Source organism: Phyllostomus discolor, chromosome 5 (genome assembly GCF_004126475.2).
Source record: "Phyllostomus discolor isolate MPI-MPIP mPhyDis1 chromosome 5, mPhyDis1.pri.v3, whole genome shotgun sequence".
NCBI lineage: Eukaryota > Metazoa > Chordata > Mammalia > Chiroptera > Phyllostomidae > Phyllostomus > Phyllostomus discolor.
The window spans coordinates 143,851,189-143,923,277 of record NC_040907.2 but is presented as its reverse complement, the minus strand read 5'-3'; the positions used below and the strand labels follow the sequence as shown (position 1 = coordinate 143,923,277).

General features: G+C 41.6%; 1 protein-coding gene and 2 pseudogenes across 1 annotated transcript; all 3 read right to left on the bottom strand.

Annotated features, from left to right (window-relative positions):
- Nucleotides 1–9,317: 9,317 nt before the first annotated feature.
- Nucleotides 9,318–10,769, bottom strand: LOC114497075 (annotated as a pseudogene).
- Nucleotides 10,770–14,842: 4,073 nt separating this feature from the next.
- Nucleotides 14,843–17,801, bottom strand: LOC114497682 (annotated as a pseudogene).
- Nucleotides 17,802–30,800: 12,999 nt separating this feature from the next.
- FAS (Fas cell surface death receptor) lies at nucleotides 30,801–65,530 on the bottom strand. Its single transcript, XM_036027516.1, has 8 exons — nucleotides 65,421–65,530; nucleotides 42,608–42,719; nucleotides 38,840–38,977; nucleotides 37,663–37,771; nucleotides 35,908–35,966; nucleotides 35,655–35,760; nucleotides 35,068–35,078; nucleotides 30,801–32,849 (listed from the first exon to the last, which is right to left on the bottom strand). Exons 1-8 carry the CDS (start codon nucleotides 65,448–65,450, stop codon nucleotides 32,431–32,433), a joined length of 984 nt encoding a protein of 327 aa, XP_035883409.1. The 5' UTR covers nucleotides 65,451–65,530; the 3' UTR covers nucleotides 30,801–32,430.
- Between the last annotated feature and the right edge of the window lie 6,559 nt (nucleotides 65,531–72,089).

The following is a 72,089-nucleotide window of genomic DNA, read 5'->3' as shown; positions in this document are numbered from 1 at the left end:
TCTGAAGCTGAACACTGGGCATGCTGGCTGTGAGGGCTCCCAGGAGATTCAGGCCAAGGTCAGCCACTGCCTGTGCCCTGCCCATGGTCACCAAGCATGAGCTACAATGTGATCTGCAAATGGTTGCCATTTGTGCTAGGCTTGGAGGTGTCTGAGAGAGGCCAAGCTTCAGAGGCCAGCTGGCTGCCACTAGTGATGGGTCTAGAGCTGCTTAGCCAGAGGCACAAGGTACTTTGAGACCAGATAATGCTTATTTGGGGTTTGGAACTTTGAGAGCATGAACCAAGATAGCATGAACCAAGATAGGCTATTTGTATGGAAAAGCCACCAGAAGTGGCTTGGGTGAGCCTACAAGCTGAGTGGGGTGGATCTCAGGGAATCACGGGGTAGAGGGGATAGACACAGTGTTAGCTAGATTGATGGAGGTTCAGGTATAACACTTGCCTGCACCTGCAGGGGGAAGGCTCAGCAAAGGAATAATGGTTTCTACTAGTACTTCTGTCTGGGAGAATGATGCCTCTCAAGCCCTCACCCCAAAACCAGACAATGAAGTTCCTCCCTATATGTCCCCAGCACCTCTCAAATTGCTTCCCCAGCTCCAGAGCTCAGAGCAAATAAGTCCCTCAATGAGTAAGTCCTTTAAGAGGAATGCTTGGGATTCTGATAACCCTACATCTCACTCAGCTACAATCCCCACTGGTTTTCACAGCCAGAAGTTATGGAGACTTCTCTTTCCAGCACTGCAACCCCAGACTAGGAATACTGGTGTGGGACTGGGACTCCATGCTACTTAGGGGGCACCTCCACAACCAAGATAGCTTTCTAGATTAACTGCTACAAGTGGGTGTTGGGTCATCTTGTTTTTGTCTCCATCTTTACTTCCAGTCTCCATGTTGATTCTTTTGTATATTTTTAAAAATTTAATCTTTATTGTACTTTTTTTCATTACCATTTAGTCCCCTTGTATCTCCCTCTCCCCAACAGTCATCACACTGTTGTCCATGTCCTTGAGTCCTTTTTCCTTTTTGTTCAATCCCTCTACCCCCTCACTGCCCCCCACTAGCTGTATCCTGCTCTCCATCTTGAGTCTGTATATTCTTAGTTATGGAGCTTCTGTTCATCTAGGTCTCAGGAAGTTCTCAGTGATGGTTGTTCTAGTAGTTTAGCTGTAATTTTGATGTGGTCATGAAAGGAGGTAAGTATAGCGGTTGCCTACTCCTCCATCTTGACTGGAAGCCTAAGTTTACTTTTAATCTTATTCTAACTCACCTTTCCACCAGATAATGTAATAAAACATGTAAATATTTTCTTTAGCAACATTTCTTTAAATATGCATTTTATTAAAATGTAACACATATACAAGTGTTCAGCTTAATAACTTTTTTTACAAATGAATATATTATGTAACCAGCACCCAAATCAAAAAATAAAACATTACTAACACCTTCGTGCCCCTTAACAGGAATTACCCTTCTAAGAATGTCTGCTATCCTGATGTATAACAGAGATTACTCTTCTTGTTTTTTTTAATTTTACATAAATGGAATAATACAGCATATACTGGCTTTTTTGTTCAATATTATATTTGTGAAATCATCCACATTGTTGCATATGATTCACTGCTGTTGTGTGAAAACATTATAATTTATATATTTATTCTACTCTTAATGTACATTTGAGTTGGTATTCATTTGAGATTATAGATAATTCTGCTGCATACATTTTTGTATGTATTTTATGATGATTATCTGTATGCATTACTTCTGGGTATATTTTCACAAAAGAAACTGCTGGGTCATAGAGAATGCTCATGTTCAGTCTTATCAGATACTGCTAGGCAGTGAGCCAAAGCCCTTGCCCTGGTGTGCCCTCCCACCAGGAGTAGGTAGGGGAATGCAGCTTGATCTACAATATCAGCAACACTTGAACTTACTTGCTTATCTCATTTGAGCCATTTGTCTAAGTGTGAAATGGTGTTTAAATTGTTTTTAATTGGCATTTCTGTAAAAACCTATAAAGTTGAGTACCTTTTCCTATATTGATCCAGCATTTGAATATCTCCTTTTGTAAAGTAGCTTTTCATGTCTTTTACCCTTTTTTATTGCATCATCTGATGTTTCCTATTCGTTTCTATGATTTTATATTGCATACAAATGCTTTTGACCTATTTCTTTTGCAAATATCTTTTCCCATTGCACAGCTTGTCTTTTCACTGCCTTAGTGATGTCTTCTCATTAACTGACATTCTCATTTTTTCAGTTAAAAATGCTTCCTTTATCACATAAAGCCAATAAAGCTTCTTTTAAGTACCACTATTTGTGTATCTCTACAATGTTCAATGTGTTGGGCCTGTGATGTTGAAGACACTCTTCCAAGTGTCATCAGGCAGTGGCTTTCTGTGGGGGCTGTCATTTGTCACATCTGCTTCTCACTAGAAGTGACATTTTAAACTATAATGTAGTCCAATGCATCTTTGTTTTTCTTTATGGACAGTACTTTTGAGTGTACTTTATTTGTATAGCCTTTGCCTGCTTCAAGGTTATAAAGAAATTCTGTATTTTAATAGAGAAGCTTTATTATTTTATCTGTAATAGCATCTGTCCATCTAGGATTAACTTTGTTTACAGTGAGAAGTGGGGATAAAAAGCAAAATTACAGAAACTCTTTCCACCACTAACACATACTGCTATTATTCAGTAAACAGTTTAAACTTTGAAGCAAGTAGACTTAGATATATAGGCTTTTGAAAGTTTACATGTTCTTAAACATGGATACTCTTATCATGAAAGTGCGCGCCATGTGCTAGGTACAGGGAAAGCAAAGATGCATCAGGAATGATCACTTATTTCCCTAGAGGGTCTCACAATATAAACTAATAATTTTAACATAAGAGATGGCTACTCCTATGATAAAAGAATTCATCAGGGAGACCATTTATCAAGAGCTGTGATGGATCTGAGATATTACCCTCCTTGTAAGCTAACGAGTTTATCTAACACAGCTTCATGGATGCTGGCAGAAGACATCATTCTCCTGGATCGATGGTAAAGGACTCTATTACTCATGACACAAACATAAGCACATGTCTGCATTACTTCCCATTAGCCAGCAATTCCCACAAGGGTGACACAGAGGGAGCCACATAAGCCTGCACAAGCAGTGGGCATGTGTCACAGCTGAGGTCCCTGAGTTTAGGGAACCTGAGTCTCTGACACTACACAGAAAACAAATCTGCCACAACCCTCAGAGGGAGGCACTATGTTCACCTTCCAAGGCTGCTGTTCCTATAAACACCCTTGAAAAGAAAGGCAGAAACAAAAGGATAGTTAGTGCTTCACTCATAAGACATGCAGAATCACAAGAGCTCTGTCTGGAAATTGAAGAGAGCTTCCTAAAGGAATTGCCTAATTTTAAGAATAAATTGAACACCAGGCAGAGAAGTGGGAGGGGAGGTACTTGAGAGAGTGGAAACTGAGTGAATGAAGAAGACATGGAGGTAGAATAAGGAAAAGCACAAGGACAATTTGGGGTTCCTACAGAGTAAAAGTGTTTTCTGATGCTTCAAAGATTTAACCAAATTCTGATCACCATTTAAATTTATTTATGCTGCTGTTCATGTCATTGTGATCACAGTGATGTTTGTGAGGTCAACCATTGTGTCAAATGCACTCAGTGAGGGGATGTTGGTCAGGGTTCCATTCTGCAGGGATGAGTACATTACGCCTCTTGGAGCCACACAGAATGAATGCTCCCCTTCCCACCCCACCTTGTGACAGCTCTGCGGCCACTCCCTGAAGGTGGGTCCTTTCCCATGGCTTTCAGACACTTCTGGTCTTTCAGCTACTCCACATGTGCCATAGTTTTTAAATTCTTCATCTTGATCTTCTTTTTCTGGACTTATCCTGGAACACTCTAAATGTGTGTCATCTAGAATTAGACAGAATTTGGGGGTCTTAAGTTCATTTCTTATTTTATTTTATTATTGATGCAATTGTGTTGTTTAGGCATTAGCAGTACTGTCCTTACTATGCACTCATTGGATGGTCACACAACACCAAGAAAAGGATGATGAGTTCATCTTTTAAACTGCTGAGGATTTAAATGACCACATCTATTTATTGCTTCTGGTTCTACTAGAATTCATGTTGCCAAAGCAGTAAGGGTATCATCCTACCAGCTCAATCAATATTATACGTGGCTTTGGACTTACCTGTCTCTGCCAAGAAAGGTGCTGTCCCATTTAGAGACAAGAATTCTTGGTAACCTAACAACCCTTCCAGAATTTGGGCCAGAGGATTATCTGTATTAACTTAGTTACCAAGGAGGAGAATTGTGACTGTTGAATGTGGATTCCTGGGCACTATCCACAACAAATTAATCCCCTAGCAAGTGGGACCCAGGCAATATGCATTTTTAACAAACTCTTATGATTTTTATGCATTCACATGTTAGAAAACTCCTGCTTAAGAAAGCCCTTATAAAATGGGCCCTTTTGTCCTGAAGGACTTAATAGACCTCCCTGAGGGTCCAATGCACTTCCCAGCCCATGGGAGGAATTTCCCATCTACTCCTGGCATCGTTCCTCCAACACCCCTCAGAGGAAAGGATGGTTCACTCCCCTAATCTCACCCTTGGGATGGAGTGGGAGCTGAGATGGTTTCCTATTGTCCTGAGGTGACTAACACAAGTGACTCAGGAGCACAGCCTACACTGATGTAGCCAGAGGCTCACAGTTGTGAGTATGAGAAACACAGAGTTTATTCTTGTATTATTTATTTATTAATTATTGGGGTTTTTCATATGAAGAACTGTAAACATACTTTTGCCCCACCCTGTAGTAGGTTACAAAAGGTACAAATGTGAAAATATAAGTTACAATGTAACTGAAATATAAGCACAATGTACTACTTAAAGGAAAATATGAGTTATTTCCAAACTTTCCAAGTGATCTGTATGGGTTAGGAACGTCAATGTCTATGGTTGGGAGGGCTTGAAAGGCTTCTTCCAGAAGGATGGGCTTGGGATGGGCTTTTAAAAATTAATAGAATTTGGCGATGGTCTCAGGAATAGAGGGCATTTACTCTGAGTTAACAGAAAATTTAAAAATACAAACAAATCACTAATTATAATACATACATTAAAAATACAGTTTAGCCCTGGCCAGTGTGTCTCAGTGGATTGAGTACTGGACTACAAACAGAAGGGTCGCTGGTTCAATTCCTTGTCAGGGCTCATGCCTGGGTTGTGGGCCAGATCCCCAGTTGGGGGTGTGTGAGAGGCAACAAACTGATGTATCTCTCTCACATCAATGTTTCTCTCCCTCTCTTTCTCCCTCCTTTTCCCTTTCTCTGAAAATAAATAAATAAAATCTAAAAAAAATTTAAAAACATCAGTTTATTCAGTCACACCACAGGTATTCACTAAAGATTTATAGTGCGCATAACTTTTCAATTCCCTGAGTGCTAGGGCTCTGAAATCATATTAACATCCAAAGTCTTACTAAAGGGTTTGCAACCCATTTGGGGGTATAAGATATGAAATTATAAAGTGATTAGTGATAAGACTTAACAGCACTATGGAGTTATGTAATAGGCCATTCAACCGTCTAAATCAAGGAATATGATAGTAAATGATAAGGTGATGTTTGTTTAGATATACGAGCCAAAGAAATCAGAAACAAAGTGTGTTTGGCTTCTCAGTGATTTTGGAAATTCTGTGGGGAAAAAAACACTGGGGCTGGTCAGTGTGTGTGTGTGTGTGTGTGTGTGCGCGCGCGATTGTCCTCTTCCAGGAAACATGGACTCGAGGTGTGGCTTCGCCTTTCCACATTTTTTCAAGTAAATTACTTCCTGACACTATAAGAGGAAACATGTGATATTTTCCCCTCCTCTTCAAAGTACACATTTCTAGTAATTTTCTATTGCTCCGTGCTTTGTACTACAATTTTTATTTTTCTTCCCTTAAGGCTGGGCATATTAATTTCTTACTTGGTTGAAGATACAGTGAAATATTCTTAGAATGCAATTTTTGGTGTGACTATTTTTGTAGTGCTTTTTGGGGGATATATATTTAACATTTTTTCCCTTCTTAAAATATGTGAAACACGTATGACAAACTGTAGGTATTTGTTACACTCAGAAGATGAGTATAATGAATGCTGTATTGCCCTGTTGCATTCCATAATGTTGTATTATATTTCTATGTATCAGATATATACAGTATATAATACATATATAATTATATTATATTTAAAAATTTCAAGTAAAAACAAACTTTTTGCCCAGTTTTAGCACTCCAAATGTTGGCACTAGGTTACGACACAACACCCACCATCAACATATGATGCAAATTCCAAGATAACTTAAATCCAACCCAGCAAGAATGAAAAAGGAGAAAAAGATTAGCTTGGGCTGACCAGCTAACCTGTCAGCTTGAAAAACTGGTTTTACCATGAAAGGGAAGGCAAAGCTCTAACTTCAGTACAACATAATCAAATTGCTTTACAGCTAAATGCACCACCCGGAGAAGAAACAGAAGCAATAGTATAATTCCACACTTTTTGCTGCCCCTCTTTCTAAGGCTTCCAAACACATAAGGCCTAGATCCTCAAGGAGGCTTTTATTAGCTCAAGCCCAGAAAAGCCTCTAGGAACTCACAAAATGAGGTGGCTGGCTCGCTGGGGTGTGAACTCTGCAGGAGTCACTCCCTGGTCACAGCACATAGTTCCTCCTCCTTTCTGAGCACTGGGACCCGACTTTCATCCAAATAGTTGATGAACTATTTTTGTTTTTGTGTTTGGAAGACAATGAAACCTTTTCTTTTTTAAAAAATGGATTTTGTTTTTTATTTTATTTTGATGTTACTTGAGAATATGTGTATTGATTTTAAAGAGAGAGGAAAGAGAGTAGGAGAGAGGGAGAAAAAGGGAGGGGGAGATAGAGAGAGAGGCAGAGAGAGAAAGAGAGAGAGAAACATCAATTGGTTGTCTCCCGTATTGAACCCACCAGGGATTGAACTCACAACCTAGGTATGTGCCCTGACCGGGAATCAAACCTGCAATCTCTTGGTGTATGGATGATGCTCCATCCAACCAAATCACCTGGCCGGGACTAGACTTTGTTTTTTAGAACAATTTACAGTTTTGCAGAAAAATTGAGGTGAGGATAATGAAACAACATTTATACATTATTATTAACTGAAGTCCATACTTTATTCAGATTTCTTTAGGTTTACTGAATGTCTTTACTCTGTTCCAGGATCCCATCAGGATACCACATCGCACTGAGTCACATGTCTCCACTGGCTCCTCTTGGCTGCGGCAGTTCTTTGTTTTTTGGTGAGCTTGACAGTTTTGAGGAGTGCCCATCGGGTATTTTGTAGGATGCTTCTTAAATGGGATTTGTCTGAGGTTGTCTCATAATCAAACAGGGGTTATGAATTTGGGGAAGGAAGATCCCAGGTAGGTGAAGCGCCATTTTTATCACATGATATCAAGGCTACATATTATCAATATGCTTAATGGATGTTCACCATGTCACCTGGCTCAGAAAGGGTTTGCCCAGTTTCTCCGCTGTGAGGTAACTCCTGCCCACCACTTCCATGCCTTACCCTTTGAAAGAAAGCTGCCATACACAGCTCACACTGATATAAACACATGAGGGAAGAAAGCAATAAATAGGGTTGAGGAGACAAGTCTTCTGTGCAGAAAAATAATTCCAGCGAAGGTTGCTGCAGATACTCCTCATTCCTAAGTGTGAGTGGGTGTGGGTGTGAGTGGATGTGTGTGTGAGTGGCCTTGATGTGGAAGGGCCTTCCAGGTCCTTCCAGGGTCAGGTCCTACCTAAACTTCCAGGAAAGGCTCTGGCCCCCATGACCCTGAACTGGAATAAGTGGGTTGGAAAATAATTATCTTGGTTTATATCATCTTGGTTTATATCATCTTTTTTTTTTAGTTTTTAAATGTAAAACTGTGTTTATTAACCATCCTTAAGAAGTTACTGTTCCTTCAAAAAATTCTTTATGAACAAAATGCAAAGAAAATACAATAGTAGCTTATGCCAAACCAAAAATATACATCTGATGTATATAAACTTTAAAAAGCATAACACAGGCAGTGTGGATATAGATTACCTTTAAAATATTTTCCATGATATAGCTACAACTTAAATTATGTTAAACCAAAATAAATATTACTTAAAGTGTCATATGTATTTCTATGAGATTAAAAAAAAGATGAAACTGTGTCATTGCCTAGCAGTACAAATATTGAAAGGACTACATTATTTTTTTAAGTACAGCAAGAACTTTCAGTTGCTACTTATATCTGGAACTTCCTGTATTTTTGAGAATATGCCTTGTCATTTTTGTAAGGAAAAGAGAAAACACTAAGGAAAAACTCAAAAGAGTTTGCTTACTGAAATCATATCAGTCCTCGGCAAAATCAGGAAGCAATTAGGGAGTGTCTTATGTTCTTGACCTTTTAAATTGATAACTAAATTTTAGAGCTAAGATTCATTGTACTACACAAAAAGTAGTTTTACACATATAAGTAGATAAACTTAGTTTTATCCCATAAATGCACCTTATATTACAAGACAAAGGAAAGCTAAATAAAAATCTATAGATCTTTTCATACCAGAAAGGATTTTATTTACTTTGCAATAATTACCCATATTACCTTTTTAGATTTCCCTTTCTCACTAAATCATGCACAGGGAATATGCTCAGTGTAAAATCTTCCTAAGTTCAGTAACTGGAAATATAAAAATTTTTAAAATGACATGTAGGAATTTAATATACAAATGAATTTAAAGTCAATGTTCATTTACCGTGCATGTGAAAGGAAGTGAAAACAGAAGTGTACTTATTTCTTCAATATTGCTTTTGGTTACCAGCATTAAGTGTCCAAACTCTGCAAGTGTGCTTTACCATATCATATCCTTTGTTTCAGACAGAATCAACATTATCATACTTGGATATGCAATAAATATAGAAAGAAAATGATACTTGAGCATTTATTTAGAATCACCTAGTAAAATTAATTTTGACCGCTATTGGATCGTAAAGTTTAAATCAGCTGTAGGAATAAAGAACGTGTTGGAAAGGGAGCACTTGTCTAAATCTGCATCTGGTAGTCAGTCACGTGCTCTCACGTGTGCTGAGCAGTAACCAGAATGCCGTAACATTTTCGTAGTTAGCTGCTGAAATCAGCTCATGAAAACATACTAAATAAGACTAAAAAGTGAAAATCTATGAAGATTGAACAGGGATGCTACAAAAGAGTTAAAACAAGTGTAATTGATAACATGACAGAATGACTAAATTGCCTTTGAAACGGGGGGGGGGCAGATGACGATGTTGCGCCGAACACCGGAGCGGTTCGGAGGCAGCCTGTCTTTCCTAGTCCTCTCTAACAGCGCTTCCAGCACGGTTTCCACCTCCCGACGAGAAGGCTCACCACAGCTTCTACATTCTCGTTGATTCTTAGCACCATTTGGTCTTAACTGCTAAGCAGGGTGACACAAATTTTACCCTCTCACTTTGTTCATCTCCATCAAGCTGATTCATGGCAGAAACAGATGGTTCTAGTACAGGATTTACAAATCCGGAATACTCGGAACTGTCACTGCCCGTGGCAGCACTCACAAAATCACTCTGCCACTGTGGCCTCTTGGCATCATCAGGGGCTGCTACAGGATGACTTCCTGGCAGGAGTGTCTTCCTTGTCGTAGAACACTCTCTCTCATTGGACACATTCAATTCAATTCTTCTTCACCCTCCCACTTGAGATCTAAGGATGTGCTATCATCACTTCCACTACCTGTTTTAGTTTTGGTCATTAAATCACAATTGTTTCTGTATTTGGTGTCAAAACTGTGGTATGATGAGAGTCTGCTACACAGAAAAACTTCATCCTGTGACTTTATATTTATCAAACAAGATTCAAAGTTATCTTCAGGTCCTGAGCTTTGACGTTCTGCACCATTGGAGGGCGTCCCAGGCACAGTGCATGGCCTTTCCTCCCAGAGCTTCTGCTGCTTGGCTACCCTGCCCGCTCCACACTGTGCAGTCCGTAAAGCTTCTTCTTGTAGTCTTCACTTCTCTTCTTGTAGATCAATTCTTTTCTAATTTTCATATCAAGATCTTTTGGGGCTCTGGTCAGGTAGGTCAGGTGGTTAGAACATCATCCAGATGCGCCAAGACTGTGGGTTCCACCCATGGTCAGAGCACACACAAGAAGCAACCAACGAATGCATACATAAGTGGAACACAAATCAATGTTTCTCTCTCTCTGAAAAAAAGATCCTTCTGTTTTTTGGCAGTAGAATCATAATGCCCCAGGTCTCTTAGGTCAATAATTTCTTCCTCAGTAAGAGGCCTATGACTGCTTCCGGGGCTTTCCCCTTCATCACTTTCTACTAGGTTCTCAGACTCTCTAGTTAAATGCTCACCTCCTGAGCATGTTCTAAAATATTTGGATCCTCTTCCACTGCAGCGATCCCACTTTCCTTTGGAGCCTTCCATCAGTCCTTCCCCATGGCAGCTGCCTGGCACTGCCCCTGAGCCCACTCCAGGCCCCTGGGCAGCCATCTCCTCAGGCAACAGGATCCATGGGCACCAGGACCCAACTGGATGGCCCAGCAGGCCATGTGGCAGGTGAGGCTGGAACAAAGACAGTGGCTACTTTCCCAGTGCCCAGTCTCCGCAGCAGGACAAGGAGTGCCGGGCTGTGGGCTCTGCACCCTCAGGCCATCCACATGGTGTTGCATTTGCCTCAGCCTTCAGTCCAGCTGGCTCGTCCTCTTTTTTAAATGTCCGTAGAGTTCAATGTTTAATACTAAAGATATTTGAGTTTATTTGGAAGTCTGAAATTTTGTGACCAGAAATGTGCTGTAGGAACTCAACTCTTGTTTATATTAATTAGCCTGTGGTAAACGTGGTTTTGGTATATGTGGTTTCATCTAAACTGTCCATGGTTTCCAGGGAATTATTCATGGTGTTAAGTGAGGACTTACAGTACTTTACTGGTAGAGGAGGGGCAGATGGTCATAGAATGAGTTTAACCTGAAGACTTTCTCTAAAAGGTATTGAGGATATGTGACCAGAGGAGCAAAATAATCTACCTTATAAGTTTTAGAAAGACTAATCTGGTTGCCATTTGGAGAATGGATGCAAGTAGGGTGAGACTGGATGCTAGCTGATGAACAGTTCTGAGGATTTTTGTCTAGAAGAGTAGTAAGTGGAGTCTGAATAAACTGATAATGGGACAAAGAACAAGGTACTGGATAAAAAATATTAATGAGTTCCAGGGACCAGCATGGGTGATAGATAGGATCTGGAAAATGAGGGAGAAACAGAAGGTGAGGATGTCTGAGTTTTCTAGCTTAAATGATTCCTCACTGAGATGGAGCAAACAGCTGGGATGTTTCATGAGTTACCATTTCCTACTTCTCAGAGAACCTGATCTTGTGCAAAAGAAGCTTCCAGACACATATTCGAGGCATGAGTTTTTTTATTAGTTTACCAACTAATTGCTCAATGTCTTAAAGATCTTAACAATTTCTTACCCAATGTCTACACACACACACACAAAATCCTTCAACCAAGAAAGGATGTAATGGCAATACAATTTAGATGTGAACTCGGCTGAAATGTGTCTGAGAATTCCTGGCAAAGAAGAATGTGAAGTCATCTGAAATGACTGTCTACTGCTTCACCACAAGTCGTGAAAAGACACAGAGGGTTGATCAGCAGGCATATCTACTTGGGTATTTTTCCATTTGAGTGGTAAGGAGAAACTATTCTTGAGAAAAGAGGAAGGAGAGAGAATTTCTCTGTCCAGATTCCTCCCATCTGATGTTTCCCAATGGTCAAGTTTTCCCCACAAGAAAATAAAACCCCACAGTCCTAGGCTGTGTCATCCAGTCCCTTCCATGACCTCTTGTTAGATCTAAAGCCCTGGTATGTGGTGTTCTGCCTAAAATCAGAAATAGTGAATAAAACCAGAAACTCCAAGTGTGTAGGTAGCCAGCCAAGGCAGAGATAACACAGTCTGGGTGGACTTAGGCAGCAGAATGATAGGATTAAGCAGAGTTTAGGGTAGCATATTGATAGGTGGAGTAGCTGGGGTCCTGGGAGATATGTGGAGTTGAAGGAATTTAAAGGGTTGCATAAGATTTGTGCCCTATACTTAATCCAGTCTCTGTTTCTATGTCACTGCTGCATACCAGGTGGTTGAATCACATCATCTAATCTTCACAATCCCATACACACTGTACATGCAAGGCAAGTGAGACTCGGAGAAGTTACATGTGTTGGCCAAGGCCACACAGCTAGGAATGCAGAGAGATTTGGAAGGAACGTGCAGGTCACAGTACTAAATTGGCAAGCTTAGAGGAAAGTCTCCAGTTGACCAGTGTCACAGAGTAGAGTCTGTCTGCTTTGCTCCCACTCCATTCCTGGAGATAGGCACAGTGCCTGCCTCATTGTTTGTTTTTGGATAGTGTTGTCTAAATTAATTTGATAAGTAAGATACTCATTACTGAAAAAAAATGTTATCAATGCAATTCTTTCTCCTCAGTTTTTCTACTGTGTGATTATTCAAAACCACAGGACTCTGGGCAACTTTTGAATGCTGAAAAAAGTCAGTTTAAGAGAAAAAAGGGAGTCCCAATGATATACAACCTGATTTTTCATTGGAAGCAATATTTTTATCATCTATAATACATTATTGTGAAAAGGTGCTTACCAAGAGCAAACTCATCCTTGTCTCATCATTTAAAAGGAAATCATTAAAATGCTAACAATAAACCAGCTGACTTTTTAATATCAAATGTTAGACTCAAGCATATAACCTTAATTCTATTCAGTAATCAGTCAGGAGGCAGTATAAAAGCCTTTGAGTACAACACTTAGTAAGCGTTTAAGCTCTGAAAACTTTAAAACCAACCATAATATTGCAGATATTTTGACTGCTATAATTATGTTTTCCTTTGGTGAGAATTGAATATGGAATCATTATTTAACAACAGAACATCTCAAATAATATGAATGTCTGCCAATGACATATATTTTGAGTCTAATAACAAGAAAAGAGAGAAAGAGAAAGAATAAAAATGTACTTTACAGTTATATGCATTTTTTGACAGAAATGGACTAGCTGACCCTATAGAAATTTATATGGAAATACAAAGACCACAAAATTGCCAAAATAATCTTTAAAAAGGAAGAGCAAAACTAGTGGACTTACATTTTTCTATTTCAAAATATTCTGAAACCAAGACAGTGTAGCACTGGCATAAATACAGATATACTGATAGATGGAACAGAATTAAGAGTCCATATGCAAACTTTTACAGTTACCAACGATTGGTTTTTGATGAGGGTGCTAAGGCAATGCAATGGGGAGAGATACTCTCATCAACAAATGGTGCTGGGACAACTGGATACCCACATACAAACAAATTAAGTTGAATTCCTATGTCATACCATGCAGAAAAATTAACTCAAAATCGAACATGGGCTAAATACTAAGTAAAAAACTATTAATTCTTAGAAGAGAACTTAGAATAAATATCTGTGACCTTGAGTTAAACAATAGGCTATTAGCTCCAATACCAAAAGCATGACAAGAATAAAAACATAAAGTGAACTACATTAAAAGTTACAACTTTAACACTGCAAATAATACCATTAAGAAAAGGTAAAGAGCCCTGGCTGGTGCAGCTCAGTGGATTGAATGTGGGCCTATGAACGAAAGGGTTGCCAGTTCAATTCCCAGTCAGGGCACATGCCCCAGTAGGGGGCATGCAAAAGGCAACAACACATTGATGTTTCTCTCCCTCTCTTTCTCCCTCTCTTTCCCTCTGTCTAAAATAGATAAATAAAATACTTTAAAAAGAAAGTGAAAAATCAACCCACAAAATAGGAGAAATATTGAAAATCATATATTTGGTAAGTGACTTATATCCAGAATACATAAAGAACTCTCACATTTCAATAATAAAAAGACAAATAAGTCAATTAAAATATGAGCACTGGATTTGAATATACATTTCCCCAAAGAAGATGTACAAATTGCCAAAAAAGCACATAAAAAGCTGTTCAGCATCTTTAGTTATTAGGAAGTTACAAATCAAAACCACGATGACCCACCATTTCATATCCACTTAGGATGGTTATAATAAAAAAGACAAGTGTTAGGGAGAATGTGGAGAAATTGGAACCTGTCTTCATTACTGCTGGAAATGTAAAATGATGAGGTCACTTGGCAAAATATTGACAGTTCATCAAAATGTGAAACATAGAGTCATATGATCTGGCAATTCTGCTTACTTCTCAGTATATACCCAAGAGAAATGAAAACATATATCCGTGCAAAAACTAGTACACAAACCTTCATAACAGCATTATTCATGACACCAAGCCATACAAACAGCCCACATGTCCATCAACTGACAAATGAAATGTGATGTATTTATACAATGGACTATTATTCACCCACAAAAAGGACTGAAGTACAGTTTATTTTTTGTTTCAGTGACATTTACCCTTGCTTTAATATTTTTGTCTTTTCCTGACTTTGAAATGAGCTCTCAATTATAAAATATCAACCTACACTAAAAAATGCTCTCAACTGGCACAGATGGAGAAACCCACAAATGAGGACAGATAGCAGCAGCAGGTGGCAAGAGGCGGGAAGTGATTGAAGCAGTGGTTAACAAATGATCACAGGAAGCTAAAACTATCCAACGGGTCATGCCCTAATTTAGCACTAGTTACACTAATTTAGGTTACACTAGTCACTACCTTGGTGCGTGACCTCAGTATATTTGGGTTCAAATTCTATACAGCAATATAATTTCTTCCAGTTAAGAATTCCTGGCTTGCACCAATCACAGGGTGGCCGGAGGGCACCGGACCAGTCTATTAGTTTTTCAAACAGCTGTCATAGACCTAACAGACATACTGAGAGACTTCAGGAGGTCTACACTTCAGCGACAGTGTATAATTGGGGTTTCCTGGCTGGATACTAGCTCAGCCAATATCTAAATGCCATTGGTGAGCTTCAGAGATTGGTACAGTGTGTCCTGCCCTTCCACATTTCTCTTGGCAATAGTACAAATGTTGTTTTGCAACTTGCTGGGAACAGTGTCAGCATTTAAATGACATTCCTTAATCTGGAACTGAAGTTCATTTTCATTGGGAATACCCTTCCACGTTGCAGGGAAGACCTGACACTCCATTTTGCCATCTATAAAAAGCACATTGAGTGGGATGAGGCAGCTGAAGTAAAAGACATCCATATTGCTTTTCACAGCCACCTGCAGGTTATTCAGAGGCTCCGTCTTCATGACTGGGCCCACAGTGCTGAGAGGCAGGGAGACACCAGTGCTCTGGTTTGGCATCCATCAGTGGTGTGTGGGTGGCCAGAGGAGTGCTGGGGATGACACCAAAGCTGTTCTTGTTAAACTGGACTGCAAACTCTGTCATGAGCTGCAGAGCTTTGTTGGTGAAGTTCATTTCCACATAAATGTGCACCTGACAATGAGTCAACTTTCCAGAAATCCCCAATCCATTAGCCTCTACTGCAGGCAGCCAGACAGCCTTAGGAGCCACATACCCACCATGTGCTATGCCTACTCCTATGGAGAGCTCAAATCGATCATTCAGACCACTGCTGACCACAGCAGGAGCAGGGGAAAGAGCAAAGGTTGTAGGCGCTGATGATGGGATGAAGGATTGTCCCACCATCAGACTTCCTCCAATGCCCCCTGCCAAGGTCACTGCCAAGCAGACTATCTAGTCCTCCTCCCAAGAGATCCACTGCTCCCACCTGCATGGAGGATACCTGTGACACATTGACTGGGGGGCCAAGGTCAAGGCTTAAAAGGCACCTTGAGAGGGAATAACCTGAGGCTGCTGGAGGCTGGTGGCAGTGGTGGTGCCAACAGGGCTGTCACCAGCATCAGGGCTCCCATGATGTATCGCATGAATTCCATGACTTCCTTCCACAAAGGCCTTGGGAGGCTTGTGGTACACAGAGGTCAAAGAACCAATGTGGCAGCTTAGCTCATCCGGAAGAGCTGGCTCCATAAGACTGTCTCCTCAGAGATCAGTGGCTTCTCAGACAAGACTACATCTTTGGTTGTGTCAGGGTCCATTGAGAGAAGCTGCCAATAAATATAACCCCTATCTCAAAGGTTGGGATTATCAGAATTCTGTGTTGCCAAACATAAGATCTGCTGTACCAGCTCCTGTGTTTCTGATGGTTTCTTGAGAAACAGCCTCATTGTGGCAGCAAGCACAGTGAGCTGCACCTGGGTGCTTTCATCCTGAAAACCCTCCAGGAAGCTCTCTTGTAGCTCCCTTGTGCACTGTCAGCTCGTTCAGCATCTTCTCCCACGATCCAAATCATAGCTGCTCGAGCATCTGTCTCATCCAGCGAGTCTAAATTCTCGCACAGAGTAGCAGAACTTGTCAGGGTACTTATGGAAGAAGTCCCTGATGACAACAATAGCCTCTGGACCACATAATTTACTCTAGTCTGGATGAGATCAAGCAGTGTACTTACACAATGTTGTGCCAAACGTCCGCACAGCTTTGTGAACAAAGTCAACACCCACCTGTGTGGCACGTTCCTTCAGTTAGGTCAGAACCTCAGCAATGTTGGCTTGAGATGCTAAACGAATCACGATGTCCAACTTCTCCAGTTTCACACAGATGGGATCACTATGCTTCACAGAGAAGACTTTGATTTCCTGCATTAAGATTTCAGGCCTTTTCTGAACAATTAGGTTAATGTTCCTCAAGGCAACCTACTATACCTGTGGCTCCCCAGACTGCAAAGTGACGGGTGGAGGGGCCAACTTCTTCCACAGTGTGTTGTAGTAGTCAGAGTCCTTGGGTAACAAGTGTAGAAATTTCGTTAAAGCTTTTACTGCTGAGAGCACCACTGCTGAGTTGGCATGAGACAGCTGGGGAGTCTCCCTCTCACAGACGCTCTGAGCCTCTCAGTGATCTCGAGGGTCATGGCTGGGCAGGCAGTCTGGGATGAAAGTCTGGCCCCATTCAGTGTACTCATTCAGGGCTGTCAGCAGCTTATTAATGTTCTGTGGGTTCAGATGGAGTAAGTTGCTGTTTGGGTGAGAGTCACTCATTTCAGATAATGCTGCTACAGCATTAGCCACCACCATTGGATCTGAAATCTGCTATGAGATCCCTCAGAGAATCCAGAAATCCCTGATCTTCCACCATTTGGGCATTAATATCGTGGAGTTTTGCCACACAGACCTCTGCTATTTTCCAGACAGAGGGATCTTCATCCTTCAAGCACTGTGGAGGGGCTCACAGAGACATTCTGTCATCTGGCCCACCCAGATGCACCCTGTGGTTCTGACAGCCAAGACCCGAATCAGAGCACTGGGATCATCACAGTCTTGCACAAAGCTGTTGCCAGCCAGGATGCCATGTCTGGCTGACTCCTAGCATTGTTCATCAAGCAGAGATACACACGCTTCTTTAGTTTAGTGTCAGTCTGCATGTAATTCGCTGCATCGAAACAGAGAGAGCCGATGTCCTTGCCCAGAGTCACAGCAGCAATCACTTTCCTCACAGCCTCCTTTCTCTTTTTCTCTCTTCACTGCTGAGTTCAGCCTTTAATTCAAAGATTTCTCCCTTTTGGTTGGTTGTGAAGGACTTGGAGTCCGTCATGGTGTTGGCTCTTTAACGTGTCCCAGAGGTGAGGGTGGGGGAGGCAGCAGCAGCCAGAGAGCACGCCCCGGTGGTGTTGTAATGGTTTCCTGCACATTTCCTGAAGTACAGTTTCATAGTAGAACACAAAGGAGCCTTGAAAGCATGCTAAATGAAAACAGCCAGTCACAAAAGCAGCATACTGCACAACTCGATAGATTTGCAAGGACACAGAGACAGAAAGTGGAAAATGAGGACTCACTGCTGATGGGTACAGTGATGACAGCACTGTAAATGTGGTTTATGGTGATGGCTGCACAATTCTGTGAAGGTACATTGTACTGTGCACTTTAAATGGGTGAATTGTGTGGGGGTGTTGAAGGAGAGGAGGGAATATTGAATTTCCCTGAGCTTCAGATTTATCATCGTTTGTGAAAGACGTAGTCCACAGGGTTTTGTTGGAACGGCAAGGCACGTAAGTGCCCAGGTGAGGGCCTGGCACTGGGAAGTGCACAGCAACGTTTACTGTCCAAGGAGATTGAGTTTTAACCCATTTTTGACATGAATTCAGAGGAGCTGCTAAGCAGAATAGACTGTGTCCTAAACCAATTTACATGCAAGCTCAATTTAATACATAATTTTAGAGGATTCAAGGCTCCTTGAAGACTATTTACAGGTCCTGTAGGTCACTGTTTCCCGGGGGCATCACTGGAATTTATTCCTGGAGAGAGATGTTAGGAATTCTGGTTTCTGCATTATGCATGGCATCTCTGGGCACGAGATGAATCCTCCACACTGTAAACCTAACCCTGCCGAGTGATTCATGCTCGTTCAATGCTGCAGAGGTTAAATGACCTTTTAAAGTTCCCTGACTTTCTGGGTTATGCACAGGAATGAGAGCACGCAGCCCACGTGCAGCAGAGTGTGTGCTTCTGCGCTGGACTTGTCTTCCCTACCAGCCAGCAAGCTCCTGAGTAGCGGGAGGTCTGCCCAGCCTCTTCCACTGCAGAGCGGCCCTGACCTGAGAGAGGGAGCTTCATAAAGGAGGTTCACTGCTAGCGTTACAGGAAACCTCACCTCCTGAGATGGCTTCCATTAGGATCCAGCAGGTGCTGCCTGCTTCTGAGTTTGTAATGAGTATTTTGCAATCTGTTCCTTGGAAAAGTGAAATATCTGAGATTTCCCGAGCCCCCCTGTGAATATCAAGCCAAGGCTTGACTTTATCAAGTCAAAGCTACAACGTCGAAGATACAAAACAGCAAGGTTCAACCCAATGATAGCCTTGACTTGATTTTGTTCAAGTCTAACTTTCAAAAAGTGCATATGTACCTTATCTGCACAGAAAATTCCTTTTAAAAAATAACTTTAGCCCTGACTGGTGTGGCTCAGTGGAATGAGCATCCTACCGCAGAGAGTAAGGTCATCAGTTCAGTTCCCAGTCAGGGCCGGGGCCTGGGTTTCAGGCCAGGTCCCTGGTTGGAGGCGTGGGAAAGGAAATGGATTGGTGTTTCTCTGGCACTTTGATGTTTCTCTCCTTCCCTTTCCCTCTCTCTAAAAATAAATAAATAAAATAAAAATAACTTTAATGGAGATTATATATATATACACACACACATACATATAAAACTTTTGTACATATACATATATATCAATAATCCCACATAATTCCAATGTCCATCGTCTGGAGAGAATCGTGTTTAAGTTTTCATGAGTATCTGTGCATATCTGTATAGAGATACATTCAGATATAGATGGATGCACGGTTTGATGTCCTCGCCCCTTATCTTCCCCCCTTCCCACTCTAGATTAGATTTCCCTGTTATATCAGTTCATATCGCCTATACTTTTTTCTTTTATTATTTTTAAATTATATTTTATTGATTATGCTATTACAGTTTCCCCAATTTTCCTCCTTTATCCCCCTCCCACCCTGCACCTCCCAACCCTCCAGCATTCCCCCTGCTTTGTTCATGTCCATGGGTTGTACATATAAGTTCTTTGAGTCCTCTGTTTCCTATACCAGTTTTTACCTTTCCTGGCCTATTTAATGTGTACCAATTATGCTTCTTCTTCCCTGTACCTTTCCCCATCCCCCCAATTCCTTACTTCCTCCTTTCCACTGAGAACCCTCCATGTGATGTCCATTTCTCTGATTCTGTTCCTATTTTGGTTGTTTGCTTAGTTTTTGTTTTCATTGTTTTTCTTTTTTTAGATTCATTTGTTGATAGTTGTGAGTTCATTGTCATTTTACTGTTTATAGTTTTTGATTTTCTTCAATTTCTTAGATAAGTCCCTTTAACACTTCATATAATAAGGGCTTGGTGATGATGAACTCCTTTAAGTTGACCTTATCTGGGAAGCATTTTATCTGTCCTTCCATTCTAAATGATAGCTTTGCTGGATAGAGCAATCTTGGATGTAGGTCCTTGTCTTTCATGATTTGGAATACTTCTTTCCAGGCACTTCTTGCCTGCAAGGTCTCTTTTGAGAAATCAGCTGATAGTCTTATGGGAATTCCTTTGTAGGTAACTGTCCCCTTTTCTCTTGCCGCTTTTAGGATTCTCTCTTTGTCTTTAATCTTGGGGAACTTAATGATGATGTGCCTTGGTGTGTTCCTCCTTGGGTCCAACTTCTTTGGGACTCCCTTGGCTTCCTGGACTTCCTGGTAGTTTATTTCCTTTGCCAGATTAGGGAAGTTTTCCTTCATTATTTGTTCAAATAAGTTTTCAATTTCTTGCTGTTGTTCTCCTTCTGGCACCCCTATAATTCAGATATTGGAATGTTTCAGGCTGTTCCAGAGATTCCTCAGCCTCTCTTCATTTTCTTTGTATTCTTGTTTCTTCATTCTGCCCTGGTGGGATGTTTATTTCTTCCTTTCCTTCCAAATTGTTGCTTTGAGTCCTGGTTTCTTTCCTATCACTGTTGGTTCCCTGAATATTTTGCTTTACTTCATTTTGGGTACCTTTCATTTGTTCTTTCATTTTTTTGACCAAGCTCAATCAGTTCTGTGAGCATTTTGATTACCAGGGCTTTACATTCTCCATCAGATAGGTTGGCTATCTCCTCATTGTTTCGCTCTCTTCCTGAGGTTTTGCTTTGTTCTTTCATTTTGGGCCATATTTCTTGGTCTCAGGGCCCCTGATAGGTTGTAAGGGAGCAAGGCCTTAGGTGACCATCCTGACAGGGCAACCCTCCTTGCTGCGCTTCTGCACTGGCTGTAGGAGGGGCCAGAGAGGGAACAATGCAGTTTACCTGCTCATCTCTAGGACACTTTTCAAAGAACTCTCAAGTGAGGCTGGGAGTTTCTCCCACTGTGGCAACTTCCATAGTCCACAGCCACCTCTCAGTCCTGGTTTTCCCTTAAGTCAGCCCCTCCCATGAAGCCTGCTGCCTGGCTGCAGCCAGCTCTGCCTGCCTGGTCTGCCGCTTCACCGGTCTGGTTGTTCTGTTTGACTGTTTCTTTAATTCCTTGGTTGTCGGAGTTCCATGCAGTTTGATTTTCTGGCACTTCTGGTTGTTTACTGATTTTAGATTGCCTGTTTTTCTCCTTTTGGTTGTGCAAGGAAGCGAAGGGTTTCTACCTATGCCTCCATCTTGGCCAGAACTCTACTTTTTCTTGACACCCCTTATCAGAGACAGAATTATTTAGTTCATTACTATAGGTGTTTTCTGCTCTGCATTTCCACTGTGAGATAAACTCAGTGAGGCAAGGACACTGTCTATCTTATTCATTGCTATATCCCCGGCACTTAACTGAGTGCAGAAATATAGTTGGATAAATATCCAAACATATTTCTTGAGTTAACAAAATGTAATTTCAATGGTCTGTGTGTGTATATGTTTGTGTGATACTAAAGCCAACTAGCTGGTATCTCAATCATTTTGTCAAATGGAATCATGAAAAAATCACGTGGAAACAAAGAATGCCACGATAGCTCTTGTTAGGAACCATAACATTTTGTAAACTTGAAACAGAATAGAGGATTCACAAACACACACATACAGACGCTTTATGAAAAGCAGTATGAGACATAGAAGGTACCTGGCTGATGTGAGCCTGGTCCGGTCATCTTATCTGGTGCCGACTCAGATCCTCTTCCACGTGGGGGCAGGTGCCCCCCTCAGTCTAACTCTAGATCCCCTGGCAGACCCATACAGGCTTTCACTGCAAGTTCATTGGGCATCTAGTGGTGGCATTATTAAGGGTTGCTGCAAATGCCATTGCTCACTATTTTAGGAATCTTCTCTCAAGAGTATAAAAACTCAGTCTGAGTTGTCAGTGGAAAGATATATGAATTTGCATGAAGCTTAATCTTTTTGGAGCCTCAGTTTCATCATCTTTAAAATGAGGGTAATAATACCTATCTCAAAGTCTGGGAATAAACTGCTTTGATGAAAATAAAATTAAGGAGGGTTCTTGCATGGACCAATGATAATACTCTGTAAATGGAAAAGACAGACCACTTCAAACCTCTCCACATCTGAGAACCCCCATACCCACTGCCTGCAGGAAACCACCTCTGTAAACTTCTCTGTTCAGACACCTGGCTCATATTGACTAGTAAAGGCAGAAACTGAGGTAAGGCTCTGAGACAATCTATTAAAACTATAACTATTGTCATCTTATTCTGGATCTTTATCCTAAGCAAACCAGCCCTAAGAAATGGAAGTCTAGCAATCATTATATGTTTTATTTTCCTCGTATCACCTATGGAAGCCAAGAAATCAGAAAAGCCTTTGATATCACTTTATTTTCTGCAGTAATTAAAATCTGCAGCTTCACTTGAATATTTTTATTAGCACTAAAAAATACACTTTTATGAAAGAAGCCAGACATACAAAACCACGTATTACATGTGGTTTCCATTTATATGAAATATCTAAAAGAGTTAAACCCACAGAGACAGAAAGCAGGTTGGTGGTTTCCAGGGGCTGGAGCAGGAGGAGAGTGAGAAGTGACCACTGATGGGTTTCAGGGCTTGGGGAGTGATGAAAACATTTTGGAACTAGAGGTGGTGATTGCGCAACTTGTGCGTATACCACATACCACTGAGTTGTGCAGTTTAAAATGGTTGTTTTATGGTATGTAAATTTCAGCTTCATTCTAACCAAAAAGGGGACAGAGGAGAAAGGGACTTTCCAAATTTCAGCTCTTAAGAAAGTTTTTTCTCAGTGAAATGCTGAGTAAGGTGTGATGCATAGTCCACCGTTGGCAGAGCTGTGTGCGGGAGGAGAGGGGAGAGTGCCCGCCGGCAGAATGCCCTCAGCGCAGGGGAGACGTGGCCGTGCAGGGTGTGGAAGGCACTGCACTGAGACCCTTCCTTTGCTGACTGGGGTTTCAGCTCATTCAACAAGTGGTCTTTGTAGACCCTCCAGCGTGCAATCAAATCCATTTACTGTTTATTGTCTATTTCCTGCTGCTAGACTCTCAGGTTCATAAGGGTGGTTTTTGGATATTTTATTAATATTTCAGTAAAAAAAAAAAGCCTAGGATAGTGCCTGGCTCAAAAACAGCAGCTGTTCAGTAAATATTTGCGGAAAGACTAATAATCCTGCAATTCCATGTGAGCACCTTCCTTTCTCTATTATTACAAAGTCTGAACGCAGTGTGAGGGAAGCAAGTTTCTAGAGCCATTTCTGAAAACTCTGCTAACTGCCCGGTCTGCTGCTACCTCCGAGGAGAGCAGACATCCACGTCCAGGTGCTGAGGTTATCACATCCAAGCCATTACACCTCCCCTGGCCATGAGCCAAGGGACCACACTGCGTATCTCTGCGGCTCTAGTTACTCATTGAAACAAGCCCTCTCTGCTGGGGAAACAGCCCATGGGGGCAGCATCCTCTGAGGGGTAGGGAGGCTGAATCTTTGCTTAGAAATGGTAAAACCCCTGCCAGTACTGGTCAGAAAAATGCTGGTGGTTGGAGATAGCCATAGTGGTGGGGGGCTCCCGAGGCTGACCCTGCACAAGAGGCTGTTCACAGCAGGGAGAGGCCCAGGCTTCAACCATTGCCAGAAGGCACAGGTCACTTATTCTGTAGGAAAAGTTAGCCCGGCAGGGTACAAAGACAAAGCCAAGGACAATTCTGCTGAGTCTGCTAAATCCTATCACCCAAACATACCCACAGATGAGATGAAATGTCTGGAAATGCTCTGCTCGTCTGATTGTCACCCATTTCCACAGACTTACTGTGGATGTAAGAGAAGGACCAGGATGCAGATGTCCTTCCTCATTAGGTAATCACAAGGAGTGGAGATGCTGTAAAATGTTCATTCAGAAAGGAAGAGAATAGATCCCATTATAAGGGAAACTAAGGATAGCTTCTGTGCCTTCTTCACCTCTCCCCTTCCACTGAGATGTACTTGCAGAGTGCAGTTTCTTAAATCATGGTCCAAGGGCCTTTAGCATCACAATGATTAAGGGTGCCTGGTCACGTGTGGATTCCGAGGCACAGTGCTCGACTTACTGAAGCATCTCAAGAAGCAGGACCTGGGAACATGCATTTAAGAGATTTACACTGTTGGTTCTCACACACATTAATGGTTAAGGGACAGTGTCATGCATTATGATTTATTACACTTGCAGAGGTGTTCTTTTTGTGCCTTGCTATTATAACAAGGGGCAGGTGAGACGGGGCTTCATTGTATGGATGGGAAACAAAAACTTAGAAATGTGAAATCCCAGGTCATACAAGCTCAACATTGTAGCAGAGTTAGAATTTGAACCAGGATTTGCATGGTTTCAGATGCAGCCCTTGACCTACCCCACATTGTGGTGCTCTTTTGCTAGAAAATAAAAGAATCAAGTCCTGACCAGTGTGGCTCAATCGGCTGGGTATCATCTTGCAAAGCAAAAGGCTGCTGGCTCCATTCTTGGTCAGGGCACATGCCAGGGTTACAGGTTGGGTCTCTGGTTGGGGCGAGTACGAGAAGCAACTGATCGATGCTTCTCTCTTTCATCACTGTTTCTCTTCCTTCCTTTCTCCCTCTCTTCCCTTCTCTCTAAAAATAAATAAATTAAATCTTTTTTAAAAGACTCAAAATATGAATGTATTTGACAAGATTATATTTCCACGGGGATAACTTTACACAAGCAAGGCCAAGCTAGTAGGAGGAGAAACACTGCCATCTTGTGGCCGCCTGAAAACAATGTCTAGCCTTGTTATTGTTCGGGGTCATTTCCTTCTGCTTCACCTTCTGCCTCTTTCACTGATGGATTTGCATTGAGCCATCCTCACTTTCCACTGGTGCACCTGACTAGTCCTTTAGCCTTTGGCCTTTGGTTCTGTAGCTGAGATTTTTTTCTCCTAGCTGAACTTAATTTACTCATCTAGGTCAGGGACCACAAGATTAGTGCCATACAATAACCCTGGTGAAATACTTTCTGGAACCAGTGTATTTTATATGTCTAGATCCTTAGTCTTTTTTATTTTTTTAATTTTAATTTTAAAAGATTTTTTTTGTCATGATGATAAAATCTTCCTGACAGAACCAAGGTGTGATCTCAGTGTTGGTGACTAGAATCCCCCACCCCCAATCTTCTCCTCCCTTCAGCCCCAGCACCTTGACCTCTGCAAGTTCACATGGAAACCATCACAGCAGCTGCCACGGGGCAGGTGCAGCATACAGACCACAGAACCATCTGGAACCCCCCCAAAAAGCCTGGTATTTAGTCAAGGATACATGAAACACTCAGCCTCCCAGATAACCAAAAGTCTACTTCAACTATCCGAGGCATCTGTGCAAATTGTCATGTACCACTCAGCCCTCAGTCTCAGAAATCTTCACATGTGTTCCCCTGCCTCAAAGGGCGAACTTCCCAAGGTGCCACCCAGTAGAGCCATACTCAGCAACCCCTGCCCACCCTTCCAGGACTCCCTGCCTCTCTCAGTTCCCCAGCTCCACGAGACTGCCCATCCTCCTGCCTCCCCATTCCTCCTGCTCACTCCTGCCACGGGAGCCTTCCTTTAGATTTCAGAGCATCAGTCATTTTCCTGACCTCACACACGGGGTCAAATCCTCCAACTCTGCCACCCCTCTACTGTTCTTTATCTAATGGCACCTGTCAAAGTTGTGATTTAGCATTTGGTTGTGTCACTGCCCCATGGATGTCTGCCTCTCTACTGGGGGCTCCAGTAGGAAACCATGTTGATAGGCCAGAGCCTAGCACAGTGTCTGGTGCAGAGTGGATGCGCGACAAGCATTTGTTGAATAAAGGAGTGAATGAATGAATGCGTGGATGAATGAATGAATGAACGGACAAATAAATGAAGAGATAGGTGTGACAGTAATCCTGGTCTAACAATCTCAGCCTCACTCCCTCAAATCTATTTGGTGCCAAATATCTCAAAGTTGCTGCTTAAACCCTATTTATCTAAATCCAAACTTCAAGAAGGGGGAAGGTTAGACAGAATGTTAGAGTCCTAGCAAGACCTTGAAAAATTACGTTTCTGCTTGAGAGCAGCCTGATGATTTCTGAGTACTCTGGCTCCTGCTGCTTGTGTGACTTTGGGTGAGTTTACGGATCTTATAATCCCTGACCTCCTGCATCTACAAACTGGGGATAACAGGGCCATTGAAGGAGTCACCAGATAACATACATTTAATCTTCCCCATTAGCTATTGTTAGTCGTGGGTTTTTCCCAGGCATTCTTGCCAAATGAAGGAAGTTCTCTTCTATTCCTCCTTTCATGAAAATTTTGTCAAGAATAGATGTTGAATAGTGTCAAATGTTGTGTCACATAAGCATGCAGCATGGCTGACAGTGAGCACTCAAACAAGTGAGTTCCTCCCTCTCTAACCACCTTTCATTTCCCTCCTCCTTGTAACTGCCTCATTAGCTGGCTGGCCAGCACTGCATAATATGAAAAAATAATGTCTTCTGGCAGCTTCGAACTTGGCTAAGCCTTGTTGTGTTGGGGGTTGGGAGTGAAAGAGGCCTGAAACATCTGTCAGGGCTGGCCTGAGTACGTCTACTTAGCAAAGTGCATTTTCAGCGCCAACCTGTCCTCCTTCAGTCCTGGTCCAGGGCTGCCCCGCTCCTCAGCCACCTGGAGGCACCGTGCTTACCTAGGCTGCCGCCCTAGCAGTGCCTGGGTTCTGAGGCATTGCCTTCTGGCACTTGCCCACCAAGTCTTCAGTTTAGGGTTAAACAAGTCCAATAAGAACTAAGGTGTTAACGGCCATAGTGGTTAAATGTCTTCACATTCCTATGTACCATTTATATTTTAGCAAAATAAATAACATTTATATTTTAATAAAGCATGATACCTCAAACTGGAGGAATACTATGCATCCTAAAATGATATTTTATTGTCAAGGAATATTAAAAAGAAATTATCTGTATATGGATAAGCATCCATGACCCATTGTTGAGTAAAAAGCAGATTATATGTATATATGGTGTGATCACTTTTATTTATCTCTGAGTGTGTGTGTGTTCCTGGAAATGCATGAGAGTGGTTACCTCTCCTCTGTGAGACTGGGTGAATTTGCACTCTGTTCTATAAACTTTTCTGTATTGCCTGAATTTTCTAAATGACTATGTGTGGCTTTGTAACTAGGGAGGAGAAACAATGAATATATTTGCTGGGCTGTGTTTCAGAGTCACAATCACAAAACCACAAGGAGTCCTTTGCTCCTAATGTTGTTCTGGGAATGAGCTAAGAATTGACCAGGCCACTAATTTCTGTGGTTGTTTGTGCAACAGAATTTTTGTGAGTGCTTACACATGCATGATGAGTCATATGTAACTCCTACCCTGCTGCTTTTAGGGTGATAAACTTCACATGTTATTAATGACAATGAGAGTGATTATAATACGGTAGCAGATTCTGTGTGTGAACCAGGCACTGTGCTAGGCACTTTGCACAATCATCTCTAACACACACCACAAAAAGTGAAGCAGGCATATGAGCCCTAGTACACAGATGGGACCCCAGCTCAACAAATGCTAGAGTTAGAAAGGTGCCTTTGGCTCAAGGTACTAGAGAAGGCTTCATAAAGAGGTGGCCTTCAGCTAAGCCTGGAAAAGGGGGTGGCATTTGACCTTTGTAGATGGGGAGAAGAGAGTTCCATGTCAAAAGCTGTCCAAGAAAAGGTGCATAGGGGAAGACAACCGTTAGTCTGGTGGCTGGACCATTTGTTAGAATCCTTGGGGAGATTTTCAAATGAGGTGCGCTTGGCAGGGAGCCCACTGAAACGAGAGCTTTGGGTGCCAGCGTTAGGAGGCAAGTGTAAATTCTTGCAGCCACTAGTCTGGGCAGCATACTTCATACAGCTGGTGTGTGGCGGGTGCAGGTAGGATGCCACACGGGAAAAGAAATGCTTTCTGGTCATCCTCATTCCAGCAGCTAGAACGTTTCTTACACTGATGGCCCTTCCTATCTCATAACTTCTTCACTATCTGCTAGAGCAGCATTGACTAATACACAAACACATTTGCTCCAGTTGCCACAGCATCATCGAGAAGAGAGTGAAAGGAAAGCGTGAGATGAGGGGCAGTCCTAATCTTTTCCTTGTTACCATTTCATCCATCAGTCTTTGACTGCCCTCTGGTGGCCATTTCACTGCATTGTGCCACAGAATCATTTTTATTTCTAAAGCAGATGAGACATCTAAAAGCTACAGCTCTTTGCGTGGTCTCCTCAAGCATCCAACTTCATGGATGACCTGTCCGTGTCACTCATGTACCTGTGGAATGCTGCAGGTTAGTGTAATTACAGAAAAGCTATATTTAGCACTACCCCAAGTGCTGTAGGTAGATAGCTCATTTAACCTCAGAGCAGCAAGCACTACATGGCAACTATTAATATCTATCCCTGTCCTAGAAGCAAGGAAACTGAGACCTAGGGAGGTTAAGTGATATGCCTGAGGTGGGGAAGTCTCAACTCCCAGAATGGCAGAGCTCCAAATGTACTGTTTTCGGAACCAGCCCTTGTAACCACTTCTTTATTGCTCCTTTCCTGCCTTGAAGGACCTTAGTGTATATAAGGGGAATACACACACACACACACACACACACACACGCACACACACAGAGTCATATGGTGCAGAGAACTTGCTGAAGTGCCAGGGGAGGTCCTGGAGACAGTCGCCGATAACTTCAGAAGAGACTCGAGGCTGTCAGAGAGTTGGTGGTGGCTTCTTGGGGGAGCCAGTGGGATGGAGTGGGATTTGGTGACATGTTTTTTTGGCAGGGGGAGCACAGGGCACGGATAATCCAGGACAGAATCTGGACTGAGGATAATGGTGTGAGAAAGAAGGAGTGTGTGGCCTCAGGGAAGCACTGGGAAATAGGGCTGGAATGACGCAGAGGGAGGGGAAGCAGTTTGAAAGGCCTTGGATACATGTGATAAATTTAATAACATGATCATTTCTTAGGAAAAAGATGAGGCTCCCCATACAGTGAGTGGCCAGCCACTCACCGCTAGCTTTCCTACCCAAACAGTCACAAATCCACACACAACACTGGTGCACGTATTTATTCCATCATTAACTGGGTCACCCAAGACATACTGACTGCATGAGCACCTGCTCTGCGTTAACCCTGATTTCGACCCTCAGGTGGCCTGTGGCCTCACAAGGGAGAGACAAAGAACCATATAGAAGACAGTATGATCCATGAACACATCAGAGGTGTGTGGCTGAGACACAGGGGTGATTGATGTTCCCCAGGAAATGGCACTGAAAGCTGAGATCTGAGGAGTAAGTTGGAAGTAACAAGGTCAAACGGGCGAAGGAGCAAGAGAGGAAGAACTCAGGGACAAGGGAGAACAGGACAGCAGCATCAAGTAGTTTTCCGTGGCTTTAGACTGGGAGAGGGGAAAGCATTGAGAGAGGATGCTAGAAAGGCACAGACCCCCGGGGAGCACGGGGCCTCCTTAATCAAGCTGGGGCTCTATTCTAAGGGCAATGAGAAAACACAGAGGATGTTCAGCGGGAAGCAACACAATGGAGTTTGCCACTTGGCAAGATCGGGGTGGCTGCTGTCTGGAGAACGGCTTGGAGGGGCCAGGGGAAGGAAAGAGAGTCAGTTACGAACCTCAGACTCAGAAACATGGTGACGTGGGAGCCTTCCTGCTCAGGTGAAACAATGAGGGAAAGAGCCACACCACCAAGTCCCAAGACTTTCTCAACTTCTGCCCTCCTCCCAAAGGAACCTCAAATTCCTGGCAGAAACTCAGAGTTGGGTGCAGCACGTTCTCTAACTCGACTTCACCTTGCAAAGCAGGACTTCCGCTTCTGGCCGTGAACCATAGGCAGTGCCGTCTGCCACCAGAAAACAGGGCCACGGGTGGCACAAACTGCACCCTTTCGAGGAAGAGAGACTGAGGAGGTGACCCTACGATCACTCGGACTTTCTGCCCGCAGGCACTTTCCAGACCTGGCCCAGGAGGGGACCCTCAACAGAGCATTGGTATCTTGTTGAGGGAGGAGCAGAGGTTCAAACTGAGGAAACAGAGGCTGGCAGGCCTTTCAGAGCAAAAGTGCTGAAGGAAGCTGTGCAGCAAGAGAGCTCCAGACATCTGTACAGAGGGTCTCTGGGGCCTTTGGCTGGAGACTCTGTGCACGTGCAGAGGTAAGAGGCCAGGAGCCAGGAGGAGAACTACCAGGCACTGTAGGCACAGCAATCCCCAAAGCTAACGTAGGGGTGAGAGGCGCTGACTGGCCGACCAACCAGAGCGAAGAGATGTCATTGAACAGATGCAGAAATGCTGGGTTTTCAGGGCAGGGTTAAACCAGCCCCCACAGAGTCAAGGCTGCTGACCCCATCCCGACAAAGATGCAGACCTGGAGCATCTGGTGTGTGGCAGCCACTGTCCATACGTGGCTATTGAACCTTTGAAAAGTGTCCAGTCCAAACGGAAATGTGCTTTTCAGTATAAATAAAATACAAACCAGATCTAGAAGGCTTTAGTATGAGAAAAAGAATGTAAACCATCTCATTAATAGTTTTATATTGATTACCTGTTAAAATGATAATATTTTGGGGGTAGTGGGTTAATACAATATATTATTAAAATTAAGTGTTTAAAAAGAGAGAGTCCAGTGGCCACCAAGCAGCCACAATGGAAAGACTGCAGGAAAGAATATTTCAAAAATCCTGTTTAGCTTTCTTATGAATATATTTCTTTTGAAATATTTACTTTCTTATCCAGTGCCTGACATATAATCCTGCTATAATAAGTCCGCACATAATGAATACTAGCATGCTATTCGGGAGCGGTGTTCTTGGCAGTGATGGCCTGTGAAGGGTGTTTCATGACTAAGAGGAGCCTCAAAGGGAAGTGCCTCCCGAGAGACCAAAGAAAGCACTGAAGACTCATAAATAGGTTATATTTAGCTGTAGTGAGAGAAAATGCAAACAAACAAAAAAACAAACCAAAGGCCCTAACAACAACAACAACAAAGAATAACCAGAAATATCAAAAACATAATTTTAATTAAATATTTTTACATCTACTTTACATTCCCAAACATAAGGAACAAAAATGTCCCATCAGGGAAAACTCTTTAGGTAGTTCTAAGCATCTGTCTTAGTTTTTAATCCCCTTCCATTTATATCAATATAAATATAAATAGTCTTTATGAAAATTAACACACATTTTGTGAGTTCTTGAGAAGGGGAGAGGGGCTTATGTGTCTAAGAAGCCACAGGACATAGCAAAAACAAGCCCTAAAGCCTGATGCATAAGCTGCATTGGTAGCAAGAGAAACATGGGGAGTTCCTGACCATTTTGTGGGGGACAGGGCAAAAGAAGAACCTACTTTACCCGCTCTGGTGCTAGAACACGGGTTCATGACGTGCCAGAAAACGACCTCCGTGCGAGTAGAGACTCTGAGTCCCTCCAACCCGGGCTAGAAGCTCCTAAGAGCAGCAACAGATCTCAGTAGCTGTCCGTGTTTCACAGATGAGGCTTCCAGGTGTGAGAGGTAGAGGCGTTCGAGATGTACATCCAGGGAAAACAATGGGGAGGTGGTAGAGCTCCAGGAACTCATCCCTGATCAAAATGTTTTGGCACTTGAGAAAGAAGTTGATTATATTTGTATGCCAGTAAAATGCCACACAAATATAAAATTTCAAGCATGATAATCGAGGCTGCATTTTCCATGTGAATGCGAAATTAAAACAGTTCACAATGAAATGCCAATCATCTATGAAAAAATCTTTGAAGTAGAACCTTACTGAAATTCCGCACTCAGAGGTATACGCCAGCATTCCCTAAATATACTGAGTCATAAACAAAGTTTACCTATACAGTACAATCTCCAGCCTCACCCCGGGGCTGGGGAGGCAATTCAGAGGCAAAATCGTCTCTCCGGTAATTGTGACATTGCATCAGGAGGTCATAGCTTCTATTGATTCATGGATGGGATCAGCCTGTAGACAGATCTTTGTCATCACACACAGTAATGGCGTTCATATCTACAGAACACACATTAGATACCACCCCATGATCCCAGTCTTTTGTCTTTGCAAACACTTCTATTTGTGTACTTAACACACCCCGCATTTATTCTTCACCAGGTCTGTTTAGATTTTAAACATCCCTGAAGATAGAAACACAGGGTCCTCTAGACCTGTAAATATATTAGCTGTACATGTTCAGTGAGGAAAAAAACATACTCACTAAAAAGTCAAGCAATATTTGAAGCCTCTGTTTATCAAAAACATATTTGAGCACTCATTTTCCTTGCTGTTGATTATTATTCTCAGAATGGAGTTAGTTGTTTTTCACTTTAGACCAAGATTTGGCTTTCGTTTTCCTCATTGGAGTTAGCATTTTCATGTTTATCAGCGTTGTCCTTTTGGATTGTGCCTTGAATTTCCTCTACAAGAGCATGAAGATTAGCTTTTTGGAGACCTTTAATCAAAGTGGAATATGCATCTTTTTTCCCGTGAAGTTGATACCAATTACGCAGCAGCTGGACCTTCTGTTCAGCTGTATCAGTGGGGTTGTTATGTTTGATTTCATCAATTTTGGCTTCGTTGATACCATTCTTCCGAACAAACTCTTTCACTTGATTTATTGTCATTTTTTCAGCAATAGTGATAATATAGTCATTCAAGTTAATGTCTGAAAGAAAGAGAATAGCTTCTGAAAATTTGTTTTTTTTAAATGAAATTACCATCACTGAAAACCTTGTATATTTCTCCTCTTACAGTAAGTACCTAAGAATACAGATTAGTCCTGTAGGTCTAAAGAGCTGATAGGGGAAGAGAAACAGCCTTGCCTTCTAACCTGACTCCTCCTATATCCTCAGTAATTTGCTCTATGACCTGAGCAAGAAACATAGTATTTCTGTATCTTCTTTTCTCATCCATAACAAGGTCGGAAAAGATCACTTCTAACGCCCCCTGTGGATCTGATGTTCAACGGCCCACAAACCTAAGATGCAGCCAAAGAGTTTGTGATCATCTTATCTTTGAATCACAGCTCAAAAAAGGAAGCTGAGTACAATCATAGATGTTGTTACAGAGCTGGAATACACCAACAGTAACTGAGTCTATACAATTCAGAGTAACCTCTAAGTCAATATAAGAAGGAGTTCTATAACACACCTAAATGTTTCTAAAGGAAATTTGTCATAAGGCAAATGAACTAGAAATATGAGTTATAAACTTAAACCGCCTGAAAAGACCCTTGATGATAGCAGGAAGATCTGTGAGCTTAAAGAACAGCAGACTCCACAATATGTCACTGAAATTAGGAACATTTATTTTACTCTCAAATTAGCCTATTACTCCCTTGGAAGCCACCTCTGTGAAATAAAATGATAAAAGCCTTACCTGTTGAATTTATTGGAATCATTTCCTGGGGAGAAAAAAATAGGAATGGGGAGAGAGAAAAATAAAAATAGAATAGTCTAAATGTAATCTTTCAATTCTTCCATAATACTGAAGTACAATCAATGGCTTCAATCAATTGCTTGATATATACATAACATTAGCTAGACTAAGTGATTAAGGATTCTTTCAGCACTCAAATTTTTATTCTGAAAGATCTCAGCATTGCCAGAAAGTAAAGAATACTGGCTTATTTTTTATACACTAAGGAACTCAGGGAATTCGCGGGGTGTGATGCAGTGATGTTTCACAGAGACTCGCAAAAACAAACACAATAAACACATTCATTCCAAAACTCTCTTTACTATAACTATTCTTATTTTTGACATCAGAAAATGGTTTAAATTAAAATTGTTTTGTTCTACACAGATTTAAGGAAGCTACACTGAGCCCTAGCCCCAAATAAGAAATTCATTATTCATAAAGTGACCTGGTTTTTCTCCCCTGTGTAACTTTTGCTACTTGAAATGCTTTGATGCCATGTTGGAAAACAAATATGGCAAGAGCGATGGTAACAAGTGGCTGAATAAAGTTAAGCTGTACATTTATAACAGGATGTAATAGAGCTCTCTCTGTGCCTGGGCTTGGGTATCAAATTCATGCCCTGGGAAAGGGTGTCTCTGAAATCTCTCTGCAGGGATAACGCCAGCGTGGAACATGGTCCTTGGCCACATCCCTTTACCAACTCACCGCGAACACCCTCCCACTGAAGGCCTTTGCTCACTCTTAGGCCGTGTGGAGCTGGCTCCTAAACTGGGCATCACACCTTAATCACGTTTGATGTCCCTAACCCATGTGCACACAAACACAATTAATGTTTACTTTTAAAAAGTAACATATAAAAAGTTGAATTACTATTTTCTCTGTGTTTCTAAGAAAGCTGATGCACATTTCAACACTTACAACATTTGGAGGTACAGATTCATGGTGAGCATTTTTATTCCGGAGCCATTTTCTCACAACTGAAAGATCAAAGAAATTTCTATCAAAACCTGACTCAGCCTTGGAGGAAGCACTACTCTCACACTAGAGAAGTGTGAGAGAGAAGGAGAAGTTCATTGAAGCTTAAAGTGACCAAACGTCCCCAAGAGACAGCATTGTCCTGATTCTGGACAATCCCAGCCCACCAGGTCAAGTGTCCTAGAGATACGTCACATCTTAGTTGACACGTCCAGTTACCTCCCACTGGCCTAGCCTGAAGCTGGCTTTTGACTTCACCATTGATGTCATTTGTTGTATGACATCAACACTACCTCTGTCCAACTCCGAGCTGGATGTCATGGCTACAGCAGGGCATAGAAGCAGAGGACAGGGAAGTTGACATCAACTTGCCATGAAGTGGCATTTAATGCCCAGAAATTCAAGGACATGCACTCACAAACAACTCAAGTGTGCACACTCAATGAATACGTGTCCTGAAGTCACTGGGGGCTGGAAGAAGGGAATCTGCAGGTCTGTGAGCATGTTCATGGTGTTTAGACAATGAGCGTGTGTTTTTGGCTGAACAGCCTCTAAAGGCCACTCTTTACCTTCAGTGGAGCTGAAGAAACAGAGAAGGAAAAACGGGGTGCTTCCGAGTGACTGAAACTGCACCCCCCTGTGTGTTGCGAATGATTTATACGGATTTTTCTGGAGGAATTATGATTACATCCAGTTTTGGCTTATTGGCTGATTTTACTTGGTATTTAACTTGCCTAAAATGTATTGCACAGTATTTTAAATTATGGTGGAGAACGTATAAAAAGATCATGGAGTTTGAACAAGGCTGAGGAAGCACTGAGAGAAATGATGTATCAAGTGTCCCCTGCAACGAGCGCCCCTGCATCTTGTGTTCTTGTAATGCAATCTCAGTGAACAGTGAAGGGTTGCTGGTGATTCTTGGACACCCTGGCTGCTGCCTGGATGAAAACATAGGGACACCGGGAATACCCACCCAGTGCCCCTGGATGGCTGCTCAAAAACAGTAGCTGAGGGATAATACAATCTATTCATATCAGCTCTCATGGGTGCATTTAGTGTCAGGAGTTAACAATGTAACAGAGCTAGCTACCTACCTGGTAGAAGCTTTCTTATAGGTAGGAGACAGAGGAATTCTTTGAACAAGCACTTCCCAAGTTATTTCAAGGTGCAATTTGAACAAAGTGAGAACTTACAGCAATAAATTAGTCCGGCTATTAGAATCCCCAGGGGGAGTAACAACCACAGTAAGTCGGTTCTGGGTCCTGTAGATTGGAACATTGGACATTTTACATGAAAATAAGCAGTCTGTAAGATCAAACAAGGTTCTCTCAAAGAACCCAAAGGGGTTGGGTTTTCTTCGTATTTTACTATGGGAATAGGAGAAAGGAGAATATACTCATAATAATAACCTTCTTTACATTTGGTGTCATGGGTTGGTGTGCACTTCTCATCGACTCCATATTTGCACCTAGAAAAAGTATAGAAGAGATTCAAAAAGCCTGGCGGACGGAGTCCTTGATCATTTTCAATGACACACTATAAATAAGGGGCCATTACACTCATTTTTGCATCTCCATCAAACACATTCCCTCAAATATTTCTAGAGCAGCCTCTAACACTGGTAAAAATTTATAACATAATATGGATGTTTGGATAAAGAAAGAAAGACTATGTTTTAAAATACCCAGAGTTAAAGGAAGGTAATAAAGAATGGACAGGAAAAAGGCTGAAATAGACCCTAACAGAAAATTGGCAATAAACTGTGCTCTTAAAATACCAGGAGGCAATCATAAACTACAAAAGCAATTTCAAAGAAGTGTCATAGAATAAAAATGGCCAGACAATAGTCAATGCCCACGATGCTGCCGAGGGAGCCTACTCAGCTGGCCCATACAGGTTTCTCCTTTCAACACCAAGTGGTGAGTAGGATGCTCAAGAGGTTCCAGGGGTTTTTCTTCAGACAAACACGGACAGTCAGATGGTCTGAACTGAAGCTTGGCTCTGCCCACTATCTAACCAGATGAGCTTGAGCAAGTCATGTAACCATTGTGAGCCTGGTTGCTCACCAATAACATGGAGATAATATTACCTTCTGAAGGGGTTATGGTGAAAAGAAAATTAAATCAAGACTATGAAATAACTAATATTATTGGACTTATATTAATCCCTACCCATAATCCCCACTTATTTTTCTGGCATCATGAAGGCTGTCTCAGACACTTGGCACTAGAAAGGAGAGGCAAGGGTAAGTGCACATGCCTTACATTTTCTCCATTAAATAACAGACATCAGGCATGATGCCCCTACATTTCAAGCCTACTAGGTAACTCCTACATATTTCCTAAGATGAATTACAAGTTGAAGGAGAGGCACACTGATGTCTTAACAAAGCAAAAGCTGTTTTTATAATATATTATGCAAACCAATCTTCACAGAAATGAGACCAATGAGACAAGTGAGCATCATTTGTGTCCTAATGAATGAGGACACTGAAACCTCAGAGAGGTTTAGTGATGTGCGTCAGCTCACTCAGTTAATCAGAAGACAAGTGAGGTGCACAAATCAGGTTTTCTAACTTTGGGTCAAAACCAAGCTCTTCAGCATGAAAGACAAGGCCCTTCGTGATCGGGCCCTGGCTCCTTTGCTGTCTTTCCCATGCTCCAGATGGGTACCCTGTTCTCCAGACCCTCCTCTGTCTCTTTGTAGCTGCTGTTTCCCTGTATGAGGTGTCCTTTGGATCCAGGTGCACCTTCCTTCAAGACTCAAGCCATGTGTCACATCTTCACTGCATCTCCCCAGGCAGGGTTGAAAGGTTCTATATAACTCTTAATACCCTAGGTGCTCCTGATGCTTGCCACATGGCCTTGACTCAATAACCACGCCTTTTTTGGTTCTCTCTGCCCTAGCCTGAGAGCTTGGATGCCAGCAATGTGTCTTGCTCATATTGATAGTTTAAGCAGCCAGCAGTTGTCAAGCACACAGGAGGGGTTCAATACCTGTTTGGAGACTGGCTGTCTGAATGAGCAGATGGGTATCTAGTTGTTTGGAGGCAAAGCAAGCCTAGATCCCAAATTCTTGACTCTCAGCCCATGTTGTTTCCCACTAGCAAGGCATTATCTCTCAAGGTATATCTAGTGCTTTCATCAAAAAAGATTAAAACTTACGTGCTGCAAGGGTCACAGTGTTCGCATAGAGGAGTGTTACAAAAAAAGTTTGGTTTACATCTGCACTTGGTATTCTGGGTCGTGGTACAGTTTATTTCCACTTCTAAGCCTAGAAAACCAATTTGCAGACTATTAACCACAGCAGCTAGTTATAAATGCACTAGGAACATAACGGGCAGGCGCTGCATAGACTTCTGAGATCCGCCACTTACCAGAGCCGTCGCACCATCGTGCCTTTACTGATGCAACTGATGTTTAAATGCACAACAGGCAACTCCAGGTTGAAATGGTTGAAACATTTAGCAGAGTTTTAAGTGGATAGACAATCCAGCAACCAAGACAGCCCCTCTTTGCTTTAATAGCTCCCCTGCTCTTCCAGCCTAAAGCCGGGTTACTCAGGCATGGCTTGTGGACCGACAGCATCAGCGTCACCTGGTAGCTTGTTAGAAATGAAGATTGCTGGGTCCCACACAGGACCTACTCACGCAGACCAAGGCCAAAGCTCTCACTTAGAGATTCTGATTTAATTGATCTAAGGCGGGACCTAAACATTGGCATTTTTCATAGCTCCTATGTGATTCTAATGTACAGCCAAGCTTGAGAAATATTGCTTTAGAGCTTGAGACAAGAAAAACATATCCCCAGAGATTCCTTAATGTCAACCAGAACTGAGAGTACTTCCATTGTATTTTAATCTGGGGCTATCAAAATAGATTGGGATATTCATGAAAATTCAGGGCCCCAACTGGAATGACCAGGACAACCAGATCCCCAAAGAAGGTAAAGCATCCCACCCTCTTCTCGGGATCCTCTGTCCTTGGATTTGAAGGTTTCTGAGCTCTTTCTGGCCATAAGCAAGAGCCATTACACAAACATAAATCAAGGCAGAAAAGAAAGGTTTCTGCAGTTTTGATGGGAGCTAAGGAACTTTGTTCACAGGGTTCATATTTAGTCAGTTTGCCACGTCTGGGAGAATTGCCTAGGCTTGGCTCCTAAGTGTCTAGACCAGCGGTTACCTCAGTCCCTGGTCCTGCTTCATTCACCCCAGTCAGCCCCATCCTGTCCCTCCCTATATGCCAACACAGCACCAGAGTAGGTCCCCATTTCCAATTGTATTACAAATGATTCTGCACGGAGTACTACAATTGGTCTCTTCCAATTGCTTTGTAAGACTTACCTTGTTCTCCATCACAAGTTTTGCATCGTCTGCACTTGTCAGAATAATGTTTTGTGTCTGTGTACTCCTGCCCTTCTGGGCAGGGCTCACAGAATAGCTTGTCTCCATTAGCCTTGCAGTCACTGCGTTTCCGTTCACCTGCCAAGAATAGAATGGAGCAAGTTTGGATGCCACAGCATGGGGAATATGTAAGGATGGCAATAGAACTCTGCTAACACAGGGGAAGTCGGCTAATCTATGAAGACAATGGAAGAGATGGTTATTGTAAAAACCATGCCAGGGACAGAAAGTCTCCAAAGATAACAGCTGGAAGAGTGACTGAAGGAAGATGGACACAGAAATAGGATGATTAACAATAGGAACATGGGACAGGGGAACAAAAGAGGCTAGAGTGACCAAATGCACTGGGGAAAAATGCCTTACTTACATTTTGGTGGGGAGAGGAGAGGTTGATGGGTATGTATTCATCGTGGTTGCCACTGGCCATGACCTAAAGCATTCACCTTACTCTGGCTCCTCATTTTATTTTCCAAAGTCCACAGATTATGGTGAGAGACAGTGCAGTTCAGGGAAAAGGGGATTGGGTTCTAAGGGCCTCAGCCTAAACTTTAGTATCCCTAGGATCTCTAACAAAGTGCCTACTCTCTCTGAGCCTACATTTCTTCATGCATTTGATGGAGACAATAATCCCTCTCTTGCACTGCTTCCAGAACTGCACAGGGCCTGCCTAGCAAAGGCTCACAGCCCTTTTTTTCTCCCCTTTCTTTCTATTCCTTTGCCAGTAAGGCTCAGAGTATGTTGTGATGGGCAGGTAGGAACATATAACAAACTCTATCATCAGATTTGTTATCATAAAGCACACAATTTCAAATAATATTCATATTTGCTTTCATTTACTTCAAAAATAAAACAAGTCATTATATTGCTATTAGTGAGCATTATACAACAGTGCCCCCTCCTGGAAATTTTATTTATTTAACAGCTGTTTATCAAAGGCCTATTGTGTTCCAGGCACTTCCTGGAAGCTGAAGGCACTACAGGAAGTAAACAAAGCCTTAGTCTTCCAGGACTTCGTATTCTCACGGGAGAATAAGGCATGCACAAATAAATATATGACATCAAGTGGTGATAAGTGCTTTGGGGAAAACTAGATTAGGTCACAAAAATAGAGAATGAGGAAGAAGGAGACAAAATAAAACAGGGAATCAAAGAGAAAAGCAGGACTACTGACTCTAATTACTGATGGCATAACTAATTAAGAAGAATAAGCAAAGTCCAATCTGCTCTTCTCACATGTGCAGCAAGAATAATTTATGCTGTCTTTCCTAGGTACACCATTTCTCAACAACCTCAGAGGCTTGGTTTTGATAAAACAAAATGTTAATACTCACTACATAATCAAATTAATTTAGACACATATGATATTTTAGTAAATAAAGATAATATCCATCAATAGAAAAAAATAGGCAAGCCATGGAAACCTGGAACCTAATTCAAATACAGTGCATCGGGGCTTTATAACATCGTGGCAATACTTAAAAGAAAACCAAGCCAAAGCACAACTTTATTTTCTTGCCAGTGGTATTATCTTGGTTTCTAAATGAATTGTCCTCTTTGATGAACGACTTTTCTTTCTTTCTTTCCTTCTTTCTTCCTCTCTCTCTCCCTTTCCTTCCCCCCCCCCACTCGCACCCTCCCTCCTCCCTTCTTCCTCCCTTTCTTTATTGGTGGAAATAAAATTTAAAGACACCAATAATCTGTATGAAAGGCTTTCAAGATTTTTATGATTTTTCCATTGATTTTGCCCTCACTTAATTCATCAGCTCAGTTTATCAACTTTACTGAAGTTCTCCAAAGCATTCAAACTAGTTTTCACAGAAATACAATCTGTATTTCTTTGTATTTATATACCATTGGTTATATAATATTTAATTATAACATGTTTGTGTCACAACACCAATAAGCATAAAGAGATGTGGAAGCAGTTTGAATGCCGATACAGCCTAAATGGAACAAGAGGGAATAGAAGTGGAAGGCGTGCTCAGCAGGTGCGGGTGCCACCCAGGGTGTTTTAGAGATGGAGCAGAGAGAATTAGTTAATTCAGCCAGCAGATCAGTTAGAAATCCCTTAAGGGAATCTGTGTCCATTGAGAATTATATTAGAAATATAACAAAAAATGAGACTGTGATTGAACATAATATTCCAGCCTTTGAATACTCCAAAATTTACTTAGTTGCACATCGTTGGGTTGCACATCATTGGGGTGACATAAGGAAATGTCACATGTTCAATATTTTCCTTTATTTTGACTATTTTCCTAAGACATTTTCTTGTTAATCAAGTACTGTATCAGTAGGTAAAAACTTTTCATGTTTTTGATCCACATATCCAAATTTCTTTCTTAAAAAGAGCTGGTGGTATATGAGCATTCTTATCTCAAAAGCAAACTTCACCAGGGCTGAGAGCACTCTTTAAATGAATGCAAAAGAAAGCAAAACAAAAAAAGCAAACAGACAAAAATCCTGAACAGTTTGAAATGTGAAGCATGTTATCTTTGTTTTAATTTGCATTTTAGGTTCAAAAAATATGAAAGATTTGGATTCACAGAACAAATTGATTGTGGTTAGCAAGTTATAAAAAGTCAAGAAGCCCCTCCCTCTCTCTCTCTCTCTTTCTTCTTGTATTTTTTCCCACTACCATTTAGTCCCCTTATACACCGTCCCCCCAGCAATCACCACACTGTTGTTTATGTCCTTGAGTGCTTCTTCCATTTTTACTCCATCTTGTCTAGCTGTCATCCTGCTCTCCATCTATGAGTCTGTCCCCATTTTCCTTGTTAGTTCAGTTTGTTCATTAGATTCCACATTTTTTATTCCTAGTTATGGAAGAGTAAATGAGTTTAAGTATAAAAAGATTGGATTATAAGAGAGAGCTTCCATTAGGGTTATTAAAACCTGGGCAGGAGGCCAAGGAAGAATGGCAGAATCTTCTTATAAACAGGACCCACGCCTGTACAGCAGCCTGAGTACTGAAATCCTGGGAGGCCAACCATGGCCCCGTATGACAACCCTTTATAGTTCCAGTAGCCTGGCACATAAATCCGTGAATTGTTTTCCTTTACCTTCCTGTCTCACGTCACAAAGCAGCAAGAAGAGATTCATATCTGTATGAAACAGTGGTCAATTTACTCCATGTTGAAAAAAGCTTGTGCAATTGCATTTCGTTTAGCTTCCATTTTGCTGATGTTTAAAAGATTGCCGATCTGAAACTGGTTTGCATTTCAAAATAGTGATTTTAAAAAACCGTTGGTTTTTGTCTGTTGCTTTTCCAGCTCAGCTAGTTATTAAGCTGCAAAATGCAAATGTATTTTGCAGGCTTCAGTGTTTTCTAATTGAGGAGAAGTACTGAGATACTTGCTTTCAGAGTGCCACAATTATGATGCGTTCTCATCATTTCTGATGTGACCAGCCTTAATATTCACAAATGAGTCTCCTTTTGTTAATGCAAAATGAAACTAGGTAGATAAATCTTCTCATTTCAGACATACACATCATTTGTAAAGTATATTTATTTATACCCTCGTCAAACAGGTGTGATAAAGATGAATTGAACTGGTCTCAAGAAAATAATTTCATAGTTGTTTTCTATTTTTTCAGTAATGCTATCATGCAGGAGAGCCAAACACTGTAAAAATATTTTTCATTATTACCACATGGTATTTTCCACCCCGGCTGCCACTCTGATTGCCGGATGTATGTGTAACATACCAGGAGGGCATGGCTGACAGCAGAATTCGCCCTCACGCTGTTGGCCGGCTGGGCACCCAGCCTCCCTTTTAGTAACATTCTGACTTGATTCCAACAGCTCAAAAGTAAGTATCTGCAAAAAAAAAACATGAAGAAAATGTTATTGAGTTCTGAACTAAGCAACTTGGTAAGCAAGGACACATTGCCCAAAATGGCTGTGTTTGCCGTGGTACACAGGCAAAATCAGTGTTGGGGCTCCGTCCTCCTACCCACTCACTTCCAAAAACGGAGCAGATCCATTGAATGGCAGTCCAGATCTCGGGTTCTCTAAGATACCCTAGAATCAGCATCTTGAGTGGTAGGAGGTCTGGTGACAGTGGGTTAAATTCTATTTTTTTCAGTCTGTAAAGTAGAAATAATCTCTTCTTCATGGGTTTGTTAATTGAATGGAATAATGTACTTAAAGGTCTTAGCACAATTTCTGGCTCATAATACACAGCTGCCCAGTAAGCACTATTATTAATTATTATCGTTATTATTATCATAAAGTTCCACTGAGGGGCATCATAGTAGGGTAGGGAAAAACATGAAATTTCAGTATGAATGCTGTTTGAATCCCAGCTCTGCCACCAACAGTTCTGCTTCAGGCAAGTTATATAACTTCACTGATCCTCAATTTTCTGATCTATAGATATGAAAGGTAAAGGGTTCTTGTGAACATAAAAAGTGATCATTTCTTCCAAACCTGGTACTTAGTTTATAGCATGTTCTGTTTCTTCCTTTCTCTATACATGGCCATAGAATCAACAGTTTTAATTCATGCTTCCTGGTTACCAAATCATGCGATAAAGCCAACACAATTTTCTTCACTTTTATTCAGAAAAAAAATGAACTTCACTTAATAGAAAACCAATTTTAATCTGTTTTTATTCCCTCCTTCTGAAGACAAATGCACATAAGTCTAAGTGATATTTGTGTCAAATTTATCTCAGTTACAGACTAGAGCTCCTTAGAAAAATCAGCCCCTAAAACCATTTGGAAGCACTTGGGAGTGATTTCCAGTTGATTCTTTTCTCAGGTTCCCTAGCATTTATTTTTTATCTCTCCAAACATAAATTCAAATAATCTCTCATCTTCTATGGAATAAGAAAATTATATTGCTAAGTACCACAAAATCTATTAGTTCTGAGTATTTTTTTCTCAAGGTTATTTTTCATAGTTTTCATCGTGTATATATGTTTGCATACTTTATGGTACCGTAATAATACCGACATCTTCTGAGTCAAGAGAACTAAATGTTCCACACATGTAAGTCACTACAACAGGGGTCCCTACCTCTCGCATTTTAGCCCTTTGCCCTGTGTTATCAATGCCTGTATTCCCTTCACGTTACGGGATACCATGGGACTTACACAGAAGGAGAGATGCAGATGTGGCTGACCACTTTTCTTCCTGAGATGAAGGTATTTCAAAATGCAATACTAAAATCCAGTCTTTCAAGATGGAAAATGCCACCAAAATATCAAGAAAATAGCTGACTTGTTTGGGGTCGCTCATTAGCAACAGATAGAGAGCTAGGACTTTTCTAAGTCTCCTAACTAATATGACAGTGTTGTTACCCCTGCACCCAAGAGGCAGGTGAACCTTCTGCAGAACACAGCTCACTTTCTGTATGTGAACAACTCCATGTAGAGAACAACTGGTACTAAGACACAGATCTAAGGAATTATGCCGAAATATGCTGGCTTTCCTCTCAAACAGCTAACTCTTGAATCCAACTGACATTTCTTGAGCACCTACTATGTGCCATGTTCTGGGACTAAAAACATGGATTGTAACCAAAAACGAACGTTAAGTTTCCAAAAGTAGATTTGCACGTGGGCATGATATGTGTAATAGATTAATAACTTGGGAATGTTTTACACATTACATTTGCATGACTCATTAAACACGTTTGAATCGATGATCTTTTCATGCAGCTTTGAACAAAAAATTTTATTAGCATCTATTTATCTTTTCAGGATCATAGTTCCCTACTTCTTACTTTCTCTACAGGTCATCCTATCATTCTAACAATGTTAGCCCGTCTTCTAGATCAGAAAATGTATAGCTAATGAATAATAATTAAATTGGTCACTCTAGAAAATAATAATGTGATTGAAAGCATACCAATTGTTTAATCGCTAAAATGGGAAGGGCTTTCAAATGAAAATCATTCCAATTTTTAAGAACTTTTTCCATAAATACCTCATTGTTCTATTTGACAGCCTGAAATTAAATATACTGACTATTTAACATTCTGGACACTGACAGCACATGAAAATTCTCCACTCACTGTGAAACTCATTCTGTACCTAGAAGGGGTCTGTGAGTCTGGTTTACAGCAGTCAGAGGGGACGAGACTCTAAGCAACTTAGCTAAGGAGGAGCAATTCTCTTCTGTCAGCAGCCACCTCGGCTGCTGTGAAGAGGGTGTTAACAGTGAGACATCACTTCTCTTTCAATTCTCCTTTCTCTCCAGAAACTGGAGAAAATAGCACAGATTTAAACTCCAAGACGTTTATAGGTTGTGAGCTCGCCAAAACTGACAAGTCAAAGGCACTCAGACTTGATACCCAGCAGTGTGTGAGTGTGTGTGTCCTTAGCCAGAGGGTGCTAATTTCATCTACTATTCACAAGACTACAGCATGAGCCGGCCCACAACCCCCGGTTTAAAATGATCAAGTGCTCAGGGGAGTAGCACAGTGTACATTTGCAGACTGTTGCATTAATGCTATTTCTGAAAAAGTGTGCATGTACTCAGCATTCTGGGGGCTGTCTACAAGAAATGTACTTTCCAATTCATTCTGTTTTATTTTCAAAGGTTTTGATTGAAAATCAAAATCTACTGACCAAGATACAATCAGAATTTGAGACACACAAAACCTGGAGCAGAGCAGGGAAGAGCTACAAACGTCTGGACCGTGAAGGGCAGATACCAACCTCCTCTCATATTTGCTCACCTCTGCCTCACAGAGTCAAATTTCTGGAAATATTTTTTATTTAGTTCAGCATCCAAAAATTATGTCAAGAATGAAAAAGAAAGATGGGCCTGAAGAACACGTTGTGACTGCTGCCTGATACAATGTGAGCAGTGCTCCACACAGCTTGTATTCTTAACTATTTTTTTTGCATTAACTCAAGATTGCAGTATGCAAAGATTTAACCCTAACTGTCCAGGCAGAAACGGGCATTTGGGCTGTGACAAGGCCGGAAACCCACAAAGAACTAAATGATCTGAATGTTTGAAACATTTTTTATCAGAAAAGCTTTTGAGAAAAGCCATAAAATTGGTTAAATCAAAGCTCTGAAATGTGAATAAACTAAGGTAGATGATAACCAAATGGGATAAAACATGAGGGATAAAAATAATTTTAAATAGTCATCATAATAAAGATTAAAAAGAGAAACCTCAACTGTATATACTGCTGGGAATAAAAACATTAGCTATTCCATTAATCAATTAATTAGTTGAGTACTTACTATGTGGCCGAGAGATATCTCGGAACAGAGCAGTGAACAGATAAAGACTCTGTTCTCATAGAGTATGTTGTGAGTGAAATGTATTAGTCAGTGTTCTCCAGAGAAACAGGACTGAGGGGGTTCATGTGTGTATGGAGAGCAAGACAGAGAGACAGAGAGTGAGATTTTAAGGAACTGGCTTTTATAATTTTCTTGGAGGCTTGGAAAATCCAAAATCCGATGGGGTAGGCCAGCAGGTGGGGTTCAGAGAAAGCAGTCCGAAGGCAGAGTTCCTTCCTCAGTTGTCCCTTTAAGGCCTTTAACTAACTGGATCAGGCCCACCCATATTATGGAGAGTAAGCTGCTTTGCTCAAGTTTATCTATTTAAATGTTAATTTCTTTTAAAAAATACCTTCAAAACATTCAAAATAATGTTTGATCGAATATCTGGGTACCATGGTCTAGTAACGCTGACACATAAAATTACGTACCCCCTACGGGAAGAAATACATAGTTTGTCAGAGAGGAATTGTGCTATTTGAAAGCATATAGCAAGTGTGATGTCCTGGAGAGTTCAAGGGCTGGTGCAACACTGTTTGTTTCAGAAAGAGTGCTCTGGGAAGGCCACTGAACAAGAGGACATTTGGGCAGCTACGTGATGGAAGTGCAGGTTGTGAGCTGTGGGGGTGGATATCGAGGAAGGAATTTCTAGGCAGCTCACACTCAGAGGAACTTGGCTTGGCCAAAGTGGAGAAGTATCTGGGGTCCTCAGCAGAAGCACCATTAGCAGTTTGCTATCAGGATAACTGAACATTAGTGTCTCTGGAACCACACAGGTAATTAACATTTTAACACTGGACACTGTAGTGGAATCATACGGTCAACCGTAACCATAGATGCTGCAATCGCATAGAATCTTGATATGTCAAAGCAGAAAGGGGCCATAAACATTTGTTCAACTTCCAGATAGGTTTTTTTTTTATGGATTTCCTTGAGTTTTTCATTATCTGCAAGATTTTAATATTTTCTGCAAATCAGAAAATGTGCTTCTATCTCTCCTGAATCATTTATGAAAATAAATGCCAAGAGCGCCAATCCTTAACAGAGTTGTTCACCTATTCTCTCATGACATTGTCTGGCCTTTTACAAAGTCCATTGACATATATGGATCGCTTCATGGTAGTTACAATAAGCTACTATGCATGAGAATTTTAAGTGTCTTACTTTATAGTTGAGAAAGCTGAGCACAGAGTATATTAACTTGTTCAATAATCCATAATTAGGAGTGGTTACAGGAGGATTTGGCACTTCTAGCCCAAATCTGGGCTCTGTTTCAGATTCACAATTAGTTTCCTAATTATTTTTCTTACATGTAGGCACGCAAACAACTCAATTTGTTTTTAGACAGTGGTTGGCAGAGTTGGCAGGGCCTAAGTGTTAGTGTACAATGAACCTTCAAAGCAAATGCATGTTGGATGTAGGTGCAGGGAGGGGTCGGGGGTGGGGGTGAGGGTGGTCTGGCAGAAGTCAGTCCCAAGCCCTCTGGTCTGGGAAAACTGTGGCAGGACCACCAAGGCTGGGGTTCTGGCTGGCAAGACAGAACGTCCCAGCCCTGCTCTGCAATCTGGGAGGAAGCAAGAGTTTCCCTCTGACCAATCTGGGTACTGACTGTCCGACAACAGCGATGGTGTTCCCGGAGAGTGCAGTCTCTTGCAAGGGTGGGGACCTGAAATGCACAAATACTTAGAGACCGGAAATCCTCTTGCACTAGAATCTTTGCATTTTCTCCTTTCGAAACACTTAGAAACAGGGCTGCATGAGAGTTTGCAGCTTGTTTTAGATGACGAGAAACTGAGAGAACAAATGGACATTCATTAATTATCTGCATCAGTGATGAATCCCTTTTCACAGCAAACGAGGTTACTAACTAGAAGGAATGAAGCAGGAATGGCCAGACCCAGAAACTGATGGCAACCCCTATGCACATCACTCCAGTTTGGCAAGCTCTCCACACTTTCCCAGGAGTTGCACACACTCGAGATCTATCATGGCAGTTATGAATACAGTACCATCTCAGAGACTGAATTGAACAAACCACTTGAAGAAACTGAAACTCTCATTTAGAATTATTCCAAAAAATCAGTGAAGCAATTGGCCCTGAGAGATGAGCTAGAAACCAGGTGGTGAAAGACAAATACCATATGATCTCACCTATAAGTGGAATCTAGTGAATAAAACACACAAGTGCACAAAATAGAACCAGAGACGTAGAAATAAGGAACAAACTGACAGTGACCAGAGGGGAGGGGGAAGGGGGATAATGGGGGGAAGAAGGGAAGGGTCATCAAGGAACATGTATAAAGGACCCACCGTAATGGCCAACAGGGCAGGGACTCACTGAGGGACCAGGGGCATGGGGGGTGGTCATTGGGGGGTAGGGCAGGGGAGAACAGTGGGGGGAAAATTGAGACGATTATAATTGAACAACAGTTTTAAAAAAGAAAGTAAAAAAATTACCTTTTTTATTCTTCGTGAAATTCAAAGCAAACTGGAAAAGGATTTTAAGAAGTAGCAGAGAGTTGGGGGGAAGTGGCAGAAGCCCAGAAGGGAGTTTATTGAATACACTGTGCTTGGATGGTGCAGAAAAATGCTGTGTGGGCCAGAATACTCTGAATAATGGTCACCCAGAGGGTTCGGTGCTGCAGGTTGGGGATTAAGAAAACTGAAAGAAGCAGGGAAAGGGGGAACATTTCATGGGAAAAAAATGTTTCAGCAAGAAATTATTTTAACACAACAAATAAGAGTTCATTTCTAGTTCGCGAGACTATCAGTGACTTATTTTTTGTGTTTCGTGGGGTTATTTTTTTGTTTTGATTTTTTTGTTTTATTTTATTTTGCTTAACTCATCTGTTTTCCCCATACTGGACATGTGTTAGTTGTATAATGAAAAAAATCAAAAGGGACAACTTAAAGTTAGGATTAAAGCTAGGAGGCAGCAGGATTGTGTTAAATTTAAAGATCTTTATTGATTTATCATTTGTGCTGTTCTTTCTCAATAAGATTAGAAAGTCTGGGTAATGACAGTGGTGAATCTGTAATAGCAGCCTAGAATTTGGAAGGTGGAAAATGCGCTAAGTCTTTGAATTATTAACATTTAATCCTTCATATAAATCTTCTGTCTTTGGCTACTCTAGGTTTCAACAGTAGTACTATATTTTTTCTAAATCCATCATCATAACTGTCCACCTTTAACTTGATATGCTTCATTAAAGTAGTGTCATCAGGGTTATTTTATTTCTCTTTGCTCAACTGAGACTAAGTATATCACCACTTACAATGGCAGAGTTCTTTGATAAGAAAATTTTGCCTTCTTTCTTAAATAAAATTGGACATAAAGAGGTCTCACATTAAAAGAACCTAATTTTTTAATTTATGAAATTGAAAGCTTGGTTGTATATCCCCACAAAATGGTGACCACAGTTTGCAGTAAATACTCGCCCTGATTAAATCTTGGTGTACTTCCTGAAGCAACACTGCCAGAGAAGAATACCTTATTAAGCACACCCTGATGGATTCTTAAGGTGGGAATGCATCATGAGTTGCTGGACTGTCAAAGAGATGATAAACACAAACTAACCCAAAGTCTCTCATAATTTAGCAGTTCATTGTGCTATTGCTGAACTATGAATAAATAGAGATATTTCTCAGAATGATGTCTATTTCTACACATCTTGAGAGAACATGGGCTGACTTTCTTGTGTGGCTGATAAACTGACTTAAACAAATCTTATAATGCAGCCCTGGCTGATGTGGCTCAGTGGACTGAGCATGGGCTATGGACCAAAGGGCCACCAGTTAAATTCCCAGTCAGGGCACATGCCTAGATTGCCAGGCAATCTGGCAATCACACAATCTGGCAATGCGGGCCAGGTCCCCAGTGGGGGCCACATGAGAGGCAATCATACATTGATGTTTCTCTCCTTCTCTTTTCCCTCCCTTTCCGTCTCTCTAAAAATAAATAATAAAATCTTTTTTAAAAAAATCTAATAATGCAGTCCTTGATTATCCAAAGGGGGATACATTCCAAGTCCCCCAGTTGTTGCCTGAAACTGCAGGTAGTACTGAACCCTATATATACTGACTTTTCCTCCATGAAGTTTAATTTATAAATTAGGCACAGTACAAGATGAACAACAATAACTAAGAATAAAGTAGAACAATTATAACAATATATGGTAATAAAAACTATGCAAATGTGATGTGGTCTTTCTATTTCTCCAAGTATCTCTTTGTACTGTACTCACCTTTCTTCTTGTGCTGTGGGGTGACACACTGCCTATGTAATGAGATGAATGATACAGGCATTGTGACATAGCAGTAGGCTATGCTTGTGCCTTCAGGCCATTGTTAAATAAAATGAGGGTTATTTGAACACAGCACTGAGACACCATGACAGTCTGATAACCAAGTCCATTACCAAGTGACTAACAGGCAGGTAGTATGTACAACACAAATATACATGACAAAGAGATGAGTCACATCACAGGTTGGATGAAGTGAAATGGCACAAGATTTCATCACATTACTCAGAACAGTGTTTAATTTAAAAGCTATATATTGTTTATTTCTGGAATGTTCCATTTAACCTTTTCAGACCACGGTTGACTGTGGTAACTGAGGAAAGCAGGGATGTGTAGTCACCCATACAGACTAACTACTTTGGGGATTGTGGGGTACATTCATTTATATGTATAAGTTCCAAAAAGTGTGTTTTAAAAGACCAGAAATATTATTTTATATTTTAATGCATTGTTTTTAAAATTGTACCTTATAATACAGGTCTAATACTTATCCCAATGTAAAAGTATAATAAAATTCTTAGTCATTTAAATTTCATGTTAATAGTGACTTAAAAATTAGATATCTCAAATTGAAAGCAGACATTTTCACTCCTCACTCAGAACTTCATGCAGATTGATGAGAATGGGTGGATGATGGGGTTCTAGGGAAAAGAGCCCCCCTTGCCCCATCACTCAGACCCTCTCTCAGAATTCAGCTAAGAGCTAACAGAAGGCAATGGGTTACTTGGATGGTAGAAACAGAAAGTGAGAAAATATTTTAGTGTTAACACTAGTCATCTCCAGCTAATTCCTAAGATCTTAGACATACAACCTGAAATTTAGTATCATTGTATTTACAATTTTAGAGCGGAAAGGGGTTTAAAGATGACTCAACCCAAGCCTGTCATTTGAGAGAGGAGGCCCTGTCCCCAACTGGTGTAGGACTGGTCCGCGGCATTCTGCTCACTCAAGACACTCAGGACTGTTATGGACTGAACTGTGTCTCCCCTACCTCTAAACTCTTAAGTCCTAACTCCCAGTATCCCAGAATATTACCATAGTTTAAGATCTTTGAAGAGGTAATTAAGTGAAAAATGAGGTCTGTAGGATACACCCTAACTCATATGAGTAGTGTCCCTGTAAGAAAGAATCTGTTTCAGGAAATTTGGTCACAGACGCAAAGGGAAGATGGTGTAGAGACAGGAAGAACAGCATTCCCAAGCCACAGAGGGACGCTTGGAACAGGTCATTTCCTCATGGTCCTTGGAAGGATTCAATCTTGCCAACAGCGTAATTGCAGGCTTCTGGCCTCCAGAACCGTGAGAAACTGAGTTTCTGTAGTTTAAGCCTCCCAGTCTGTGGTACTCAGTTAGGCAGTCCTAGAAAATTAATACAAGGACCGATCTACAGCCTCTGGATTCACTCGGATTCTGGATTTGAAGGATGTCATGGTGCATATGCACTTGGAATTCCTCACGGGAGCACAAGCATTTCTCATCTTGCACTATCACTGATCTCAATAAAAAGATTTCAAATGGTTTTCAGATCTGGAATCATCAGGGGCTGATAGGAACCTGAACTGTTTCTTATCAGCCTCCCAGGCCCCATGAGGTGGGTTGAATTCTCATTGTCTTCTGCTGCCAAGAACACAAATGGAAAAATACAAGAAGCTCAGCTGATTAATTCTGCTCACTTGCTTTCTAGACTTTTAGTTGCTTATTAACGCTAGAGGAAAAAGTTCAAAAAATACCATGAATAGTTCACCTTTCCAATTAAATAATGCATCTCTAACATATTTGCGTAAAAACTGACATTTTGTAGTAGGTACATTATTGAAAGACTGATATAAAAATAAATTAAATTGCTCAGTGGATTGAGCGCGGGCTGGGAACCAAAGTGTCCCAGGTTCGATTCCCAGCCAGGGTATATGCCTGGGTTGCAGGCCATAACTCTCAGCAACCGCACATTGATGTTTCTCTCTCTCTCTCTCTCTCTCTCTATCTCCCTCCCTTCCCTCTCTAAAAATAAATAAATAAATCTTTAAAAAAATTAATTAATTAATTAAATATATTTTTCCGCACGAAAGAGATAAGTGAAGATTCCATTTATTCTCTTTTTCTAAATGTATAAATAAAGATACACAGGAATCTTATCTTAGTAATGTCTTCTTTCTTCCTTAAGATCAGTTTCTGTGAAGACTAGGAGAAAGATAATTGAGGCAGGTGGAGAAGTGACTGGTTAAACCTCTGACTCATCAAGCAATAAAGAAAATAAAATGAGGGACCCTGCAAGTTCCATTGGGGATTAGATTTTGAGTTTAGTGCTAGCATTTGAAACATTGTTCTCAAAATCCTGACAACATTGAAATCAAGTAATGATGCTTTTTTTAAAAAAATGTGTAGGTGCCACCACAGAGCTAAAGAATCAAGATTGTTCAGAGTGAGTTAATCTTCCTTGTGATTATCATAAACAAGTACCCCAGTTACTGTGATGTGCACTGCTGTTGGAGAAAAACTGGGCTCAGTTTGGCAAAACAAAATCAAAGGTTAGCAGGTTACATTTACATCAGAGGGGACATGAGCTTTACAGATTAATAACATCTGTGTTCTGCACTTGGAAATCAGAATTTGACTTTTCATGGAGAAATAATGACCCTTCCAAAAATAAGCCTAACCACCCCCCCCACACACACACACCAAAAAAAAAAACCCAAGTCATCTTTGGTGGAAGGAAAGGATAGTGGAAGGGCTTCAAAATCCTCAACTAGTGCCCTGGAGTCCTCATGCCCAGCGGAGCCACAGTGGTAACACGGGAGTAAAGCACTCAGGGGGAACAGAGAAGAATGAGTGGGAGGCACCCCTGACGAAAGGGGTGGCCATCTGGTCCAGAGGACTGAGGGCCATGCAGCACGTAGGCCCAGTCCTCCCATTTTTTAATCACATCTTATATCTTTATGGCCTCCCGGAACACAGAGGTGCACAAATCTATAATACTGCAAGTCTTAACTAGAGGGCAGTCTGTTGCTAATTAATCCAATGCCAAGTTTATTGTAATTATGCAAAGTTGTTATCCCAGTTCACAACTTAACAAAACCTGCAGTAGTCTTGCTCTCCTGCTGGACTGAGTACAGCTATCTGCTGATTGAAATGTGCAGTAAGATTTGCAAATTTACAAGATTTCCTTGCTCAAAATGTGTAACTTCACACTTAGTTCACTATCATCCCCACTTCGTAGAACGTGTGCCAGTTGTCCAATATTGCCATGACCACTGATTCTAAATGCCCTTAGAGGGAGTGGCACAAAAGTTCATTCCGAATCAGAAAGGGAGCAGTGATCAAAGAGGATGTCTTGTTCGCTTCCTTTGGGGAGGATGAAGTCACCGATCTTACTATGATCAACTTCTTTCTAATTTCAGCTTTACTACTCATGTCCTCACTTCGACGCAAACAAAGTATGCAAGTAGGTTGAGTTATTTGTTCCTGTTTAAGACTGAATTAAAGATACTTAATTGGTGTTAGCAGTCCAACCACATAAAAAAGCAAGTGACTTTATTTTTCTTTTCAAAGCAAGGATCTTCCAGAAAATGAAAAGAATTCATTAGAAAGTTAAATGCTGTTTTGTCGCTGTTGTGAATGGATGCGCACACACAGCAAAAAGAAGACAACACGTACACACTGGAAGTGTCAATACTGTGTGGGCCAACAAGGTATGGACCAGGGCAGTGTAGGCCCGGTGGTTGAAATCAGGCTTCAATTTGTATAGACACTCAGGCAAAAGAACAGACTATTAGGATCAAGAAGCTCTTTGTAAGCTGCTTACAATATTTCTAAAATAATTTTTAAGTATTAATATATACATATTAATATCTATAAGGTTTGGTAATGATTATGTGTGTGTGTGTGTATGTATATAACACACACACACACACAATCATTATATGTATACATCTCTCAGTACATTTAAGAAATGTTTCTTTTGCCCTGGCTGGCGTGACTCAGTGGATTGAGTGCCAGTCTGCAAACCAAAGGATCGCCTCTTCAATTCTAAGTCAGGGCATGTGCCTGGGTTGCAGGCCAGGTCCCTAGCAGGGTCTGTGCGAGAGGCAACCACATATTGATGTTTCTCTCCTTCTCTTTCTCCCTCCCTTCCCCTCTCTAAAAATAAATAAGTAAAATATTTAAAAAATGTTTTTGTAATAAATTATAAGTAATAAAATAATGTGATAAGAATTATAGTACTCTAAGTTTATTTAATAGATGCCCTCTTTGTAAGGCATCCAGTAAAAATTCTGAGGTGAAAGTTATATAGAAATAGAAAAATATTTAATTATATACATATAATATACAATATATATATTATATACACACATATGTACACAAAGTGACAAAAGGCAGACTATAAATAGCACTGAGTAAACATGCAATTTTTTATGTGTGCACACAAGGCCAGGAGGCTATAAGTAAAACAAAAAAACTTGTATTAAGTGGTGAAATATTGAGCTTTTTTTTTCAAGAATTACTTTTTGGCCCTGACTGGTGTGGCTCAGTGGGTTGGGCATTGTCTTGCAAACTAGGAGGCTGCCAATTTGATTCCAGGTTAAGGCACATGCCTGGGTTGCAGGCCAGTAGGAGGACTTCGAGAGGCAACCAATCAATGTACCTCTCACACATCAATATTTCCTTCTCCCTTCCTTTCCCTCTCTAAAAATAAATAAATAAAATCTTTAAAAAAAAAGAAGAAAAAACATTTTTTGTGTCACATCAGATGATAATGTCTCTATATTTAACTATTAAAAAAAGATGGAGCTATCATCCTAATTTAGTTTAACTTGCTTTTTATCTTGTGAATCAAGTTTTAAATTATGCCATTTTATTATTTTTCATCATAAGTATTTTATCATGTCTTTAGTACCTATTAGAAAACATGTGCTCATTAAGGGACTTTTGAGACCCAAGATAATTTGCCAAAAAGGTATTTAACTCACTAGGGGTTTTCAAGTGGGGGATTTCCTTATGCAGGTTTTGAACTATTTCTTAGAAAACAGTTACTCTGTCCAACTGGTAGTTGTACTATAGTGAGCTGGCATCCCTAAAGCATTTTAGTAGCCTTTGGAGAGATTCTTTTGAAATACAGACACTTCCACTACAAAAAGTATTTAGAAGAAAATTACTTGGCTAGTGTCCCAGAGAAATTTCCTCAGAAACGGCATCCAAATCCAGGTCCTCTTTTCCAGAGGGATGTCTCAGCTGCAAAGGTTCCCCCTGAGAAGTACTGGCTCTCCACCTCAGGTCAGGATCCCCAGCCTGGAGCACCAGAGCTGGGAAGAGGCATCCACATAACATCTGGCTGTGAAAATCAGTAGGGATTCTGTTCACCAGGGAGAGATGAGAGTGCTAGAGACACAGGCACCCTCTTAAAGGGCCAAAGCACAAAATCTCATTCATAGCCACTCACCCTGGGCTTGGCAGAGGGAGGGCAGAATGGACTAGAGTTGATTGAGGAGGGAATGGGGTTTGTGGCTGTGGAGAGAGAGCTGAAGGGATAGCCTCCAGGATTCTTATGCTGAGTCATTCCCCCATACTACAGACATCATTTTTCTCGGGTAGATAGCTTCCCTCCATATGGCATCAGCCATCAGGAAATGAAATAGCTCTACATTCTGGACTATCTGTTGCCCCACTCCGAAGAACTTATGCCCTCCTGAGGAGTCAGCTGCCTGGGTCACAGTGTACTGGTCTAGGCAGACTCAGGGTGTCAGTGACTAAGCTGTATAGCTTTGTGGCAGGAGCCATTCCACCCATGTTCCCATGAAACTGGCCGGTAGTGCTTCCCACCACAAAAGATCCACTAGCCCCACTCCCAGGGCTCCCCATAGCTCTATGCTCAGGACTCTTAACGGCTCTTCCCCATTGATCTCTGGGATCTCTGGGCAGATTCTGGGACAGACTGAGTTGTGCAGCTCAGGGGCAAGGGCCACTTCTCCAACCTTCTCCCAAGCATGACTGATACTTCTGCCTCACAAGAGATTCACTGGTCCCATCCTCCTGACACCTGACAGCCCCATCCTGCTGAGATTAACCTCCTGACAGAGTCTGGAACAGACAAAGTTGTGTGTCTCTAGGACAGGAGCCATTTTTCCCTTGTTCACCCTACCAGTGAAGAGCCCTCCCATCACACAGCCAAATCTTCATCTGTTTGGGCCTGATTAACTCTTCTGGCCTCACTCTGACAACTGCCTGAGACCCTGCACCATCACAAAGGGTAGCAGCCAGACTAGGTATACCCTGGGACATTTCCTTGGACATTTCTTCAGACCCCACACTGGCACTGAGTTTGAACCTGTATCAGTTTGATGAACACCACTCAACCCTACCTGGTGACTCACTGAGAATGTACCTCATGCAACTCAAGTATCACTAGAGGCTCAGTGGCTGAGCCTAACAGGCAGGTAGTAGGCAGAGGCATGCAGAGACAGATCTCAAGGACACTTGACCCTTTTGCTGAGCTGCCACTGGGCTTGGTGCTAGTGGAAGCTGGACTTGGTGCGCAGCTTTGTCCTTCCTACATACGCCATGGCACAGTAGAGGTAGCCAAAAGTTGTGCGTCACTTTGTAGTTCCAAACACATTATCCATGGCCAGTCACAGTCAGTGTCTGACATTGACCTGCACCAGAGGCTCTCCCAAGAAGCCCCAGAATAGACACACCCAGAGGATAACTCAGACAACACCAGAGCAGAATCCGATTTGTTTCATGAGTAGCATATCCAAAGGAAGATCTTGGCAAGCACCAGACCCTGCTGAGGCGAAATCCACTTCATGCGGGCAACACCTGCACAGTAGCTTGTACTGTGGTCAGGGTCAATCCTCACCATCAACCAGCCTGAGGATCAATACCACACATAAATGGGCAATAGCAATCAAGGCTCAATTACAACAGGAGAGCCCACATAACTGACACAATGGACACTTGTGAAGCACCCAGCTCAGATGATCAAGGAGACTGCACCACTGGGTCCCACAGGACACCTACTGAATCAGGCCACCCTACCAACACTGAGAGACATAACACATCTACCTAATACATAGAAACAAACATAAAGAGGCAACCAAATGGGGAGACAAAGAAACATACCCAAATGAATGAACAAGAGAAATCTCCACATAAAAAGATAAATGGAATGAAGGTAAGCAATTGATCAGATATAGAGTTCAAAAAATGGTTATAAGGATGCTTAAGAAACTTAGTGAAAACTTCAAAAGCATGAAAGAGGACATAGACACCACAAAAAGCAATCAGTCAAAATTAAGAATACAGTATCTGAAATGAAGAATATACTAGAAGAAATAAACAGTAGATTAGATGAAGTAGAGGAATTAATCAGTGATTTGGAAGATAAGGTAGCAAAAAACACCTAGTTAGAGCAGCAAAAAGAAAAAAAGAATTTGAAAAAATAAAGATTGTTTAAGGGACAACATGAATCATAACAACACTTGCATCATAGGAGTACAAGAAAGAGAAGAGAGAGAGCCAGGGAACTGAGAAGCAATTTGAAGAAATAATAACTGAAAACTTCCCAAACCTGGTGAAGGGAAAAGACATACAAGTCCAGAAACATAGGGAGTCCCAAACAAGATGAACCCAAAGAGGTCCACACCAAGACACATCATAATTAAAGTGCCAAAAGTTAAAGACAAAAAGAATCTTAAAAGCAGCAAAAGAAAAGCAGTTACCTACAAGGAAGCTCACTAAGACTGTCAGCTGATTTCTCAACAGAAACATTTCAGGCCAAGAGGGATTGGCATATTCAAAGTGATGAAAAGCAAGAACCTAGAACCAAGACTACTTTACCCAGAAAGGTTATCATTTAAAATTGAAGGAGAAATAAACAGCTTCCCAGGCAAGAAAACAAACAAAAAAAATTAAAGGAGTTTGTTACCACCAAACCAGTATTACAATAAATGCTAAATGGTCTTCTTGAAGAAAAAGAAGAAGACAACAGTGGTGATAGTTACGAGAATGCAATTGCAGTAAATACATATGTATCAATCATCACTTTAAATGCAAATGGCTTAAATGTTCCAATCACAAGAATAGGGTAGCCCTAGCAGGTGGGTCAGTTGGTTGGAGTGTTATCCTGTACACCAGAAAGGATGTGGGTTCAATCCCCAGTCAGGGCACATGCCTAGGTTGCAGGTTCAGTCCTCTGTAGGGGCCTGCACAGAAGGCAACTGATCAATGTTTCTCACACTATCTCTCTCTCTCAAATCAATAAATGTATCCTTGGTTGAGGATTAAAACTAAGACATAGGATAACTGAATGGATAAGGAAACAAGACTCATATATATGTTGTTACAAAACACCCACCTCAGAACAAAAGACATTCACAGACTGAAAGTAAAGGGATCAAAAAAGATATTTCATGTAAATGGAAAGGGAAAAAACCTGGGATAGCTATACTTATATTTGACAAAATAGACTTTAAAATCAAGGCTATAGCAAGAGATAAAGAGAGATACTACATAATGATAAAGGGAGCAATCCAACAGAAGGATGTAACCCTTCTAAATATTCACACACCCAACATAGGAACACCTGAATATATCATGCATATCTTGACGGACATAACAGGAAAGATCAATAGTAATACAGTTATAGTAGGGAGTTTTAACACCCCATTGATATCAGCAGATAGATCTTCTAGACAGAAAATCAAAGTAGCAGAATATACATTCTTTTCAGGTGCACATGGAACAGTATCTAGGATAGACCACATGTTAGGACACCAAATGAATCTCAATAAATTTAGGAAGATTGAAATCACATCAAGCATCTTCTCTGACCATAACGGCGTGAAACTAGAAATCAATCAAAAGAAAAAAAAAACTGATAAACACACAAAAACATGGAGACTAAATAACATGTTACTAAACAATGAATGGGTTAATAATGAGAGCAAGGAAGAAGTCAAAATATAACTTGAAACAAGTGAAAATGAGAACACAATAACCCAAAGTCTATGGAACAATGCAAGCAGTCTTAACAGGCAAATTCATAGAATTGCAGGCCTACCTCAAGAAACAGCAAAAATGTAAAACGATCTAACTTCACACTTAAAGGAACTTGGAAAAAGGACAACAAGCAGCCCTGGCTAGTGTGGCTCATGGATTGAGTGCCGGTCTGCAAGCCAAAGGGTCACTAGTTCTATTCCAGGTCAGGGCACGTGCCTGGGTTGCGGGCCAGGTCCCCAGTCCAGGGTGCTGCGGGAGAGGCAACCACACATTAGTGTTTCTCTCTTTCTTTCCCTCCCCTCTCCCCCCTCTCTAAAAATAAATAAATAAAATTAAAAAAAAAAAACCAATGTGAGTAGAAGAAAGGACATAATAAAGATTAGAGCAGAAATAAATGAAAGTGAGTATTAAAAAAAAACAGTACTAAAGATCAATGAAACAAAGGGCTGGTTCTTTAAAAAGATAAATAAGATCAACAAAACTTTAACCAGGCTAATTAAGAAAAAGAAGAGAGAAGACCCAAATGGACAAAATCAGAAATTAAGGAAGTAACAACTGACACCAAAGAAGTACAAAGGATCATGAGAAAATATTACAAACAACTATATGCCAACAAATTAGACAATCTGGAAAAAATGGGTAAATTCCTAGAAACATACAATCTTCCAAAACTACATCAGGAGGAATCAGGAAATATGAATAGACTGATTACAACTAATTAAAGCAATGAATAGACTGATTACAACTAATTAAAGCAATAATGAACTCCCAACAAACACACGTCCTGGAACAGATGGCTTCACAGGTAAATTCTACCAAACATTTAAAGAACTGACACCTATCCTTCCTTATCAAACTATTCCAAAAATTCGAGAGAAGGGAAAACTTCCAAGCTCATTTTACAAGACCAGCATTAGCCTAATTTCAAAGCCAGATAGAGGCACTACAAAGAAAGAATACTATAGGCCAATATCCCTGACGAACATAGATGTTAAAATCCTTAACAAAATATTAGCAAACCAGATCCAGCAACACATTCAAAAGATCATAGACCATGATCAAGTAGAATTTATTTCAGGGATGCAAGTTTGGTACAATATCTGCAAATCAATAAATATGATACACTCCACAAACAAAATGAAGGATAAAAATCACATGACCATACAGATAGATGCAGAAAAAGCATTTGATAATTCCAGTACCCATTTATGACAAAAACTTTCAGCAAAGTGGGAATAGAGGGAACACACCTCAACATAATAAGGGCCAATTATGAACACCAACCCCCAATCTCATACTCAGTGGGCAAAAACAACAAGCATTCCCCCTAAGATGGGGAAAAATACAAGGATGTCCACTTTCGCTAATCTTATTCAACACAGTACTGGAAGTCCTAGCCACAGCAATCAAACAAGAAGAAATAAAAGGCATCCAAATTGGAAAAGAAGAAGTAAAACTGTCATTTGCAGATGACATGATTCTCCTCATATATAGAGAACCCTAAAGACTTCACCATAAAACTGCTAAAACTGATAAACACAAAATAAATATCCAGAAATCATTTTCATAGAGCTTTTTTACATAGTACTAATGAACTCTCAGAAAGGGAAACTAAGAGAACAATCCCATTTACCATTGCATCAAAAAAACAAACAAACAAATAAAAAAATAAAATAAAATAAATAAAATTAAAATAAAACAATAAAATAAAGTAAAAATAAATAAATAAATAAATACAATACAATACAATAAAATACCTAGGACTAAATTTAATCAAGGATGCAAAGACTTGTACTTGAAAAATTACAGCACACACTGAAGAAAGAAATAGAAGAAAATACAAATAACTGGAAGCACAATACCATGTTTATGGATAGGAAGAATTAACATTGTTAAAATGTCCATGCTACCCAAAGCAATCTATAGATTCAATGCAATTCACTCAAGATAACAATGGCATATTTCACAGAACTTAAATAGATATTTCAAAAGTTTGTATGGAACCACAAAAGACCCTGAAAATCCACAGCAATGTAAAGAATAACAAAGTGGGAAAAATCATACTTCCTGATCAAACTATACACAAGGCCATAGTAATCAAAACAGCACAGTATTGGCATAAAAACAGACATACAGATCAATAGAACAGAGTAGAAAACTGAAAAATAAACCTATGCCTTCATATCATTTAACTTTTGATGAAGGAGGCAAGAACATAAAATGGGATAAAATAGTCTATTCAATAATTGGTGTTGAAAAAATTGGACAGATACATGAAAATTAGACCATTTTCTTACACCATACAGAAGAATAAATTCAAAATGGATTAAAGACTTAAATGTAAGACTCGAAACCATAAGAATCCTAGAAGAATACAGGCAATAGAATCTCAGTCATTTCTCATAGTAATATATTTTTCTGATTGTCTCCTCAGACAAGGAAAACTAAAGAAAAAATAAACAAGTGGGACTACATCATACTAAAAGTTTGTGTACATCAAAGGACCATCAACAAAATGAAAAGACAGCCAACCCACTGAATGGGAGAACATATTTGCCAATGATATATGTGATAAGGGGTTAATATCCAAAGTTTATAAAGAACTTAAATAACTGAACACCAAAAAGACAAACAATCCAATTTAAAAATGGGCAAAGGACCTGAATAGATACTTCTCTAAAGACAACATCCTGATGGTCAATGACATATGAAAAAAGATGCTCAACATCACTAATCATCAGAAATAAAAATGAAAACCACGACGAGATATCACCTCACACTTGTCAGGATGGCTATCATCAATAAATCAACAAACAGCTGTTGGCAAGGATATAGAGAAAGGGAGACCTTCAGGTACTGTTGGTGGGAATGCAGATTAGTGCAGCCACTGTGAAAAGCAGCATGGAGATACCTCAAAAAATTAAACATGGACGCTGCAGCATTATTAACAATAGCCAAGATCTGGAAACAGCCCAATCACCCATCAGTAGATGAATGGATAAAAAATGTGTTCATTTACATAGTGGAATACTACTCAACCGTAAAAAAAGAAGGAAATTTTATCTTTTGCAACAGCATGGATGGACCTGGAGAAATAAGCCAGTCAAAGGAAGACAAGTACCATATTATTTCATTTACATGTGGAACCTAAAGAACAATACAAAGGAACAAAATAGAAACAGACTCATAGACACAGAGAAGAAACAGACAGCTGTCAGAGGGATGGGGCTTGGAGGGCTTTGTGAAAAAGGTGAATGGACTAAGCAAAACCAACCACCCAACCAAACAAACAAATAAACAAAAACTTACAGACACAGACAACAGTATGGTGATCACCAGAGGAAAAGGGGATTAGGGGGAGGTGGAAGAGGATGGGGGTATGAATGGTGATGGAAGGAGACTTGACTTGGGTGGTGAACACACAATACAATACACAGATGATGCATTATAGAATTGTATACCTGAAACCTATATAATTTTATTAATCAATGTTACCACAATAAATTAATTTTTTAAGAAAGAAACTGCTTTCAACATAGAGGTGTGATATTGGGCAAGTGGTTGATGCAAGACAGGACTCTGTGTAACTCAATTTGAAAAGAGTCCATCCATTTATAAGGGAGACACAGAGGATAGACTACATAATACAAACAATGTTTATCTAGGTGATAGGGTTATGTCAGATTGTTTTTCTTTGAACTCATCTGCACTTATAAATTTTATTTAATAAACTTTAATTTCCTAGGCCATGTATTACATAAATTATAAAGAAATTGTATTTAATTTAAATTATAGGTATTATAATATATAAATATTAATAAATGTACATGTACATGAATGTACATTAATATATTTTTTTAGAAAAGCAAGCTTTCCTTTTTGCTTTAAATATGCACCTCTACTAAAGATGCTGTACTATAAAAGTTAAATAAGCATAGCTCTTGGCTTTGATAATTTTGCTACACATATTAGTATTGCTGCCCCAAGAAAAAGGTGAGCTTCTAAAGCAAACAACACTGCAATAACTCAGTCGTTAACTACAAGGAAGAGAAGGGTATATGTGTGTGTACGTGTTTTAATTTATTGAGGACAGAAGGGGGGGTGGGAGAGAGAGAGAAGAAAGAATGGAAGGAAGGAGAAAAGAAAAAGAGAGAGAGAGGGAAAGAGAGAAAGAAAGAAAGAGAGAGAGAGAGGGAGGGAGGGAGGGAGAGAGAGAGAGAGGAAGGAAGGAAGGAAGGAAGGAAGGAAGGAAGGAAGGAAGGAAGGAAGGAAGGAAGGAAGGAAGGAAGGAAGGAAGGAAGGAAGGAAGAGAAAGAAAGAAAAGAGAGAGAGGAGGGAGGGAAGGAAAGAAAGAGGGAAGGAAAGAAAGAGAAAGAGAGAGAAAGAAAGAAAAGAAAAGACAGGAAGGAAGGAGGGAGGGAGGGAAAAGAGAAAGGGGCGGGGAGGGGAGGGGAGGAAAAGGAGAGAGAGAGAAAAAAAAACCACACCAATTTGTTGTCTCACTCACTCACGCACTCACTGATTGGTTCTTGCCTGTGCCCCGACCACACCCTTGGCTATCTCGACAATCCTCTAACCAACTGAACTACCTGGCCAAGGCGAGAAGTTTGGAGTTTGAGATTTTATAAAAGGTGTCTCCATTTTGAATCTTAAATTTTCTCTAAGGAAGTTTCTGAAGGAACCCAAATATTGCACTTTATTTCTGAAGGGACCGGGGAGAATATTTTTTCCATCATAAGATGGTGCCAGACATTACTGTGTGCACGTATTTTCCTTTCAACCTGGTGTAGTCTGGGAACGGGCGCAATCAACAAACTGCCTTTGGCATTTGATCTGAATTAAATCCCAGCCCTGTCACATACTAGCTGTAGAATCTTACTAGAATGAATTAAGCTCTCTGAACCTCCCTTTGCCATCTCTAAAGTGGAGATGAGGACACCTTCCTCGAGACACGGCCACTGTAGAATTGACTGATGACGTTTACTGACACTCCTGACACTCCTGACACTCCTGACGCGGTGCCTGGGACCTCGGTGAGACCAGTGAAATGAGTCCATTGGCTCTCAGAGGCTTCGGGACTAAAATGACCTCCTGAGGCCAAGACTCTTGAGTTAGCCATCCTCAAGCTGGCATTTCTGATACAGGGGCTCTCTCCCCGAGACGTGGGTGCTGCTCAGGCTTCTAGGCCAAGTACACACACCCGGGCGCGTGAGGTGTGTGTGGCGGGGGGGGGGGGGGGGGGGGGCGAGGCGGGCGGGCGCCAAGTTCGCAAACAACAGGAGTGCAAAGCTTAGAAAGATTCTAAGAAGAAAACAGGAGCAGAAAGAAATTTTTAAAAATTGAGACAGGGACTGACTGTCTCAAAGACAGGGATTCCCGGAAGGGAAACAAAAAGTTTCTTTTTCTGTCGAGACCAGAGTAAACAAGGCTGCTGAGACTCTAAGCAGTGCCAGGACAACTTTTGCAAGAAAGAAGCGGTGCGTTCCAAAGCCTCGCGTGTGACCGCTGCCTCGGGCGATTTACACCCTGAACTTCACTACATTGGGAAAGTGCGCGAGGTCAGTTCCCGCGAGCGCCAGTTCTGCCCTGTCCCGCGCGGACACACCCACCCGCCCAGAGCGGACCTTTAGCTGGACCTGCCCAGAAGACCCCCTCTTCTCTGCAGCCCAGCTGTCCCTCCCGCGACTCGAAACCTCCCAAGTCCCTGCCGCCCCGCCACCTCTGGGCGCGGCCTCCGGCGCTCCCGCCGAAGCACGGTCTACCCCGTCTGCCTGGCACCGAGCCCCAAGAAAAGCGAGTTCCCTCTGGGTTTCCCGTGGCCGGCCCTAGAGGGAAAGCCCTGGCAGCCCCGGGGGCGGTCTGTCCATCGCCGGCAGCCTTGGCCCGCACAGCCCGGACCCCCACGCGCGCATCTCCGGGCCCCCAACAGGGGCGCGGCTGCCACCCGCGCGATAGCTCTCGCCTCGGGCGGGAGAACACTCACCAGGGGCAGGAGAACCCCGACCGGGAACATGACTTCTTAAATCCCCAGCAGCTCTGGTCGGCTGTGTTGGGAGAATGACACCCCGCAGGGTGGCTCCAGACACCGGTTGCTCCCGAGCCAGGCCCCGCCCCGGGCGCTGACGCGAGGCCCTGGAAGTCCCTTTCTCCTCAGCAGGAGACCGAGCACCTGCTCGCAGCTCCTCCGAGACGCCGCAGGCAGCAGAACAAGACGCGCCCCTCCCCCAGCCCGGGGGGCTAGGGTGAAGGCTAAGAAGGAAGCTTTGCTGGGGGAACTCCCGGGCTGGGGAGGGTGCCTTTGATTCAGCTACTAACCGGCCGCGGCGGACGGGGGGGGGGGGGGGGGGGGGGGGAGGCGTCCCGGGGAGCCTGGGGTGGAGGAGAGTCAGGCTTTATTGCACAAATGGGCATTCCCCATTCAGGGCATTTCCGCAGTCGCCGGGTCGGTCGCGTTCAGAGGAGGACCCTGAGAGCGGCTTGCTGTCCTATCCCTGCTCCTCTGTAGCTTTCGCCGGGAAGGCTGGGCAGAACTTGAACTTCAAACGTTCTGCCGGGGTGCAAGAACTTTAGCTAGCTGCCGCGGACCGTCAGAGGAAGACCTGGCCTTCAGGAGAGGCTCCCGCGAGTCCTGACTACTTTATGCAGTGACAATTTTCAACGAAGAAGATTCATATATTGTGCTATGGGGATTCTGAAAAGAGAGGAGCCTTTAGCTCTTATTTCTCCATAGGAGAATAATTCTTACCACTTATGACGAAGCACACAGCTCCAGCTGTACTGAACGTTCACAATTACTTCCCCTTCTTTGTTACTCACTATTTCCTAGTAGATTTTATTTCTTTTTTTTTTTTTTTAAATATAATTCTTTGGTGCTCTGGGTAACACCGCTGAAAGTCACTATTGTTTTTGCAAATGTGAATCTGTCCGTGTGGGTGGTTTTGCAAGAATTTTACAGAAAGGGAAGTCTGGATGATGACTTGGGTTTCGCCCCGCACTTATCTTGCTAGGCCAGTAATGTTGATCTGCCCTCTCTGCCCCTTCTACCGGGGACCTGAGTGAGGAAGACCCCGCTGTGCTAGTCCTATTCCTGCAGCCCCCAGCACACAACACAAAAAGAGGCGAATGAGGGTAAGGCTGATGGAATGTTACCTCTGCAGCTTTACTGTGCATCTGAAGCTATTGTGAAATAAACAGTTCGCTGAAAATTGAAAAAGACACCTATGAGAAGAACGAAAGGAGGGAAGGAAGGGGGAAGAGAGAGAGGGCAATTAACAAAATCAACATCTCTTGTGAGAGGATTATAAGTCAGCAACTTTGACAGGTGGTTCTTTCTTAATATTTATCATTTTAGCCCAGTGAGTTGAGTGACTATTAAACTCACTTTACAAGTAAAGAATTGTAGCCAAAAAAAAGTTTAAGCAACATTGGCAACATTGGCTAGTTAATAAATAGCAGAGCCAGGAATTAAATGTAGATATTCTTGCTCCTGAGGCCCTGCCCTTTCCAACCACCCCCACTCCTACAACTAATTGCCTCCAAGTTCAATGAGATAGTAATAGGTGCTGTGGGACCGGGGTGGGGGGGATATTTCATGGTCAAATGATTTTAGGAAATTTGGGGTTAATTTAGTTCAAACAGACCTCTTAATCCAAAAATTCTCAGAGCTCTTAGCATGCTGATATGCACTGTGAATAGCTAAGAGGGGCCTATGATATATACTTCCCCCCAAACTTCTTTGTCTTCTTTATAAAGTCCTTTGAAGAGGACCTATTGAATGATCACTTCTTGCATGCTAGTGTTCTGGGGAAAACAGTTTGGACATCTTTAAAGGTCATTTTTATTTTTATAACACATTCCTAAGGCCTCCAATCCTTCAAGAGGAAAAAATACAATTTTAATAGTAGAATGTCAGGCCTTCTACCAGATGTGGGAGATATTTTGGACCCAAAACATACCATATAAGTGAAAGCTTGCTTCTCCTCTGAAGATATCCTTGCCATTGAACATCTCATTTTGAGTAACATTTAAACACATCTGAATATGTAAAAATACTGGGGGGAAAAAACCTTCAACACCTTTCTACCGCCGAGTTTATTTTTATTCCCCTTCCCCATGGACCTCATATTTTAAATATTTTTGTTAACCAAATTGCTGTAACAATATGTTGACTTTATTAATTCCCAACTGTAGTGAACACGTGTGACTGTTTTTCCTACATCTTTCCCCCTCCTTCCTGGTAATGGCACTTCCAAGTTGTCTTTGGAAAAATTGCCCCTCTTCCCTCTTATGAACTATTTAGTGTGTGTAACTGTATTAGTCAGTTTCAGAAAAACAGAACTAAGGGAATAGATGAATTGCAATGTATATTGAGATCTCTATTTATGCTTAGAAAGGTAGATAGACCGATAGATGTATTTTAAGGAATTGGTTTCTGTCATTGTAGAGCCTGGCAAGTCCAACACTGCAAGGTAGGCTGGTAGGCTGGAGACCCAGGGGAGAATACAGTTTGAGTCCAAAGTCCCTCTCCCTCAGGGAAGCTCTTTCGCAAGGCATTCCACTCACTGGATGAGGCCCATGCACAGTATGAAGGACAACTACATTACTCACAGCCTACTGATTTAATTGCTAATCCCAACCAAAAAATACCTTCACTGAAACATCTAAACTACCACCAAATATTTGGGTCCTGAGGCCTAGCCGAGTTGACCATCACAGGAGCATGGACACCAGTCCCAAGGCTTTTGTTTGCAGGTAGGTGAGAGGAAGAGGGGGACAGGGAACTCCATTTGGTTGAGGCAGCTAGCACATACCACTCAGCTGGAGTAAACTTTGTGGCGTTTGCTGGGAACAGGAGAACACAATCTCTCCTCCACTGGATTTGGAGTGGGAATGTGTGAAGTATGGGACTCATGTGGTCGTGAAGAAAGCTTGAGAACCTGCCAGCCCTGGAGCCCGAGGCACCCCATGCTCAGAGGAGACCTCGCTGAGAGGCAGAGCCTGACAGTGTCACCCAAGTCCCACCTTCATCGTGAAATCAAACCCTGTGGCTCCCCACAGTTACCCAATTCAATCCATTCTCAGTTTTTGCTTAAGCCCAATTCTTACAACTAATAGAATCCTAACTTATATATCATCAGAGCTTATGATCAGCGTAAGAGATCTTCTGTTACCAAAATTAGTTGTTACAAGTTATCTATGACAGTTTTCACCTTAAGTAAGAATAATTGCCTAAAATACAGAGGGACATTACTTCTACTAAAATTTTTTCTATCACTAGAGGGTGCCAGATACCACATCAGCCAAGTGAAGAAGAAAATTATGTAATTCCTGTCAATTATTAGAAATACATTTAGGTTCTTTTAAAATTTTTTTCTTTTTATTTTCTTATTGTTGTTCAGGTACAGTTTTCTGCCTTTCGCCCCAGCAGCACAACCCCCCCATCCCCCCTCCCTCGTGTTTCCACTCCCCCCACCCTCGTTATTGTCCATGTGTCCTTTATAATTGTTCCTGCAAACCCTTTACCCTTTTCCCCTATATTTAGGTTCTTAGGAAAGGGAAGGAAAAGGAGACAGATAACCTGTGCCCCTGCTCACAGAGACATTTTCATTTCCCTGAGAACATATTTCTAACAGAGTTAAAGAAATGATGTACTGTATGCAAAGCACCAGCCACATTCAAATACAAGCTACTACTTTTGCATTGCTTGCCCTAAATGAGGTGCCTTCCCAGGCCAGTTCGCTAATTTGGGGTTACAGTTTGAATGAAAGCCAAGGTAAGTAGTTTACAACCCCCTCCTGTACCATATTGTGTGTGCATGTGTTCCCAGCCTGGCAGTGCTGCCCACGGCATGGGCTTGGCACCTGGCTGACCGCGGCTGCAAAGGTTGGCACCCGAGATGTGGAGCAAGTTATTCAACCTCCCAACTTCTCCCACCATCAGACTGGTACACCGACCTCCCTCTTGAGCAAGAACCTGAAGAAGATGACAGCTTACAGAGCGCTGTTAGAACAGAGCAGCCAGGACGCACACAGAGAGTGTTCTGAGCAGCAAGCATTTAGATAAAACCCTTCTTTATGCATAGGCCCTGGTTTTGTAATCCAGTCAGGCACTCCTCCCCTGAGTGCCCTGAAAGCACAAATAGCCTAAGAATCCACACAGAAGAGTGTACCCACCCGCAGGGGTTTAAAACCCACTCATGAAATGGTAGGGACTGCTTGTCAAGAAGTGCTTGAGATTTAAAGCTTTGCTTAAAGCAATGTTTTTTAAACATCAGCCCACCTTTTGCTATTTCTGTGGTCCACTCATACTCTCATTTAACTAGTATATTAGTATGTACATATATATATATTTAAATCAGCTTACTTTGTTTCTAATCAATGTTCTGTTTAAGATGAAATATTACACTATAACTCTAAATGGAAGATTGGCATTCCAAGATAGAAAGTATCCACAAAAATGAATACACAACCACTGAAACAAAGTATTTGCCTGCATACTTCTAAACAGTGTTTCCCAAACCACCAGTGCTAAGGGTACTATACTTGCGGAAAGGTTGACTTAAGGCCAAAGCAGTTTGCTCTCTGTTTTAGCCTTCTTCTCCGCCCCCAGATGACCACCAGAGAAAAGACCAACAAGCCTGGGCCTCAGACCCTCCCCAGGAGACCGGAAGGGAGGTGATGTGTAAGAGCAAGAGAAGTTGTCAGAGAAGTCACTGTCTCTGATGCCCACATAGTGCCGGAAGAGTGAGATTTGGGGTTGGGGATGGCCTCTCCCATGACACCAGCCTTTCCCCACTAAAACAAGCTGTGTGACAGCTTAAGGGAGATGATGCATGGGGAAGAGGAGGGCACTCCTGCAGAGCTAGGAGGAGAATTGGAGTGGGATGTTGGGGGAAGGATGACAGGGAAGCTGGAGGCTCGTTTAGAGCACAGAGTTCTTGGACAGAAGGGAGAAGTAGATGGTTTTCTGCAGAAGATGACCTTGGTCAACTAACACAGAATAGTGAGAAGGACAGACACGTGGGTTTTAATCCTAGTTCAGTTACTTCCCTAGCTGGGAGAAACTTTGCATAATATTTAACCTCCCTCAGACTCAATTTTCTCACCTGGTCAACATTAGGCCTTTTCAGCAACAATGATTTGCCTGGGAGTTGGCCTTGCATTTTGTAATCTTATTTTATCTTATTTTTGCAATTTGCAAATGGCCCTCTCAAAGCCATGTGGCCCATCAACACCTATTATAAGTGACCATTTAGGCAGGCCTGCGCATGACTGCCAACATCAGTGCCTCTTGCTTACCTGTGCTGCTCTCCTCCTTCACCAGGTGAGAGAGGATAAACATTGCCTGCGCCCCACCATCTTTGCTTCTCCCCAAACAAAACAGGATTTCAAAAACTTTCTGGAAAAGCACTAAAAAGGGATCATTAGATCAGGCTCTTCATTCCCATGATTACCCAGTGTCCCCTCTGATCATGTGTGGTCTGAAGGTGAGGAGACCTCTCTCCGTATAAATACATGACTTGGCCCAATGATCTCACGAATAACTAAATGCAAACTGCATTGTTCTAAACCATAATGAGAAATGCCACCATAAAGGAAGGTGGCACAGATATACAATTTTAAAAGTTGTTTTAAGTTTCTAAGCACCCCTTCTTCACAATACACAATGCTTTCTAGGAAGGATCATTCTCTCTAGAAGATTCTCCTCAGTGTCACAGTGGGTACGGAGTGGCTGGACGTGACAGAATGACCTTGCATGAGAAAGGGGCGGGGACTTAGGGTGGGAGTGCAGATATATGGGGGGAGGGGTGAGTGGTAAGGGCAGCTAGTCAAGGCAGGAGCCAGGGAGGTGATATCAATATGTGATCAGGAGAAATGACTTGGGGAAAGACACGCATGATGGAATTTTTTCCCAAAGAAATACTCTTTGTTATGCCCTGCTCGAAGGGTCTGCTCTCTGTGGACAATCACAATATACTTGGTTGGATTAGATTTCTTGTGGCAGGGGGAAAGGGGCCAACAGAAGCATGGAGTCAGGGGACAGCAGAACCCAGAGGTCTATACACACTTAGAACAAGACCTGTCACAACTCGAGAGAGGCCTGGCTGCTCAGAGAACGTGGGCCCTATCTGGCTCGAAGAACTTGAAGTCCTTCTAGTACATTAAATGAAGCCAAACAAAAATCAGCACAAACATCAAAATGGGTTGGCAAAAACTGTGGTGTCTTAAGTGTTTCCATTTAGCAAATTGGTGCTTTTCACACTTTAGATTTCAATGCAAAATCTCCTGTGGGGCTAGTGTCAAAATCTATATTTAAGGCCCTTCAGGGATGTCAGGCCTGGCCATTCTGACCCATGCTTCATAGCCTCTGACCTCCAGCTACAGAATCCGTGGGTGGGACACACCTTTGGGACTGCCAGCTCAACGCCTCCTACTCTAAACCAGACTGTTCTACCAGCCCCAGAAGCCAAGCACCAGCCTTAGCTTGGCTCCTTCCAGCACTGGCCGCCCTGCCTCCCAAGGCGATTCATTCTGGCAGAACACTCTCCAGTGGTTGGATGTTCTCCCCGAGGCCACTCCTTCGGGTAGTTTGACCAGCGTTTGTTCAATATCTTCTATGCAAAGGACCCTACTTATAAACAGAACAAGAAGAG

Bases quoted from the DNA above. Each gene is read 5' to 3' on its own strand.
- FAS (XM_036027516.1), bottom strand. From the start codon at position 65,450: ATGTTCCCGGTCGGGGTTCTCCTGCCCCTG. The intron at 38,978-42,607 runs GTATGTTACACA...TATTCTTGGCAG, and splicing joins CTGTCAGCCATGCCCTCCTG to GTGAACGGAAACGCAGTGAC. The intron at 35,967-37,662 runs GTAAGTTTTAAT...TACTTTTTCTAG, and splicing joins CACTGTGACCCTTGCAGCAC to GTGCAAATATGGAGTCGATG.